This window comes from Jaculus jaculus, unplaced genomic scaffold, assembly GCF_020740685.1.
Source record: "Jaculus jaculus isolate mJacJac1 unplaced genomic scaffold, mJacJac1.mat.Y.cur u25, whole genome shotgun sequence".
Lineage (NCBI taxonomy): Eukaryota > Metazoa > Chordata > Mammalia > Rodentia > Dipodidae > Jaculus > Jaculus jaculus.
The window spans coordinates 2,079,467-2,151,555 of record NW_025423515.1 but is presented as its reverse complement, the minus strand read 5'-3'; the positions used below and the strand labels follow the sequence as shown (position 1 = coordinate 2,151,555).

The window sequence follows — 72,089 nt, the reverse complement described above, 5'->3', positions numbered from 1 at the left end:
TGGTGGCCCTCTTCAAATTATTTGTATTTCATTTGTTTTACTCTAGAACATAGTTATTTTGTACATTCACTTACTTAAGGTTAATTCTTATAAATCCCAAGTCCATTCTTTCCTAATATTCCTTGAGATTTCTTCACTTTCCTATGGTATTTTTAAATAGTAATGCAATTTTTGGCTCAGCTTTAAAAATTTAGTTCTTTATCCTCTTTTCTGTGTTTTTTAAAATCTTTATTTATTACAGAGGTTGAGAGACAGGATAAGGCAGATAGACAGAATCAGTGTGGCAAGGCTTTCAGCCACTGCCAACAAACTCCAGCTGCATGCATTACCTTGGACATCTAGCTTGTGTGGGTACTGCGGAATTGAACCTACTTTTTTTTATCTTTGAAGACAAGTGCCTTAACCACTAAGGCATCTTCTCAGCCCTATTTTACTTTTTTCTTTCTTTTTTTTTTATTATGTTCTTTAATTGAGCTCTTTTCCCACAGTATTCCTTTCTTCTTTTTATGACTACTTTCTCTTATTTCCACTTCTCATTAATGTCATTTGTTGTCTTTCTAGTTTCATTATGTTCCCCTTCCAGTATGCTCTATATATTTAATGTTGTGTGTGTGTGTTTTTTTTTAATCAGTGTTTAAGACTTTTGTCCCAAAATGTCCAAGGCAGAGTTAGAAAGACCTCCACGATTATGAGGCCAGTCTTAGGCTACAGTATCTGTTCTTGACCAACCTGGGCCAGAATGAGTCCATACTTTGTAAATGAAAAAAAAAAAAAGAAAAAGAAAAAAGAAAGAAATCATTGTATTATACATGCAAGTCATGTGAGGGAAATATTTTCAGTCATTTCAGGCAAATATTCCAGTTAATGAACCCTGGAAGTATAAATTTTCTCTCAGCTAACTTTGCAGTTCACCTAAAAGAGATCAGGTGTAGAAATGTAGCTTTTATCTTACAGAAGTCCATCTAATATAACATATTGACACAATTTGTACATTATTTCCTACTGACAGGGAACTGTATGTCCAAACCAGATTTGATCTTCAAGTTGGAGCATGGTTTTGCACCATGGAGAGTATTAGAAGGCTCAATTCAGAGGCTTCCAGGCAAGTAAATGCATAATGTTTAACATAGGTCAGTGAGATGAGAACTTACCAGGAATTGTGATAAGTATTGTTACTGTGAATCACACACCTTTTACGACATGGAGAAATTTCTTGTTTTTCTGATATTGAAAACTGCTTTCTTATGAATTCCAAAATTTAACTCCCTGTTTAGGTGGTCTGGGAAAATGTGTGTTAGATATTGTACTATGTTGTTAAATGACCATTTTCTGTATGTTTCAGTATAATAATGCTATTAGTCACTTTCACTGCTGTGACAAAATCCTTAGAAGAAACACCTTAAAGAAGAAAAATATTTATTCAAGTATACAATTCTATAAGGGTGGTTTTGCTTACAATGTTGACACAAAGAAAGTATTTAACATAATTGTGTTTACTACTACCTGTGAAAGTTAGAAGTAACTGAAAAAAGACAGCATCAGAGATTCCATGATAGGAAATTAGAACACATCTGTGAAATGTGCATGACAATGTTGGTTCAAAATTTGTGAAATACAGAAAGTGTGTCAGGGATTTATAAATGTGGATTTGGGACATTGAAGAAAGAAGATCTAAATGACATTTCAAACAAAAGTAAGAAATAGTCCATTTTCATATTCTAGATGAAAATAAGATGTAAATCCACACGTACAACATCAGATAGACAATAGAAAGAGTTCTTGTGTCAAGAGTGGTATCTGTAGGGTTATTAGAAATATGTGTCTCTTGAAGGTGTTAATTCTAGAGATTAAGATCAGTATGACTATCACTCACTCTGTAACAACAGACTCACATGAGAGAAGTGCTAGAATTAACCTTTTGAAAATTTTGAAACCTGAAAGCATGGGTAATGCAGAGAGTCTTACACATTAAACATTTATGCATGGGAGATGAATACAAGAAGAAATATTCAATCAGACAGGACCAAATGGAGAATTGCTGATCAAGTTTTACATTAGAGAACCAAAGGAGGGAAGTTTTGATGTTCTCACCCTTCATGGTGAAGAGTCAACCATACTCCTTATTGATGTTCAAAGTATAGGGAATGTCAAGCCTATATTAATTATGTCATTTGGCCTTTAGAGATTCATTATAATGTCACATGTTTAGTTGTAAAATGACTGAAAATTATAAAACCAGGTCAATTATATGGATGGATCCTGCTCCTTACCACATGTTCCTGATTCTTGCTTGGGTACTTAAATCCCTGAATTGAACTAAGTTTCCTTGTTTCTGGTTTTTTACTGTCTGATAGACAATTGAGAGGCCTTGTATTTTTGTCTGTGTGTGGAATAAATTTAAGACTGTGCCTGTTATGTGAATCTCAAGGTTTTCTAGTGGCTTTTCATATGAAAATACAATTTTATTTGCCTGCATACCTGCAATTGACCTTACTTATGGGTCCATCCATCCATGCATATATACCACCAACATCAACAATGAGCAAAGAATGAGTATTTCAGTCTACAGATGAACCATTACTTCTGCCAACAACCACTTGTAGAAAGAATACAGCTGTTCTCCAATTTGTTCTTTTCTGCTTATTTTAACTATTTTTCTGCATTAATAGCTTTGTTTTCATTTTACTCATATTGTGATGCTTTTAATATTCATATTTTAATTTTCATTTTTAATTTAATTACTATTATTTTGCTTTCATATCCTCATGTGGTTTAGTTTTCTTCCTTCTCATGCAGAATTTTTTTCTGTGTCATCTTCCTTCTCCTTTTATCCTTCATTCATAACAATGATTGAAAATGATGTTCATTGGTTATTATTATTAGATAATAGGATTTAAAAAAATCTAAAACAATCATGTCCACAGTCATTATGAAATGAAATAGTGGCTGGGGAGCTCACTCAGTGTGTTAATATGCTTTTTGCATAATCATGAGTTCAGATGCCCAGAAGAAACCAGAATACTGAGAATCCCTCAAATCTCACAGTGCATAATTATTGCATACACAGCATTTTACACAAGGAGGCACTGTTACACAAATTAAAGGCAATGACTGACACCCAAGCTTGACTTATTATCAGAAAGCATGCATTTGGTAACACACATTTCCAAATTCACAGACAGACATTCACATATAAACACAGAAAGAAAATAAAAACCTATCATGAATATGTAACATGGAGAAAGGTGGTAGGGGAGAGATTAGAAATAAAAACAAAACATGCCCCATGTTATTGTAGAATTTGGCACTGGTCTTTGTAAATAAACCAACTATCTGTAGTGAAAAACATTCAGTCAACATGTGCTAAAATGATGTGTAAACACTTAGGCAACTAACTGCCAGTGGAAAATAAAAACTTTTCTTCACATCCAATCAGTTATTTCACTGAAAATTAAATTATTAAATAAACCTAATCTTAGAGAATTGATGTCTTCAAAAACATTAGACCAGAACTTATTGAGGAGGCAAGACAAACAAACAACCAACAAAGTCATGTCAACTTAGACGTCTCTTATAAATTCTGCTAAATAGGGGCTGCAGAGATGGCTTAGTGGTTAAGTGCTTGCCTGTGAAGCCTAAGGACCCTGGTTCGAGGCTCGGTTCCCCAGGTCCCACGTTAGCCAGATGCACAAGGGGGTGCACGCATCTGGAATTCGTTTGCAGAGGCTGGAAGCCCTGGCGCGCCCATTCTCTCTCTCCCTCTATCTGTCTTTCTGTGTCTGTCGCTCTCAAATAAATAAATAAATAAATAAATTCTGCTAAATAGGAAAACATTTGGTGAGTTTGCACTTTGTTGTGTAAGGCATGCCCCATGTCAAGAAACTCTCCATAGAAAATAGCAAAGAAGTTAATTGAAAAGTAGCAGTCATATAATTGTGAGATGTCTTTCTGTAAATTATAATACTCTACCAAATACTAGGAAGCCCTTGTGAGTCAATTTTTTGTTTAATATTTTGAATGTATTAAGTTTGTTTTTATTTCTCAGAATTAAAAACTCAGCAGAAAATGCACTGGACAGAGACTGATGATTTTAAATGGAGCCAGAATACTGTTTACCAGAGGTTACATCAGACTTGTTATCAAGGACCAAACACAGGTGAAAAGGTGTATGATTGTAGGACAACTTTTGTCTCCAAGTCACACCTCAGTAATCATCAGAGAACTCAAACAGGTAAGGAAACATGACTAATGTATGTGGAAAAGCTAACTTCACCCAGTCATATTCCAGTATGCATTATCAAACTAACACAGGTTATAAGTCATACAAATGTAGCAAAAGTAGGAAAGCTTTCATGTCCAATTCACTCTCAATAAGCCATATGATGTAATGCATGTTGGAATGCCTCCATTGTGAACTTAGATCCTAATAAGCATCAGAGAATTCATAAAAGTGAGAAACCTTATGAATGTAAGAATGTGTAAAAGCTTACATCTCCCAGTCACATCTCACTGTCCATCCTCAAACACAAACAGGTGAAAAGCCAAAGGAGTGTATTGAATATGGGAACACTTTCATCTCCACGGCACAACTCACAAATTATCAGATAACTCACACAGGAGAGAAGCCATATGAATGTATTGAATGTGGCAAAGGCTTCATCTGCAAGTCACAGCTCACTACTCATCACAGAAGTCACACAGGTAAGAAATCATATAAATGTATTGAATGTAGAAAATGCTTCATCTTTAAGTCAGATCTTATAAGGAATCAGAGAACTCACACAGGTGAGAAGCCATATGAATGTACTGAATGTGGAAAAGCCTTAATCTCCAATTCACAGCTCACTACTCATCAGAGAATCCACACAGGTGAGAAGCCATATGAATGTGCTGAATGTGGAAAAGCCTTCATCTCCAATTCAAAGCTCACTACTCATCAGAGAATCCACACGGGTGAGAAGCCATATGAATGTGCTGAATGTGGGAAAGCCTTCATCTCCAATTCAAAGCTCATTACTCATCAGAGAATCCACACAGGTGAGAAGCCATATGAATGTACTGAATGTGGAAAAGCCTTCATCTCCAATTCAAAGCTTACTACTCATCAGAAAATCCACACAGGTGAGAAGCCATATGAATGTGCTGAATGTGGAAAAGCCTTCATCTGCAAGTCATATCTTATTAAGCATTGGAGATGTCACACACGTGAGAGGCCATATAAATGTACTGAATGTGGAAAAGCCTTCACCTGCAAGTCACACTTTATTAAGCATCAGAGAAGACACACAGGTGAGAAGCCATATGAATGTACTGAATGTGGGAAAGCCTTCATCTACAATTCAAAGCTCATTACTCATCAGAAAATCCACACAGGTGAGAAGCCATATGAATGTACTGAATGTGGGAAAGCCTTCACCTGCAAGTCACATCTTATTAAGCATCAGAGAATCCACACGGGTGAGAAGCCATATGAATGTACTGAATGTGGAAAAGCCTTCATCTCCAATTCAAAGCTCACTACTCATCAGAGAATCCATACAGGTGAAAAGCCATATGAATGTATTGAATGTGGGAAATCCTTCATCTGCAAGTCATATGTTATTAAGCATTGGAGATGTCACACAGGTGAGAAGCCATATGAATGTACTGAATATGGGAAAGCCTTCACAGGTGAGAAGCCATATGAATGTACTGAATGTGGAAAAGCCTTCATCTCCAATTCAAAGCTCACTACTCATCAGAGAATCCACACAAGTGAGAAGCCATATGAATGTGCTGAATGTGGAAAAGCCTTCATCTGGAAGTCATATCTTATTAAGCATCAGAGATGTCACACACGTGAGAAGCTATATGAATGTACTGAATGTGGGAAAGCCTTCACCTCCAATTCAAAGCTCACTACTCATCAGAGAATCCACACAGGTGAGAAGCCATATGAATGTGCTGAATGTGGAAAAGCCTTCATCTCCAATTCAAAGCTCACTACTCATCAGAGAATCCACACGGGTGAGAAGCCATATGAATGTGCTGAATGTGGGAAAGCCTTCATCTCCAATTCAAAGCTCATTACTCATCAGAGAATCCACACAGGTGAGAAGCCATATGAATGTGCTGAATGTGGAAAAGCCTTCATCTGCAAGTCATATCTTATTAAGCATTGGAGATATCACACACATGAGAGGCCATATAAATGTACTGAATGTGGAAAAGCCTTCACCTGCAAGTCACACTTTATTAAGCATCAGAGAATCCACACGGGTGAGAAGCCATATGAATGTACTGAATGTGGAAAAGCCTTCATCTACAATTCAAAACTCATTACCCATCAGAAAATCCACACAGGTGAGAAGCCATATGAATGTACTGAATGTGGGAAAGCCTTCACCTGCAAGTCACATCTTATTAAGCATCAGAGAATCCACACGGGTGAGAAGCCATATGAATGTACTGAATGTGGAAAAGCCTTCATCTACAATTCAAAGCTCATTACTCATCAGAAAATCCACACAGGTGAGAAGCCATATGAATGTACTGAATGTGGGAAAGCCTTCACCTGCAAGTCACATCTTATTAAGCATCAGAGAAGTCACACAGGTGAGAAGCCATATGAATGTACTGAATGTGGAAAAGCCTTCATCTCCAATTCAAAGCTCACTACTCATCAGAGAATACACATAAATGAGAAGCCATATGAATGTGCTGAATGTGGAAAAGCCTTCATCTCTAATTCAAAGCTCACTACTCATCAGAGAATCCACACGGGTGAGAAGCCATATGAATGTACTGAATGTGGAAAAGCCTTCATCTACAATTCAAACCTCATTTCTCATCAGAAAATCCACACAGGTGAGAAGCCATATGAATGTACTGAATGTGGGAAAGCCTTCATCTGGAAGTCATATCTTATTAAGCATCAGAGATGTCACACACGTGAGAAGCCATATGAATGTACTGAATGTGGGAACGCCTTCATCTCCAATTCAAAGCTCACTACCCATCAGAGAATCCACACAGGTGAGAAGCCATATGAATGTACTGAATGTGGGAAATCCTTCATCTGCAAGTCATATCTTACAAAGCATCAGAAATGTCACACACATGAGAAGCCATATGCATGTACTGAATGTGGGAAAGCCTTCACCTGCAAGTCATATCTTACTCAGCATCAGAGAAGTCACACATGTGAGAAGCCATATGAATGTACTGAATGTGGAAAAGCCTTCATCTCCAATTCAAAGCTTATTACTCATCAGAGAATCCACACAGGTGAGAAGCCATATGAATGTACTGAATGTGGGAAAGCCTTCCCCTGCAAGTCACATCTCATTAAGCATCAGAGAAGTCACAGGTGAGAAGCCATATGAATGTACTGAATGTGAAAAAGCCTTCATCTACAATTCAGTGCTTACTGCTCATCATAGAATCCACAGTTGATAAACCATATCAATGTATTTAATAAGTAGAAGGCTTCCTCTGCAAGGCAGATGTCAGAATTCATCAGAGACATCACACAGGTGAGAAGCCATATGAATGTACTAAATATGGAAAAGCCTTCATCTCCAAGTCTCATTTTAATAGGCATCAGAGAAGTAACACAGGTGAGAAAGTATATGAATGTACTGATGTGGGAAAACCTTCATTTACAAGTCACATCTTATTAGGCATCAGAGAACTCACACAGGTGAGAAGCCATATGAACGTACTGAATGTGAGAAAGCTTTCATCTCTAAGTCACAACCCAGTAATCATCAGGTAATTCACACAGGTGAAAAGCCATGTGAATGAACTGTGGGAAAGCTTTCATCTCCAAGTCATTGCTAACCAGTCATTAGAGAATTCATATACATGAGAAGCCATATCAATGTAATGAATGGCAGAGAGCTTTCCTTGCAAAGTAAGACCTTAGGAAACACAAAAGAATTCATCTGAATGTACTAAATGTGGTGATAGTTTCATGTTCAAGACACATCTCCCTCTGCACTACAGAAATCACACAAGTTTAAAGACATGAGTGTACTTAATGTGGGAGAGCTTTTCTTGCCAAGTCAGATCTTTATAAACATTATAGAAGTTATGAGTGAGATGCTTATGAATATGATGAATATGTGAAAGCTTTTATTGCTAAGTCAAATGTTTTTAAACATTACATAACACCCAGGTGAGAATCCATATGAATATCATAGTGTGGGGAGGTTTTCATCTTCAAATTACAGCACACTATGTATCAGAGAACTCACATTGGAAAGAAATCACATGAATATAATGAATGTGGGAACACATTCAACTTCCAGTGAGTATTAATGTAAAAGATGTGTGAAAGCTTTCTGCCTAAAGTCCCAACTCAGTGTGTATCTTTAGACAGGTTGAAAGCCAAATGAAAATATTAATAGTGAGGAAACCTTTTTACTGAAGTCATAAGTCATGAGGCATAAGAGAACACACAGGTGAGAAGTCAGTTTTATATAATAAATTTGAAAAAGGTTTCTTGTAGAAGTCAAACCAAATTTTGTATTCACATAGAAGAGAAAACTTAAACCATATAGATGTAACAGTTGAAGTACATTCATCTTCCAGTCACAGGTCAGTGTACATCAGAGAACTCATACAGATGAAAAAACCATGTAAATATAATAAATGTGTAAAAGCTTTTATCTGTCAGTCATGGACTACTGATATATATGAGAAAATTTATATAACTTAGAAATCATATGAATATAATGAATGTTGAATACTTGAAGATAATATTCACAAATCTGAAAACAAATACACTTTGTTCTTTAATTCATACCTTAGTAAATTTCTGAAAACATGTCAATCTTCTTCTTAATTTGGTTGTGGGAAGTATATGGATTGATTTAGAAACTTGCACTTGAATAGCCATGATGTAAACAAAACTTAATGGCCAATTGTGATATTTGGAAAATCCAAAAGCAGAAATTAAATGTGGGTAGAAGAAATTTTGATAGTAGTATTTTGTGTGATGATTACTTGCTGTGTTCTGACCAGTTCCTGGGAACATGAAGAATGTTGAATATAAAATGAGTCATCTGTTGTCTTGCAAAAGAAATTTTTACAAGTTTTGAATTTCAAAACATAGAAACATCATTTGTTTGAACTGCAACTCAATCCCATCTTTGAAGATCAGAATACTGATATGTATTATAAAAGTATGAGTAGTCCTGATCAGTCTGAAAATAGGGGAGGTCTGTAATGACAATGCTAAAGGATATTACTGTTCTGTTTTGGTCAATCAACTTATATTGCTTTTGGAAGTAGAACAAAGGCAGGAGAGAGGGATCAGGAAGAACACAAACCCTTCAATTGCCACTTTGCAATGAAGGGAATTTTTAAGTTCTTCTGTAGAAACCCTATGACGACAAAAATAGAACTGAGAAGATGAAAATTGTTTCACTGTAACTGCTTAGATTTTCTTGGAATTGCTGCTAAGCAAAGCTGGTCATGCTGGCATAGTTTAATTTCTCCATAAAGCTAGCTTTCAGGGCTGGAGAGGTTAAATTTTGAGACCAGGCAATTAAAAAAAAAATGCTCAGGTTCTTTAGGTTAAGTTGTAAGGTTTGAAATTTGCCCTGTTTATTTTCCCAATTATATTGTTTCACTATTTCCTTGATTTACCTTCTTTTTGCCCTGGAACTGTTTATTATGTGTTGGAAATAAGTAGCTGTACATTGAGTTAACAAAGCTCAAAATTAACAGACTTTCTGGCTTCTCAGTTGAGATGTTGGATTTTTAGCAGTTTTATATTTGGTAAAGACTATAGAGACTTTTACATCAGATTGAATGCTTATACAATCATAAAATGGTCATGGGTTTATGGGGTTGAGGAGCAAAATTTGGATATTTGAATGTAAAATTTCTCCTCTAGCCTCATGTTTCTTTTCAATTCATGCTGACTTGGAACTCATTATGTACTGTAAGGCCAGCCCCCAATTCACACTGAACCATCTGTCTCTGCTTTCTGAGTGTGCAATTAAAAGCATGTGCCACTATGCCAAGCTGTTATTCAGTTTTTAATGCATGTTATTGATATAAGATGTAATGAATTGAAGAATAATATCTGATATTTTATTATCAAAAATATTTTAAAGGAATTGGGAGATGGTTAATGGGGTAAAGTGCATGACATGCAAGCATGAGAGAGTGACTTTTGATCCCCAGTACCCATGTAAAATTGCCAGTTGTGGGGTTAGCAAAACTACTCAGTGATTAATGCATTGCCTACAAAGCCCATTGACCAATGTTTACTTCCCCAGTGCCAACATGAAGACATAAAGAGAGTGTTATGTTCATCTTAAGTTCATTTATGGCACATAAAGGCCCTGGCATTCATTCATTCTCTCTCTCTCTCTCTCTCTCCTTACAAATAAAAAATAAATGTACGATATATTTTACAATACTGATTATGGTGGTCCATGTGTGTAATTCCAGCAAAAGGAAGATCACAAGGAATCTCAGTTCTGCCTATTTACATTGTCTTGCTGAATTATCTCTGACTTCAAGGAGAGACCTGGTATAGATATATCTTACCACTCAATGTCTAAAACTGAGATTTTGCTAATAATTTAAACATGTCTATAACAAGCAGTAACATTTTATGGTCATTCTTTCAAACATAGAAACAAAAATTTTAAACAAAATCCTTGCAAACAGATGCAAGAATACATACAAAGTATCTCTTGTGATAGCAGTATGGCTATATTCTACAGTTACAGGAATGATTCATAAGTTGTGATAGTTGGAAACAATGTGCCTGTTGCAGTCAGGTTTGCACTGCTGGCATAAATTACCTGACCAAGGCTGTAATACCCATAAGCACACCCCCAACAATACTCTGCTTCCAGGACGCATTAATTCCCAAATCTCATCTGGGAATCTAGCATTCAGAACATGTCAGTTTATGGGGGACAACTGAATCAAACAACCATATTCTGCCCATAGACCCCATAAACTGATAACCATACATAATATAAAATGTAATGCATTCAGTCCAACTTTAAAAGTCCCCATAATTTTATCAATTCCAATGTTGTTTAAACATGCCCATAGTCCAAGATGGTTATTTTGTCTAACTTTTTTATTGGCAACTTCCATGAGTATAAAAAATACCCCATGGTAATACCCTCCCTCCCCCACTTTCCCTTTGAAACTCCATTGTCCATCATATCCCTTCCCCATCTCAATCAGTCTCTTTTATTTTGATGTCATGATCTTTTCCTCCTCTTATGATGGTCATGTATAGGTAGTGTCCAGCACTGTGGGATCATGGATATCCAGGCCATTTTGTGTCTGGGGGAGCACACTGTAAGGGGTTCAACCCTTCATTTGGCTTTTTTGTTCTTTCTACAACCTCTTCCACAATGGGCCCTGAGCCTTGGAAGGTATGATAGAGATATTGCAGTACTGAGCACTCTGGTCACTTCTTTCCAGCACCATGATAACTTCTGAGTAGTCCCAAGGTCACTGCCATCTGAAAAGAAAAGAAAATATCCCATCCCTGGCACTGAAATTTTCTAGCAACACTCTATGGCTCCTGAGTGTTCAATTGTCCAAAAAAGAAGGATTCCATATGATTTATTTATATCCTCTTAAATTTTGATTAGCCCTCCCTCCACCTTTCCTTTACTCAGGCTCTTTCTCTGACCTCACATTGGACCTTTTCACCCCCATTAATCTATTCTTCTGCTTACGTATATACAATACCATCCTTCCTCTCTTCTCTTTATACCTCTTTTCTAGTTTACTAGCCTCTGCTACTGAGTTTTTTCCTTCTCAGACAGAAGCCCAATCGCCTGTAGTTAGGATCCACATATGAGAGAGAACATGCGATGCTTGGCTTTCTGGGCCTGGGTTACCTCACTTAGTATAATCCTTTCCAGATCCATCCAGTTTCCTGCAAATTTCATAACTTCTTTTTTTCTTTACCACTGAGTAGTACTCCATTGTATAAATGTGCCACATCTTCATTATCCACTCATCAGTTGAAGGACATCTATGCTAGTTCCATTTCCCAGCTATTGTGAATTGAGCGGCAAAAAACATGGTGAAGCAAGTATTTCTAAGGGAATGAGGTGAGTCCTGAGGATATATGCCTAGAAATGCTATAGCTGGGTCATATGGCAGATCAATTTTTAGCTGTCTTAGGCACCTGCATTCTGATTTACACAATGTCTGGACCAGATTCCATTCCCACCAACAGTGTAGAAGGGTTCCTCTTTTCCACATCCTTGCCAGCATTTATGGTCATTCATTTTCATTGTGTAGCCAATCTGACAGGAGTGAGATAGATCCCAATGTAGTTTTAATCTGCATCTCCCTGATGACTAGGGATGTAGAACAGTTTTATAGATGCTTATATGCCATCTGTATTTCTTCTTTTGAGAACTTTCTACTTAGTTCCATAGCCCACTTTTTAATTGGCTTGTTTGATTTCTTATTATTTAATTTTTTGAGTTATTTGTATATCCTAGATATTTATCCTCTATCACATGTACTGCTTGCAATGATTTTTTTTTCCATTCTGTAGGATGCCTCTTTGCTTTATTAACACTGTCATTTGCTGTAGAAAATCTTTGTAATTTCATGAGGTCCCAGAGGTTAATCTGTGGTGTTATTGCCTGAACAATTGGGGTTATATTCAGGAAGTCTTTGCCAACAACGATATGCTTTTTCCTGTAGCAGTTTCAGAGTTACAGGTCTGATGTTAAGGCCTTTAAGCCATTTGGACTTAATTCCTGTGCATGGAGAGAGAGAAGACTCTATTTTCATCTTTCTACAGATAAATATCCAGTTTTCCCAGCACCATTTGCTGAAGAGGCTATCTTTTCTCTAATGAGTATCTTTGGCATTTTTTTTTTTTTTAATATCAGGTGGCTACAACTACCCAGACTTACATCTGGGCCCTCTTTTCTGTTTCATTGATCTACATGTCTGCTTTTGTGCCAGTACCATCCTGTTTTTGTTACTATGGCTCTGTAGTATAGGTTAAAATCAGGTATGGTGATACCACCAGCCTTATGTTTGTTGGTCAGTATTATTTTAGATATTAAGAGATTTTTTTGTGACCCCAAATTAATTTTTGGATTTTTTTTTCTTTTTCCATGAAAAATGCCATGGGAATTTTGATGGGGATTGCATTAAATGTATCGATTGCTTTTGGTAAGATTGCCTCTTTCACAATATTGATTTTCCAATCCAGGAACAAGGGATGTTTTTTTCCATTTCCTAGTGTCTTCTTCTAGTTCTCACTTGAGTGTTTTAAAGTTTTCATTGTAGAGATCCTTTTCTTCCTTGGTCAGGTTTCTTCTAAGGTATTTTATTTTCTTTGATGCAATTGTGAATGGATGTGATTCTCTGATTTCATCCTCTGTGTGTTTTTGTTAGCATATAGGAAGGTTACTGATTTCTGTGTATTTATTTTGTATCATGCTACATGGAGGTGGGTGTTTATTAGCTCTAACAGTTTTCTGGTAGAGTTTTAAGGGTCCTTTATACATAGAATCATATCATCTGCAAAAAATTATAACTTGATCTCTTCCTTTCCAATTTGTGTCTCTTTTATGTGCATCTCTTCACTTATTGCTATGGCTAAGACTTCCAGTACTATATTTTTAAAAAGCCGTGCACACTCTTGTCCTATTCCTGATTTTAGTGGAAAAGCTTCCAGTTTTTCTGCATTTAGTAATATGTTGGCTCTAGGTTTGTCATAAATAGCCCTTATATTGAGATATGTTCCTTCTATTCCCAGTCTCTGTAGGACTTTTATCATGATGGGATGTTGGATTTTGTCAAATGCTTTTTCTGCATCTAATGAGAAGATCGTGTGATTTTTGTCATTCAGTCCATTTATATAATGTATTACATTTATCAGTTTGCATATGTTGAACCATCCCTGTAGCTCCTGCTCTGTTTGCTGGAGCTGGAGACTGGCAGTGGGGGAGGGGAGGCTGTTGATGGTGGCTCTAGTTCTCTCACTGGTCTGCGTGATCCTCTACCTCGTGATCTGCTTCTTCATTGTTCACTGCCCTTCTCCCTTCACGTTTCTTGAGTTTGGGAAGAACTCCAATGTGAGTGGAAAATCCCCTCACCTGGCTTTTCCTTTGGCTCAAGCTGAGCCTGGCACCTGTGGCCCCATGGACCTGGCACTGCCACTGCTGGAGCTGCTTCTGCCTGCCTATGTGGGCTCTGGGTGCTCTGGATCTCTCTTACTTCTCTGCTGCCATTTTAATTTTTTATGCACCTCACTTTTTAGAAAAAGTGTGTATTTTGCTGGGGGTTTTTTTGTTGTTGTTGTTTGTTTGTTTTGTTTTGCTTTTTCTCCCCTAGGCTGCTTTGGTATGGTTCTTATGTCGCCAGCTTAACTGGAAGTCCCAATATCTTTTAACAGAGCTGCAATTGCAAAGAAAGAATGAAGTAAAGAAAGAAAGAAAAGAAAGAACCCTCCAAAAACATAATGTCAAAGAATTAGCACACACATGAAAAAGATGGAATTGTGCTGGGCATGGTGGCACATGCCTTTAATCCCAGCACTCGGGAGGCAGAGGTAGGAGGATCACCGTGAGTTCAAGGCCACCCTGAGACTACAGAGTGAATTCCAGGTCAGCCTGGACCAGAGTGAGACCCTACCTCGAAAAACAAAAAAAAAAAAAAAAAAAAAAGAAAAAGAAAAAGATGGAATTGAGCATAACAAAAAAAGAATTCAACCGATACAATATTTAAACATGGTGAACATTAACCTGTGTAGCTCCAGGTTGAACAACTCTATTCAGTGACAAATCTCTAAATCCGATAATCCTACTCAGCAATAAGTTCATAGTTCCAATTCTGCTCCTCCAGCTACACTACTCACAGTCTTTCATCCATGGGTAGGAGCTCTCCTTAGTGCAACATCTTGTAGTCCAAGCATCTCCAGTGGCTGTCCACTGCAGCCCATGGTACTTGCACACAGCTCCATTGGGTCTCCATGCAGGCACCCAACAAGCCTGCTTCACACAGGCAAAGGCTGTTTCCAAAACAAGACCATATTGCAAATTCAATAACCCTGTCTTTCCTGCACTTCTCATACTCCACCAAACCAGGTAAGGTGGCAGTTTGTTAATCGGGAGAATGACAAAGCAGACTTTGAAGAACAGGGCAATCCTTGAGCATTCATTCCCCTTCAAAAGAATCTACATTCTTTCTGTTTCCCAATGCAGTTGGCTAATCCAATCTGAAAGTATGTAATCTCTTATATAATTGCAGATGAACAGGCAGAATTTTCAGTCTAAAGATTTCATATTTCCATGACATATCCATATCCATATCTGCTCAGAAAAGTCCATTTCTGTGTAAAGCAACACTGTTCAAGAACACGGGAATAACAGCAAACCTCACATACAAACTGTATCTAGCCCAGTCCAGGCAAAGCTTTTTCTCACTGTCCCAAGCCAAACCTCACAGTCTTTAGTTATTACTTCATTCATGTATTTCAACTCTTACCAGAATAGTCCATCAAGTTGTATTTATTGCACATCAAGTCACCTCTTAGGCCAAGGTTTCAAATTATTCCACATTCCTCTTGAAAATCAGCTCCAAAAATCCAAAGGCACACTGTCAGGTGTCTAGCAGCAATGCCGCTCTCAATATCAACATTACTGTTGCAGTCATGTTCATATTGCTGACAGAAATCACCCAACCATGAATAGCTGTGGGAAGAATGTTTTATTTTGGCTTACCGACTCAAGGGGAAGCTCCATGATTGCAGGTGTTGCAGTCAAGTTCACATTTGTGGAAGAAATTGCCTGACCAAGAGCAGTTTTGGGGGGAAAGAGGGTTATTTCAACTTATAGACTTGAGGGAAATCTTTAGGATTTTAGGGGAAAATGATGGCATGAGCACAGAGTGGACATCAGTCCCTGGCCAACATAAGGTGGGAAGCCAGAACAGGAGGGTGTGCCAAACACTGGCACAGGTAAGCTGGCTTTAACACACATGAGCTCACACCCAACAATACACTGCTTCCAGGAGGCTTTAATTTCCAATTGACTTTGGCTCAGAGCCTGGCATTCAGAACACCTAAGTTTATGTGGGACACCTGAATCAAACCAACACAACAGGGGAAAGTGATGGCATTAGCAGTGTGTGGACATTGCCTCTTGGCCAACATTAGTTGTACTACAGGAACAGGAGAGTGCACCAAACATTGGGAAGTAGAAACTAGCTATTATACCCATAATTCTGCCCCTAACAATACGCTGCAAGCATCTGCAATTTGGTTGTAGTGGTTGAAGCCCTCATATGCCAATTTGCTGTCTCTTTCTCTCACTTCCTCTCTCTAAGTAAATTTTGAAGAGTGAAAATTGCTTTAAAAATATGGAGGTGAGAAATTTAAGATTTAAGCTGGAAAATTCAAACAAATGTATAATTACTGGCAATGAAATTGGTGGCTGAAGCTGTTCGAATAAGGCTGTGTCCTACACACCTGGTATTCATTTATGGAGCATGAAAAATACATGAGGTGAGTCAAGATGTTCATGTTTCCAGAAGCATCTGCTGAGACATGTCATATTGGCAGGGTTTACCCTAATGAGGAGGTTCGTGAATAAGTTGGAAGATGGATCATGGTTTTCATCAAGACCTGATGGTATTTTACATATACCAGGGCCATGCAAGGACTACCATGGAGTGTTCTAGGGTCAGAATGGAAGATTCTCTTGCTATTCAGCAAAGCCTGAGGTGAATAATTGGCAATTTCGTAGACTGTCAGTCACTGTTTATGATATCAGACTTAAGCTGCAGATGTTTGATATTTTCTTGATGGTTATTGAGTTTACATTGGTCCAGACTTTCCTTGTTATGCCTTATAACAGTTCTAATTATTGCTCCTAACAGTTCCCATTTTATTTATAACTATTGCTTCTAACACTGGGTCCATCCCATGTTCTGATTGTTATACTTATGGACCATAAAAATAAGTTCTATAATAAAAAAAAAAACTATTTTCAAAAGGAAGACGAATGGGATGTCTTTGTAAAATAAACATTTATTATGGCATGCATTTCATCCAACTGGGTCTGGTGCAGCATTGCTATGTGGAATGTAACAGGGTAAGCTGTTTTTCACAACAGAAGAATGAAAAATCAAGCTATGTAATCTGCTTGTCCTGTTTCTTGAGAAAATTCTGTGCATTCAAAGATTGCTAGGCCTCATCTTTAAGAAAAAAAAAAAAGGTGATCATGTTTCCCTAGGCCTTATGTGAAGCACAGTGATAATTATGTCTCTTCAGGCATCATCTGTAATACAATGATGATCCTATCTCCCTCACCAAAATCTGTAACACAATGATAATCATGTCACCCCAGGCCTCGTCTGTGACACAATGACAATCAAATCTCCCCAGGCCTCATTTGTTACACAGTGATGATCATGTCTCCACAGGCCTCATTTTTAATACAATAATGAACAATCTACCCAGTCTTCATCTGTAAAAAAAGGATGACCATGTCTTCCCAGGCCTCATTTGTAATATAATGGTGATCCTGTATCCCCAGGATTCATTTGTAACACAATTATGATCAAGTCATCTCCCCAGGCCTCATCTGTAGCTCAATAATGATCATGTCTGCCCAGACCTCATCTGTTAAACAATTATGATCATGACTTCCCAGGCATCATCTCAAATGTACTGATGATTATGTCTGCCCAGACCTCATCTCTAACACAATGATGATCATTTCTCACAAGACCTCATATGTAACACCATGGTTTAAAGCTGGGCTCAGCTATATAGTTTCAGACCAGCCTAGTGGACATGGGAAATTCTCCCTCAAAAATGTACAAAAATAGTGTTTACATGATTTGGAGGCTTCTTTCTCTCCTATATGAAAAGAGAAAGAGTGGAAAGAGGGAAAGACTGGGTGGTACAGAGGTAGAGTTTGCAGGAGGAATCTGGAACTGGTTCCATGAAGCACAGGCCACATGAATGGAGGCAAACAAGAATACAGATAGGAAGGAGGAAAGACTATGAGCTTAAAAGAAATGAAGAGCAGGACAAAAGCAGGTAGTTGGGGCAGAAACGTTGAAGAAAGTACACCATATCAAACCCTCATGCACAGGCTCAGAGCAGGACACAGGACACCAAATTTAGTGACTAAATTAATGGAATAGGAATGATTTTAAGGGTAGAACAGGATATGACTAAAAAATAAAACTTGCTTAAGACTAGATTGTTTAGGGTTCTATTTTGCTTGGGAATAAAGTTTAGAAACCATTCTTAGCACAGTGCAATGGGTAATGGTTGGCATCTGTAATCTCACTTTTTTTTTTTTTTTTTTTGAGATAGGGTCTCATTCTAGTCCAGGCTGACCTGGAATGTACTATGTAGTCTCAGGGTGGCCTCAAATTCATAGCAATCCTCCTACCTCTCCCTTCCATGTGCTGGGATTAAAGGTGTGTGCCACCATGCCTGGATGTAACTCCACTTCTTAAAAGGCATGAGGAGCAGGACTGCCACTACTTCAGTACCATTCTAAACTACATAGTGATATCAAGGCCAAGCTAGGCTGAACAATAAGGCAGTGCTTGAAGGGTTAATGACTTTCCCTGAAAACCAGAGGGAACTAAAGGGTTAATGACTATCCCTAAGACTAAAAGGCTTTGAGCAAACATCAAAATCAATCAGTACCAGACATCCCTTACAATTCTTCTAACTGATGTACTTCCCAGAAAAGAAACCATCTGGAATATTTTCCCTTAGAGAATTCTGCTGAAAACACTTATGATGAGCTGCCAGAGATAGCAGGCATGCCCATTTGCTGGGATCCAGCCCTGGCTTGAAGGAGGGTCCCCAAATAGAGGTGTGAAAGGGAGCTGCGAAATAATGACTCAAAGTCAAGTTCTAGTGCAAGCTGACAGGCTAATGCTGAAGGCAGCTGAGTTTTTCCATCTTTCTCTACTTCTCTATTTCTATTTTTTTTCTTGTTTTTTCTTTTTCTATTTTTTGTCTTTTTCTCTGTTCTCTGCTTTTCCCTGTTTGTATGCTTCCATACTTCTGTACTTCTCTGCTGCCACAGCTCTTAGCCTGAGTCTTTTCTAATCATGTCATACAAGAACAAACTTCAAGAAAGGTACAGTTTCACAGAATTCATAGAAACATTTTGTTATTCCTTTACATCAAACAATCCCATAATTATTCACCTCAAGTAAAGTCATCAGGCCCCCATAATGATTAACTGTTTTCACACTTTCCCCATGTGTATGCAGTCAAGCACTTGTGATTTCCTGAGCTTTTACTTTCAATTACTATAGTAAAGGTGAAAGGCAAAACAACCACAAATGGGGCTTCCCATCATTAATCATTGATCCAATAAACCCATTTATCCCTGAATCGTTTATTTTGAATTTTCCTTTTCATGTCTCTTCAATACTTAGACTTTGGTCCCCCCAATTGAACTCTTTCTGACTTCGGTTGTTTTTCTGTAAGGATTCCTGGTAAAGAGTCATAGTTTGCTGCAATTGCCACCATTCAGAAAAATTAGTTATATTACAATTTTTACATTGTTCCAGGAGGTTCATTGTTTTCTTCTAAGTGTACTGTACTCCATGCCTGACTTTCTTTAAGGCCTTTAAGGAAAACAATTATCTCTGACCCATATTCTTGTTTTTTCAATTCTATGCCAGAGCCTCTTTCAGATACATTGACCAACACTTCACTAACACCAATTTTTACTGGAAAAGTAAACTTAGAGATTGAGACACCAAGTGAAAGCCAGAGAAAGACAAACATTATACAGAAAATCACATATTTCTGTAGTGTAGAGAGCCAAATATTTTTCTATAGAGGGGCCACATTGGACTTCTAGGAAGAGACAGCTGGGCTGGAACTGTGTCATGCAATGAGCAAGGACACAAATAGCTACAAGTTCTTCATCTGTTTCCCTTGGACCTGCACCTGGTACAGTCTGTTTTCCTCAGGATCCTCTTTACAAACGCACACCCTAGTGTAGTTCAGTGCTTCAGCCTCCGTCCTGCAGGAAGGTTGTAGCTCCTCAGTCAGTCTTAGATTGTTGTGATCAAGTCCAGTGTTTTACTTGGCTTTTCTCTTTCAATTTTCTTATATTTCTGGTGCTGAGACTCAGATTGGAGTACTCAGTGGCTTTTGGGTTTCATGTCCTCCCCTCCTCCTTCCTACCTCCCTACCAGCATTTTACTTCCTTGGGAGAAAAGATTGCCATACTGTACTCACTATTCTGGACTAAACAGCCACCAGTTGGGACCTGGGAACTCCAGTCTTTTGTGGCCTTTGTCTACATAAGTGGCCAAGTTTGTTTTTACCTCATTGTTCAAGGGGCTTTATTAGTGTTCTGTGTAAACCCAACTTGATACTTGGCAGTTTCTTTCTTTTCTTCTTCCTCACACACTGACCCCTGGATTGCATGAGCTTCTCAGCTTGTTTGTGGAGAATGAGGAATTCTGACCAGGGATACACCTTAATGAATGTCCAAAATACCTCTCTGAGCTCAGCTGAGGGTACAGTCACCCTTTGGGTGATCCACCAGGTCATCGCCCCCTCTCTCTTCTTCCTGTCTCCCCCAAACTTTTGAACTCTAGAGAGGAGGCCACTCACTGTGTGATGGTCTTCATGCAAATCCTCATCAACCTTCAGGACAAGGTATTCACTCTTAGCCTGCAGTGGAGGCACCCCATATCAGACATTAGAAACTGCAGGAGTTTCTCACTTTTCAGTCTGGATGATTTGAGGCTTTGGGAACCCTCTATGTTTAATTCTACTGGACAACCCAAACATTATAAATGTGAGACACTCGTTCCTAATCCTTGAGGTTTGTTGCCCTCACTAAGCCTCAGAAACTTCCCTGGTGGCATCAGCCACTCCAGTTAGTCCTTGTCCTCCAAAATGGGCTCTAAGTTACCTATTCCAAAAGACACACTATTGGCATGTCTCAAAACTAATTTAATGGAAGTCAGATTATCTGAGGCACTCACAGTATACAAAACTTTAAACATTAAATGATGATAAAAATCAGCGCCTGCCAGACAGCTCAATAAAATAAATAAATAAATACAAAGAAAGGAAAATTCTGTAACCCCAGAACACTTAAGTATGGGTAATGGCCACAGAAGAAAACAAAAGTTTAAACCACTGGACGTTGATTTCTTATAATTTAAGTCCTTGCCAATTTAAAACATAACTAAAATCTTAAAAATGGACATCCCTCCATGTACTATGTTGTCCTGTTTAATGCTGGTCCACAATGTCATGTGATGAATTCTATGTTTCATGTAGTCTGTCTTTATGTATGACTAAATTCATGGCCATTAGTCCTTTCAATGTTTATTTTAATTGAATGTTCTGATGCTTATGCATTTTAAATGATATTAAATTATTAAAAGCAGGGTTATGATATGTTTGTCACTATAAATTCTAAGGTTATCCTATCTATGAATTATAAAACATGCTGCTTGACAAAATTAGACATTTGATACACCAACTGAGTGCTTCATTTTTGCATCATGGAACAGAAACTTAACATGATGAGTGTTAAATGGTTATTCACAGATGTGATTTTGGTGGTTGTTGTTTTTTCAAGGTAGGGTCTCACTCTAGCCCCCACTGACCTATAATTCACTATGGAGTCTCAGGGTGGCCAGGAACTCATGTCGATCATCCTGCCTCTGCCTCCTGGAGGCTGGAATTAAAGACATGTGCCACAATGCCTGGCTTGTGATTTGTTTTATACAATTAAGAGATTATGAAAAGTTGTGCTTAAGACTGGATTGAATAGAAACTAAGTGAGAAATATAATTGGCCCTTTAAATATGTTCTTGGCAATAACAATAAAGGATGTCTTAAAAGTAAAAAAAAAAAAATTCTGATGTTTTCTGCTAAGGATGTTTCTCTACAGATTTTCAAAATTAGAATGATTAACTTTGTGATGCTGAACTACTTGCTTCTCTGTCAGTTAGTAATAAGTTAATTGAGTGACATTTTTCTTAATTATCCTAAGAATAATTAGACGTTTGTAAGACAAGATGAAAGTATTGAAGGATAATATCAAAAGAGATTTTCAGGGCTGAAGTGATGGCTTTGTGGTTAAGGCCTTTGCATGCAAAGCCAATTCTCTATCCCTCCATCTCTGTCTCCCTCTCTCTCAATTAAAAAAAATTAAAAAGGAAGAGATTTTTCAATAATAGATAACCAGAACTATATTAAGAAATATGTTTAACTGGTCAATGAAATCATAAAATGATGTGAGGATATAAACAATAAGATAAAAAAAAAAAAAGATAGTCTTTAGGCAGAGCTAAAACTTGACAAGGCATCAGACAACCTATACACTCCTGATTATACCTTCTCCTCGTGGTCTCAGATGGTTTCCAGGAACTGTTAGACAGATAAAGGGAAATATGCTAAAGATTGCAGAAACTGGGTCTTAAGAAAAAGGACATAGTTAAGATAAAACACTATTCTGAAGTTTGTTGTTCATAGGGAATGAAAATTGATATAGAAAGGTTGTGTGACTTGAAATAAAAAAGGGTTGAGTTGCCTGTGGTAAAGTGGGTTAATTTAAAAGTTTTAATTCCCTATGTTTTTATCACCTGAATTATTAATATAATTCAGACCTTACTCTTGGTAATAATTATAAGTTTATTTATATTATCATATCTCAAATCAAGGTTAAAATTGATCTATACCTATATTTCCTAGTTTTAAGCTCTGGCTACTGAAATAAAAACCATTTAACAAAATCATGATTCATTTTAATAAGCCTTCATTCACTTATTTAAACTTTATGTAATATAAAACTCAAAAGTATGAAGTTAATATAACTGACTTTCTGGATATTCACAAATAAAAAGGGCCTAGGGGACTTCTATCCCAAGGAAGTGGGAAGGCAGACCATCACAACCAGTCTCCTTATAATTAACCATAGGGACAGAAAACCATAAAGGCAAAAGTTAGGGGAACAAGTTGTTAATATTCTGGTTAAAAGATATTTAAAGCTCAAACAAAAAGAATGATATAAGCATATTATTACTTTTTATTAATTCACAGGTCAAAGTTCTTGTTCTCTTGAATATTATTCTGCTCTTAATAAGGTTTATTTAATGTTCACAGGATAACTTAGACATAAATATTTATGTTAAATGAGATTCTTATAGCTTATAATTGACTTATATGAATATGGCAAGTTTACATATTTTCCAATAGGTAAGGTATTCATTCTATTTGTTAGAACATGTATATAGCAATGCATTTCTTACATATTCTACTTTTACATATTTTCCCACTAGATAACAATTTTGGTGATAAAATTTTATTATACTAGATAACAATTTTGACTAATTATATAAAATTTCATTACATTCATAAAATAAAACTGATAATACATTAAGAGTAATCAAATTTTCTAGCTCTTTTTAGCTTGACATACTAAAGTTATGATCTCTTGTGATCTCTATACCAAGTGAAGAAAAATTACAAGCCACCTATATCAAAGCCTTATTAAAAATTTTTAAGCTTGATATATGAACTTCAAAATTAATGTTCTAAGTTCTGTAAAGTTTAGCATTAAATGCTTTCAAACTATTTCAAATATTGTGTCAATACTAATCCCTTATACTTCCTACCTTATCTAAACTATTTATAATTCCAAAAATTCCAATTACCTTCCCATTCAAGTTAACAATTTCTTCTTCCTTGCCTATCACTTATATTATTATTGTCAACCTCAAATATAATATTTGTGTCCCTATAAATGTCATGTCACATACAAAAAATTGACACATCAATACTAACCGCATCATAATGGCTAATAGTTTTGACATTATATGGGACTTTCTTTCCTAATGGTTCTGATAAGTATCACACTCCTGAAGACCTGTCTTCTTACCTATTCCTAAGATTCATGTGAGATAATAGCCTACTAGGTACACAAATGGCAGAGTGAAGTTTGGCAAATGGAAAACCAAAAGATGAGACTATAAGAAACCACACCTGTGTGACTAAAACTTCAACAATGGACTACAATGATTGTGGAGAAGTAACTGTTACCAGTTTAGAACTAATAATATTTTGGGCTTTATTATCCTTTTAAATAGCAAATAGTATTATTTTTCTGTATGTGACCTGACATCTCTCTGTGATGGACTAAGATGTAAATTACTATAAATCAAGAAATCTCACAGCTTTATTCCCTTCAAGTTAAGCCTAGCCTGTATCTGACATGTACTGTATTCTGCTGATTGTGAGACTACTCACCCTCTCTTTTGGTCCTTACAGCCTCAGATTTTTCACTTTCTCCAAAACAGAATACATGCCTTCACTTCATAGCAAATTACTGAATTCTTCATGTTCACTGAATATCGCCCCCTGGACATTCTTTAACATAGATACCGACTGATGAACTCAGTGTTGAGAAAGAATGCTTTAATGTTTCCTATAAGTGTGCTTACTGATTGTGATGCACCTCCGTGAACTGAAAGAGCTACCTAGAAGGACTGATATCTGTTGTACTATGGTAATGTTCAGAGAGATGTGAATGGCCACAACATCATTTTGTGACATGCTTCCCCAAATGCCTCAGCTGACAAATTGACAATAATACACTTCCATTATGTATAACAAGGTCAATCCAGTGTGGCCAGTCAAGTATGGGATTTGCTTGGAAGTTTCTAAATTGCATGCCCTGTTCTTCTAGATCTAAAACAGGGACGTTTGACTTCCCAGTTCTGATACAATTCCTCAAGATTTCTAGGATATAATTACAGGATTTTGAGTGTGTGGAGGACTCAAACACTACTGTTGAAGTTATTGGGACTCACTGCTGGGAACTTAGAAGCAGAAGCATATACCCAGGAGGACATGAACGCTGTGGGGAGATAAATTCTAGAGCCCCCCCCCTCATCCGTTCACTTCTGAGGTTCAATATTACCATGGATAATCATGACCCAGCTGTGCCAAGTACAAATACAACACTCATTTTCCCCCTAGGAGCATGCTGCCAGGAACGGGAGAGGCTGGGTGACTGTTGAAGTGGAAAGTTCACTCTGGCTGAAGCCCTTTAGGACTTATTCCTTTAAAGAAAAAAGCATGTTTTGAGAAACAATGGTTCCTTGCCTGAATATGCTGTGTGGTACTTGGCACCGAAGGATGCAGTGTCTCTTATGCATATACAGATTGAACGAGACAGCCACAGCCATTTATCCCTCCAGCATGTACAAGGCTACTCTCAAGAGTGACAATATGTGAGGTCAGTGAAATCCACAAGGTAGATGGGCCATTTGGTGCCCAGGTCCCCTCTCTGGCCCTAAAATAGAATGAGCATGAAAATACTTCCATTATTCTTACAGGAAAACATGGGGATCATGCTCAAAAAGAGGATGCTATCAATGAGTTAGCCAAGGGATGTGAGTGGTTAATTAGAAAAGGGAGAGAGAATATGTTTGTGACATCTCAATTCAGTGTTTACCTACTTTGAATAAGCTTACTTTGAATATCAGGGTTTAGGAGAGAGAAGACAAGGTATAAATAGAAATTGCATATATAAAACAAGTTATGTCAGGAACAAAGAATGTTTCCTTTTGGATACACTCAGGACTCACAACTTTGCATGCAGTAAGGAAGGTAAACTGAGAAAAGCTAGCATGGAGGTGCTGTGCTCCAGGGAAGAGTTCCTGGATTTGAGATACCATCATGGCGTTCTAATTACACCTGCATGTGTACTATGTGAAGGCATGCTTGGAGACACCAGTATGCAATCCCAGTCCTTTCCCAGCTGTCACAAAATGACTGGAGCCAGGCAGCTTCCCCATCAGAGAAGAGGATTAAAGAAAACAAAGACAAAAAGAAAAGTTCATGTTGCTTCACATCTGTTTTAAGGTACAAGACAGAAAAGTCAGATTTTGTGCAGTGGCATAAGGAACTCCAGGGAAGGAAGCATGAAGGCTGAGGGTAGCAAAACAATACTTTCTGTGAAATTTGAATTAACTTGGACACATCTGATAGGCACTGAAGTGAGGACCAAAATGATGCATTTAAAAGTTTGAGTTTTCAGAGGGGTGAAGTTTAACATGCAATGTTCCATTCTTTCTCTTTGAGGATTCTCATATGAACCCTGAAGTAGTAGCAGAGTCAGGGCTGGGGTTGGAGGGAAATTAAAGGAAACTCCAGGCTCTTGGCACTATTAGCTCCTGCCCTGGGTAGTTAGACAATGACTGCAAGATGGGTTGAAAAGGACAAAATTTAAAGTCAACAGTAATAAAATCTGAAGAAAAAAACATGCTGAAATCTATCCTAAGCTGCTGAGTACCACCCCATTGGACCCAGCAGTGAATAACATGATATACTAGGAAGAGGAGCTATCTGGCTCTAAGTGAAAGGAAGCCACTGAAACCATTTCCTATTCACAGAAGAGGGCTTGTGTTTCAAAGGCTAAGGAGGTCTTTAGAATCCCTGAGCCGTCCCCCACAAGGCCAGGCTTGCTCATCCTCTTTCAGTCCTGTTTCCCATGTTCCTAAGCTATTGATGCCCATTTTAACTTCAGGACTCTGTAATATACCCATATCCGCTCCTAGCCCACAACAAAGAGGTCCCCAGTGGATTATGGGGTACTTAGTAGGGAAGAGTCTTTGGAGTCACATTTTGGGAAAACCTGACCTTCCAGCACACAAACTGCCCCTGTGTTGTTTGGTCATCAGAATTCTCTTTATAAAACAGATCGGATACTTCAGACTTCAAAGCAAAGTTGAAGGACATTACTCTCAGAATATCTTCATCATGAGAAAGGTATATAAATAATGAAGACATTCACTTTTTTTTTTTTTTTTTTGCTTTAAATAAAGAATGTGACCTCATTCCACAAGGGTAAAAAAAAAAAAAAGAAAACTGATCAGAAACTCAACTAACATGTCCCACGTGGTTCCTACTCACTGTCGTTCAGAAACACAGGATCTTTAAGAAAACAAGTACCTATCCCCATGTGCCTACTTGTCCACCTTCCACAAACCTATGGAGTACACAGGGTTCTATCACAGATGGCACTGAAGTTTCCCACCTCTGCCCTGGGTACAAAGTGCAATGTTGGGTGATATGAACTGAAGCTTCAAGGTGAGCCCTAGCCCACATTTCTGAAGAGGTGCAGAACAGCCTTACTGTGCAGATTCAGTCTCTGCCTAGAAGCATCGACTTGATTCCAGCAGCGGCAGAATTCAACTCTAAGTTAGGGAAGCATATTTATCAAATTGTCAGTGGTTACTGGAAGACTAGGGCTGAGTTGGAGTAGAGTAAAAGAGACTTTCTGTATACAATCAAATCAATTCTACATCTATTTTCCTGTGATTTGTTTAAACACAAGGAATGTATTTTGGACTCTTTCAAACATTAAAATAAATCAATGAATGGCCAAAAAGGGCAAGTAAGCAAGTGTTTTCAACAACATTCATGATCTACAAGATTTCTGGTGAAGGCAGAGGTCGGTAAGAAGGGCTATAGAACTGACCAGAACAGACACAGGCATTCTCAAAGTTGTCATCCCCTGTGCTAGATACAGTGCACACCCATTGACCAACTCTTCAAACTTTTGGAAGATCAAAAGCCTCCTTATGTCCTAGCAATGCTTGACATGACTTGGCAGTCCCCAAGACTTGAAGAGGAAATTCATGTCTACAAACCTGCCTCAATCCAGTACCACCCTAGCTATGTCATAGAATTTTGTCCTTCCAACAAGACTCAAAATTCATCAGTTAAATATAGGAACACCCCTAGCTTGAAAAGACCATTTTATGGATGCACAGGTCACACTGTCATCAACTCATTCACAGAATCAGTATTGGTCTAGCTGCCCCTGACAGCACACAGAAACATGGAGCCTAGCAGATGAGCAGCAGGCACTGGAACCCCTGAAACTAATCATCACCCACTGCCAGCACACTTACCTGCAGATGAAATTCCTCCTGCAGGAGTCCTGCAAAATCAAGGAGTTAGGTTTCTTCCACTCTTCACAGGAGCACACAGGCACAATGTACTGTGGCTGCTGCTCCATGTAGTCAATGTCCTGGCATTAGTAGAAGAGCATTTCACACCTGAGCATGCCTGGGACCAGGTCACAGAACTGTCTCAGGGCCTTGTAGTATTTGCAGTGGTGGCAGATGTCCTGAGACATGCTGATGATACACAGGATGACATTGGCTATCTTGTACTTCCTGCAGGTGTCATCCAGGGTGAAGGCATTGGCTGCACTCAAGCAATTGTTCCTTTGGAATGTGCTCATCTGCAAAGCAAAGAACATAAGCATGATCACAGTGTGTAGCTCCTGCCTACCTCCACCTACATATTTGCACTGAGAACTTGTCATTTCCCAGACCACACTCATAGCTCTAGAACTCAAGGAGTGTTGGTACTAATTAACTGATGATTTAAAAGGAGAAAGTGCTGGAATGTAAACATTGAAAGTCCAGAGTAGTACAAGGCCCTGGTATCCCCTTAGCTACATAAGTAATAGCTATGGAGCTAGGCTATGGGAAATCAGGCCCCTGCCCAGTACTAACAAACAAATAACAGAAGAACATTTCTAACACTAGTCTGTGAACTTAAATTAGTATTAAAGAAAACAATAACAAGTTACATACTTGTTCATGATACAGTATATAAAAAGTTATGATGAATGGAGCATAATTGCCATGCAATCCTCCATGAGTATAATTGTTTAATAATTACATATAGTACACAATAGTCACTATTGATTACAGAGCAAGTACATGGCTATTTGAGCCCAGAAGACAAAATATTATGCCAATTTCAACCTGCAAGTATTCTAAGAAAAAGAATACATCACATAAAGGTTTGCAAATGGCAAGAAGGTATCTGCCTAAGCTCACAGGGAAGAAAAGGCAAAATTTTAAGGCTTGGTGGGGCATTTTTTGTTTAAGGGTTTGCTCATTCTAGTAGCCTTCCAGTGAAGGGTGTGGAGGAGCAAAATAGGGAATCTGCTGAATCCCACACTCTCTGGTGGCCCACCAGTCCCCCAATCCCCTCAAGCAACTGTCCTAGCTATAGTCCCAGTGGGAGGTCTCTCCTGCACTAACTGCAGGCCAAGTGGACCCAAGGCAGCAGGATAGGTCCTCCACCCTAGGCTTTCTGGCCACCAGGCAGAGTTCCATGGGCTATCCTAGTACCTTTCCAGCCCAGCCTTGAAGACCCCTGTCCTGCCCAGCCCTGCTGACCCCCATGAGCAGGATTGTTGTTCCTTCCCAGCCTTGCAGACCTCCATGGGCCTGCAGAATTGTGATTCACTTTCAGCCTTGTAGAGCTCCGTGGGTGCCCATGATCACTGTTCCCATCCAGGTTTGCTGACCCCCATGCACGATTGCCGGTTCCACCCAGCCTTTCACACCCCTGTGTGTGCACCATTACCACTAAGCCTTACTGACCCCCTATGCACCAAAACTGGCCCAGTCACCATTCCTGCTGAGCCCTCCCTCAGCCCCATATGCAATCACCATCCCACTCACTGCTGCCCCTCCCACACCTAAATGGGGACCCAGGATAGTGTGTCTGTCCTAGCAAAAGTGGGTGATCACTGTCCCACTCACTACTGCTCCCCCACAACACCAGTCAGAAGGCTAGCATCTTACACCCTAGGTTTTCTGGAACATTGTGATGGGGAAAAAAAGGGGATAGCATGAAAAATAAGATGCAAGTAAATCCAGTTAGATTGCCTGGTCCCCAAAATCATGTTGCTAATCAAAACATAGAAAAGACAATAGCATCAGACTCCCAAAATGAAGAAACAAACTATGCAACCCCAGCCAAACAAGTATCAGAACTTGCAGAAATTCAACAAAGGACCAATAATTGTATAAATGGTATGCTCACTAGATTAGACCTACTTGAATAGAACCAGGAACTGTTCCTAAGACAGTTAAGTGATCTGAAGTAAGGTTAAAAAAAAAAAAAAGACAGGACCTCAATAACCAGCTGGCTATGCTCAATGAAGACATTAAAAAAAAATAGAATCATAAACTCCAAAAAGCATTAAGAAAATCAGAAAATAACGTGAAAAGGGAACTTGACAGAGGGTTGGAAACTATACATAAAGAAGGCAATAGAAAACACAAACCAAACTGAACAAACCCAAAACTATAGACGCCGTCAATATTAGGGCCAGTCAGGTGGGGGATATAAACTCATAATTGGGAGATAAAAGAGAAGAAACATTTTGCAAGACCAAAAGTTGCAACAAGTTCAAAATTTTCTGTGAAGTGAACATGAGGAAACTGTAGGATACCCTTAAGCATCCCAACATTTGAATCATGAGAATACCACAAGGGGAAGAAATATAGACCAAAGGTATGTAAAATGTATTCAACAAATTATCGAATTCCACTTTCCCCCTTACTTTTGATAAAGTTAGCCCCATCAATGTACAGGACCAAAGCAAAAATTCTCCAAAACATATCACTAAGATTCTAAACATTGATCACAAAGCAAATGTCTTAAAGGCAGCTAGGTAGAGACAACACATTATTTATAAAGGAAACCCCATCAGAATTACTTCAGATTTCACAATGGAAACCCTAAAATCCAGGGAGCTTGGAATGGAAAACTGCAAACTCTAAGAAATTATGGCTTCCAACCCAAACTACTGTACCCAGCAAAAGTATCCCTCATAATAGATGGTGAAAGAAAAACCTTCCACAATAAAACTCAGCTTTACAACTATATAAACACAAAGCCAAACCTACAGAGAGTACTTCAGGGAATGCTCCAAACAGAAGATTGAAATAATGAACTTCAAGTGCCTATGAGAAGCAGGTCACACTAACCAAACTTCAAGAAGGCACAAAAACCACAAAGACCAAGGAAACATCAAACCACATAAACCATCCCAATATAGCAGGTATTAAATCAAGCCTCACAGTTGTTACCCTGAATATTAATGGCCTTAATTCACCATCAACAGACAAGTTAAAAGGGTAGATCAGAAAATTAGGCCACTCAATCTCCTGCCCTCAAAAAACCTACCTCACTACTAAAGAGAGACACCTCCTCAGGGTGAAAGAATGGAAAATGATATTCCAAGCAAATGGAAATAAGTAGGTATAGGTATATGGATAAAATAGACCTCAAACCGAAAGTAATCATAAAAAAAAAGAAGGCCACTACTTAACTTATCAAAGGAATGATCTAACAAAGGATATTGCAATCATTAATATTTATGTGCCAAATACAAATTCACTACAATTCATAAAACAAAATTTACTTGACAGTAAAACAGAAATAACCACCAACACCATCATAGTTGGGGACTTCAATACCCCACAATCAGCAATAGAAGGATCATCCAAACAGAAAATTAACAGGGAAGTAAGAGAACTCACCAACACCATAGATTAATTAGACCTAATATACATTTACACAACATTCTACCTCAAGTCAACAGATTACACACTCGTCTCAGTAGCCCATGGAACCTTCTCTAAAATAGATCATATACTGGGTCATAAAGCCTGTCTCAATATATTTAGTAGGATCAACATAATTTCCTGCTTGCTATCAGATCACAATGCTGTATTGTTAGAAGTTAACTACAAAAGATCCATCAGGAACCCCACAAATTCCTCAAAACTGAACAACACACTCTTAAACAATATGTGGGTAGTGGAAGTAGTAAAAAATGAAACTACAAAATTTATAGGAATAAATGGCAATGAGAACACAATGTAGCAAATCTTTTTTTTTTTTTTAGTTTTATTTTATTTTATTTTATTTTTATTAGTTTTCTATTCTGCAAGTACAGGCAGTTTGGAACCATTATTAGGCTCATCCATGACCTACACCCTCCCCCTTGGCTTATCCTTGTTGTGGTATATGGGTCGTGCATTGTGGAGTTAGCTCACAGTTATGGGTAGGATAAATGTCTCTGTATATCATGACCCAACATGTGGCTCTGACATTCTTTCCGCCCCCTCTTCCACAAAATTTCCCTGAGCCATGTTGAGTTCATTTTTGGTCTGCTTCAGTGATGAGGTGTTGGGGGCCTCTGAGGCTCTGGCTCTCTGATTTGGTAGGAGTTGATTTTTCTCTGTGTTGGTTTCCTTCCCCCTTGTGCTGGTATCTGGTTCATCAGGAAAACAGCACCCTTGCTTGTTTCGCCAATTTTCCTTAGTTTCAGCTGGGGCCCTTTTGAGTTATGATGGGGTGGCTCTCTCCTTAGGATCTGCATCTATCTGAAAAAGAGAAGCAGATTCTCCAACGGAGAGTACGTTAGCACCAGGTCAAATGATATAACCCTTACTTTTTTTATAGAGAGTTTAATAGGTGTAGACCCTCTTGTACCCCATGATTGATGGTAACTTGATGTTTCAGAGTGGGCTTATGTGTGGATATGGTTCTGACTTTTTTCCCAGCTCCAGCTATGGGTCTTGTACCACTGAGGAGATCAGTTAGCTGAATCAAGAGCAGCTGGTTCCCCATCATGGCTTTGTGCCACTACTGCACTTGTGTGAGCATTACAACAGGATATTTGCTGCTACGTAGGTTGGACCATGAGTTGCTTGGACAGATATTGGTCATTTCTCCCAGTCAACCATGTAGCACCTTCTGGCACTAAACATGCTGAATGTCTGGGGACTGACTCTCTCCTGGTTTCTAGCCATGCCATTCCATTTTATTTGTCAGCTACATATGATGTCTTCAGCAATAGAGTCTTATCACTAACCTTTGATGGATCATCAAGTACTCTGACAGAAGTCTGTCATTGTTTTAGGAAGCCTTGTAGGTTTCTCTTATCAAAAGCTCATTGTGGGTGATAGCCCCATGCTAGTAATTGGAGTTACAGGTCAGTGCACCCTAAGAAAATGAGGAAAAAATGTGACTAATATATAGGAGTTAGAGAGGTGAGAGAGAGAGAGGGAGGAAGGGAAGATGTATAGGATTTAGGTTAGACTTGATCATACCCTCTCCAGTATCTTATGGTTCAGATGTTTCCTGTAAGGGCCTGGTGAAGGTTCAGCCATTTGGTCTAAATTTTAGGAAGTAGAATTTTATGTTACCATTGCCATTTGGGTCTAGATTTGTTTTTCCCACCACTTTGATGCCCTCCTCACCCTCCCCACCCCTCCTAGTTTCTAGTCCATGAAATACTTGCTGGGTATGTAAGGTATCTTGGGTAGATTCAGGTTAGGTGCTGTAGAAGAGTGAGACTATGTGGTGATTTTTTTTCTGTGATTGGGTAAGTTCACTGAGAATGATCTGTTCCAGGTTCAACCACTTTTCCTCAAATTTCTTTGTGTCATTTTTTCTTACTGCTGTATAGAATTCCATTGTGTAGATATACCACATCTTTCTTATCCATTCTTCTAGTGATGGACATCTGGGTTGATTCCAGCTCTTAGCTATTATGAACTGAGCCACTACAAACATGGTTGAGCAAATCTCTCTGGCCTGTGTTTGGAAGGTTTTAGGGTAGATGCCCAGTAAGGGAATAACTGGGTCTGTTGGTATCTCTAAAGTCAGCTTTCTCAGGAGTCTCTATATTGCTTTCCAAAGTGGTTGTACCATCCTACATTCCCACCAACAGTGGATGAGTGTTCCTGCTTCTCCACATCCTTGCAAGCATTTATTTTTATTTGATTTTTTGATGTTTGCTATTCTTATTGGGGTAAGGTGGAATCTCATAGTTGTTTCAATTTCCATTTCTCTGATGAATAGGGATGATGAACATTTTCTTAAGTGTGTGTTTGCCATTTGTATATCTTCCTCTGTGAATTGCCTGTTCAACTCTGTGCCCCATTTTGTGAGTGGGGTATTTGTCTTCTTATTGTTTAGACTTTTGAGTTCTTTGTAGATTCTAGAGATTAGGCATCAGTCAGTTGGATAACCCGCAAATATTTTCTCCCATTCTGTGGGTAATCTATTGGCTTTGCTTATTGTATGTATGTCTGTAAAGAACCTCTTCAGTTTCATATGATCCCATTGGTTGAGTGACTGTTTAAGATCGTGAGCTATTGGGGTTTTGTTCAGGAAGTCTTTTTCCATTCCTATATCATGGAAAATACTTCCTAAATTTTCTTCCAGTAGTATTTGAGTTTCTGTTCTTATATTGAAGTCTTTGATCCATTTGGATTTGAGTGTAGTGCATCGTGAAATGTGTGGATCAAATTTCAGTTTCCTGCATGTGGTTATCCAGTTTGTCCAGCACCATTGTTGAAGATGCTGTTTTTTTCCATCCTATATTGTTCAGGCCTTTGTCGAATATCAAGTAACTGTGGTTGCTTGACCCAAAGTCCAGGTCCTCAAATCTATTCCATTGGTCTATAAACCTGTTTTTATGCCAGTACCATGCTGTTTTTATTACTATGGCTTTGTAATATAGCTTTAGATCAGGTATGGTGATGCTTCCAGAGGTATTTCTTTTGCTGAGGATATGTTTGATATGTGAGGCCTTCTCCCTTTCCATATGAAACTTGAGATCATATTTTCTATGTCTGTGAAGAACACTGTAGGGATTTTAATTGGAATTGCATTAAATCTATATATTGCCTTTGGTAGGATTGTCATCTTCACAATGTTAATTCTACCTATCCAGGAGAATGGGAAGACTCTCCATTTTCTCAAAATCTCATCCATTTCTTTTTTGAGTGTTTTTAGGTTTTCATTGTATAGATCTTTCACTTCCCTCGTTAACGTTATTCCAAGGTGTTTTTTGTTTTGTTTTGTTTTGTTTTTGTTTTAGTTGTTATTGAAAATGGGACTATGACCCTTATTTCTTTCTCTGTATCTTTGCCATTTGCATAAAGAAAGGCTACTGGTTTTTGTGCATTGATTTTGCATCCTACTCCTTTGCTATAGAAGTTAATCACCTTCAGGATTTTTAGGATGGAGTTTTTCGGGTCTCTTACCTATAGAATCATGTCATCAGCAAATAGAGCTAACTTAACTTCTTCCTTTCCAAATTGTATCCCTTTTATTTCCTTCTCTTGTCTTATTGCTTGAGCTAGGGCTTCCAGTACTATATTGAAGAGCAGAGGTGAGAGTGCATAGCTCTGTCTTGTTCTTGATCTTAATGGGAATTCCTCCACTCACTCCATTAATTATTATTTGGACCTTCGGAGCTTTGCATATTGCCTTTCTTATGTTAAGATATGAACCAACCATGCCAATTCTCTCCAATGTTTTGATCATGAAATGATGTTGTTTCTTGTCAAAGACCTTTTCTGCATGTATCAAAATGATCTTGTGGTTTTTATGTTTAACCTTGTTTATGTGATGTATTACATTGACAGATTTCCGTATGTTGAATGATGAATGATGGTCAAGGTGGATAATGCTTTTGATATGTTGTTGGATTCGGTTTGTGAGGATTTTGTTCAGGATCATTGCATCTAAGTTCATCAGGGAAATAGGCTGGTAGTTGTCTTTTCTTTTGGCATCTCTGCCTGGTTTTGGAATTAGGGTGATACTGGCTCCGTAAAAGGAGTTGGGTACCTTTCCTTGTTCTCCAATTGTGTGGCACAGTTTGAAGAAGATTGGTTTGAGTTCTTCTGTGAAGGTTTGATAGAATTCAGCTGAGAAGCCATCTGGTCCTGGACTCCTCTGTTTGTGGAAGTTTTTTCTTTTATTACTTTTTCAATATCCATGAGTGTGATGGGTTCATTGAGGTGATTAATCTGCTTTGCATTTAGCTTTGAATTCCTTCCAATGTCTTATCAATTTGATCTAGCTTAATGATGGTAGCATCCACACGATTGTCGGTCCTTTGTTGCTTTCCTGCAAGTTCTATCAGTAGGTTCATCAGGGTTGCATTGCTCATAGCTTCAATTTGATGTTCTGATCCTGATGATTCTTCTATGTTTTGGTTAGATGTATTATTCATCGTAGGACTAGGTGATCTAACTGGATTTTCTTGCATTTGATTTTTCATGTTATTTCTTTTGTGCTGTGATCTGCCCATGACAGTGTATGGGAAGGTAGGTGGGTGGATCAGCATGGGCTCTAGTGCAATGGGAATCTGAGGCAGCCTGGGGCAGTTGCCAAGCAGCCTGGGCTTTGGCTCCCACTTGCCAGAGCCATCTATCTACTACCTGACAGGGGCGCCAAAGTTGCCTGAATTCTCAAGTGGCAATACGTCAAAGCTGCCTGCGTTTGAGCTTGGAAGGGGACTGAGGTACCAAGCCCTGAATCAGCCCAAACTCTGGTTGGGAACTCTGGGATCCGGAAACAGTCTGTGCTCCCCTGTCTCAAGAGAATGGGGGCTGATCGGGAAGGCACCTGAACTGGCACAAGCCAGAGACACAGTCTGGGTTTGTGTGGCAGTTGCTGTGGGACTGGACTCACTGAATGTGCAGCGGCAGGAGCAGTAATGTGGTCAAATGTGCAGAGCAGTTTAAGCTTCCGCAGTGGTGGTAGGCCCACGGCCAGGCACAGCAATGGGGAGCAGCAGTGGGGTGCAGGACAGGGCACGGTGGTTGTGCGAGGTACTGTCGCAGGGCACAGGAAGGGGTGCAGGACCGTGCACAGGATGGCAGGGCACAGGACAGGGCATGGGATGGTGGTGTGGTGCCATGTGACAGTGCGTGGGATGGTGACGGGGCACAGGACAGCGGTGGGATGTGGGTCAGGGAGCAGGACCATGTGCAGGATGGTGGTGGAGCACAGGACAGGGCGTGGGACAGTGGGGCACTGTGGGATGGTGTGCGGGATGGTGGCAGGGCACTGTGGGATGGTGTGCAGGACATTGACTGGGCAGGATAGGGCGAGGTACAGTGGGAGGGTGCAACAGCCATTTGGTGAAATGGGTGGCCTATCCACCCATGAGGTGATCCGAGAGTCCCTGATTTCTCCCCTTCTGTGTCCCCCACTGACAAGAAGTCCCAGAAAACCCTTAATTTCTTTCCTTTTCTTTTCCGGAATTTTCAGGGCAGCTAGGTGGTCACCATCTTGGCCGGAACTCCACAATGTACCAAATCTTATGGGACACAATGAAGGAAGTCCTCAAGGGAAAATTAATTGTGCCAAATGCCTTCATAACAAAGACAGATAGATCATAAATCTGTAACCTAAGTATCCACCTAAATACATTAGAAAAGCCAGAAGTATCCAACCCAAAAAGCTCCAGAGAGAAAGTAATAATTAAGATCAGAGCAGATATTATTGTATTGGAAACTTAGAAAATAATTAACAAAATTGATGAAACAAAGAACTTAAAGCTTCAAATTAACAAAATTAGAAATGAAAAAGGAGAGATCACAACAGACATAAGTGAAATTGGGAGAATCATCAGGACTTATTTCACAAACTTCTACTCCACAAAATTGGATAATAAGGATGAAGTGGATGAATTCCTGGACACAGACCACCTAACAGAACTAAACTCAGAGCAGATTAATCTCCTAAACAAACCTATCACAAACACCAAAAACTTCCCTAAAAACAAGGGTCCAGAACCAGATGGCTTCTCAGCTGAATTCAATCAATCCTTCTTGGAAGAACTGAAACCAATTTTTCTCAAACTGTGCCATACAATCAGAGAACAGGGAAAGATACCCAACTCCTTTTATGAAGCTACTATCACCTTAATACAAAAGCCAGGCAGAGATATAAGAAATAAAATTAGAGGCCTATTTCCCTGATGAAATTAGATGCAAAGATTCTGAACAAACTATGCACAAACTGAATTCAACAGCACATCAAAAGCATTATCCACCTGTATCAAGTAGGCGTTATCCCAGGAACACAGGGGTAGTTCAACACATGGTAATCTGTCAATGTAATACAACACATAAATAAACACAGAAACCACATGATCATCTCAAGAGATGCAGAAAAGGCCTTTGCCAAAATACAACATCACTTCATGGTCAAAACATTGGAGAGAATAAGCATGGATGGTCTATATCTCAACATAGTGAAGGCTATGTATGAAGATCCTAAATCCCAAATAATACTTAATGGGGAGAGACTGAAGGAGTTCCCATTAAGACTAGGAACAAGACAGGGTGTCCACTCTCACTTCTGGTCTTCAACATAGTACTGGAAATCCCAGGTCAAGCAATGAGACAGGATAAAGAGATAAAAAAGATATAAATTGGAAAGGAATATGTTAAGTTAGCCCTATTTGTAGATGACATGATTCTATACATAAGTGACTCAAGATCCTCCATTTAAAAACTCTGAAAGGTGAGCAACTCGTTCAGTAAAGTAGCAGGAAAGAAAATTAATGCACAAAAATCAGTAGCCTTTCTATAACAAAAGAAAAAGATACAGAGAAAGAAATAAGTGATATTGTCCCATTTTCAATATCATTAAAAAAATAAGGGGACTTCTGGCTAAGATGGTGGTGTAGTTACCACGCCAAAGCATCCTGGGGGGAAAAAGACAAAAAAAAAAAAAAAAACTCAGCAAAATACACACTTTTACTAAAAAGTGAGGTGTATAGGAAATTGAAGCAGCAGCGAAGAAGTACAAGAGATCCAGAGCATCGAGAGCCCGCACAGGCCGGCAAAAGCAGCCCCAGCAATTCCGCCAACCGCAGCAGCGGTGGCACACCAGAAAGCCACCAGGCTCGCCTCCAGCCGCAGGAAAAGCCAGGTGCAGGGAGCTTCCCCTCACATCAGAGCTCTCCACAAACTCTAGAAACGTGAAGGGAGAGTGGCAGTGAGCAATGGAGGAGCAGACCATGAGGTAGAAGAACAAGTGGAACAGCGAGAGAACCAGAGCAGCTGAGGCTCCCTGCCCTCCCCCACCACCTGAGCCCAGCTCCAGCAAACAGAGCAGCGGTCCCGGGACCCGGCCACGCCAACCTGAGCTGACAGCGGGACCCAAGCAGGAGCAGAGTCCGGCAGCAACATCAGTGGCTCCAACACCAGTAACAGTGGCCCCAGCAGCAGCAGATCCAGTATCGGCAGCAGAGGCAGACCCAGCAGCAGCAGACCCAGTAACAGCAGCAGCAGCAGACCCAGTAACAGCAACAGCAGCAGACCCAGCAGCAGCAGCTTCAGCAGCAGTGGTGGCTCCAGCAGTGGCAGCTACAGCAGCAGCAGCAGAGGCAGCAGCAGTGGTGGACCCAGCAGCAACAGAGGCAGCAGCAACGGTGATAGACCCAGCAGAGGCAGCTTTAGCAGCAGCAGTTCCAGCAGCAGGTGTGCTGATCTGCAAGGCCACAGTTTCCAGGCTCAGTTTGAACTGCAGGAAAAGCCAGTGCCCACCTCCAGAAATCAGAACAGCAGCCTGACGTCCCAGGCAGCAACTTGACTGAAACCAAAATCATCCAAGGTAACTGGGATTGCACCAGGGAAGGGTCTCACTTGGTCACAAGCTGACTTGGATCCCTCAACAGACCAGAAATCTTAACCTCTTTGTTGATAGAGGATCTGGTTGTTATAATAACTACTCTTGCATACATACTTAGGGCTGTTTTTGATTGAATGTGTACAGTGTTTAGTTAACTTTTAGAATCTACCTGTATTTTATTCCATTCAGCCTTCTTGAATACTCCCATAGCAGTGAAACTCAACCAGTAGGAGCACCTTTGTAGATACTCTGAGAGTCTTAAGAGCCACACCTAACACCTTAAGGTCCTACCCTGAAAATATATAACATCAAATCAATTGATACAGCTAAGAATACCCAGCTAGCTAGAAAATCCAAGCATTAACTTAATCCAAGATGCAAAAATATATACATTATAACACAAGAAACACTAAAAAGCAAGACGATATAAATCCACCTGAAAGTATTAATGCATCAGAAAAAAATAAAATATCTTGGAATAACATTAACCAAGGAGGTAAAAGACCTTTATAATGAAAACATAAGAACACTCAAGAAAGATATTGAGGAGGACTGGAGGTAATGGAAAGACATCCCTTGCTCCTGAATAGGCAAAATTAACATTGTGAAAATGGCAATCTTACCAACAGCCATATATAGATTCAATGCATTACTAATAAAATTCCCAACATCTTTCTTCACAGAGAGAAAACATTATCTCAAAATTCATATGGAAAAGCAGAAAGCCTTGGATATCCAAGCATATCCTCAGCAAATTAAAGACCTCTGGAGGCATCACCATACCTGATCTAAAGCTATACTGTGCAGCCATAGTAATAATAATAATTTTTTAAAAACGTGATACTGGCATAAAAACAAGAACATTGACCAATGCAACAGGATTGAGGACCTGGACTTTGGGTCAAGTAATTATACTTACTTGATATGTGACAAAGGCCTTAACAATGTGGACTGGAAAAAAAAAAAGATAGCATCTTTAAGAAATGGTATTGGATAAACCGGATAGCCATATGCAGAGAAATTAAACTTTATCCATACATTTCACCATGCACAAAATTCAAGTCCAAATGGATCAAAGGCCTCAATATAAAACCAGAAACTCTACTGCTACTGGTAGAAAAAACAGGAGGAACTTTCCATGAACAGGAAAAGGCTTCTTTAACAAAACCCCAGTAGCTCAGGAAGTTATACAATTACTCCACCACTGGGATCTCAAGAAGCTGAAAAGCTTTTTTGCAGACAAACAAACAATAAGCAGAGACAATAGAATTCCCAAGAATGGGAGAAAATCTATGCTGGATACACATCAGACAGAGGCCTAATTTCTAGAATCTACAAAGCACTCAAAAACAATAACAATAAAAAGTCAAACAACCTACTCAAAAAATTGGGCAGAGAACTGCACAGGGAATTCTCAGAAGAAATACAAATGACAACCCTACCCTTAAGAAAGTGACCAACATACCTAATCATCAGGGAGATGCAAATTAAAACAAGTATGAGACTCCACCTTACCCTAGTAAGGATAGCAGACATTAAAAATCTAATGACAACAAATGCTGATGAGGTTGTGGAGAAATAGGAATCCTTACGCAGTGGTGGTGGGAATGTAAGCTTGTACAACCACTATGGAAAGCAGTATGGAGACCCATAAAAATGATTACTATAGAGGTACCAACAGACCCAGTTATTCCCTTACATGGCATTTACCCTAAAAGCTCCAAACCTCAGCTCAGCAATATTTGCTCAACCATGCTTATAGCTGCTCAATTTATAATACCTAAGAGCTGGAATCAACCCAGATGTCCATCATTAGATGAATGGATAAGTAAGATGTGATATATCTACACAATGGAATTTTACACAGCAGTAAAGAAAAAATGACACAATAAAATTGTCAAATAAAAATGGTCAAACTTGTAACAAATCATTCTCAGCAAACTCACCCTGTCACAGAAAAATAATCATTGCATGGTCTCACTCATCTGTGGCTCCTAATAGGAATCTGCCCATGAAGCTGACATACCTAATAAACCTCTTGAGGACTGGACTGCAGTGACAGTGGGGCAGGAGGGGAGGGTGAGGGTGGGGGTCAAGAAACTGGACCCAAATGGAAATGGTACCATAAAATCCAACATCCCGATAGACATGCTAAAATGTCAAACCTTCATCAGGGGCTTAGAGAGAATGCCTGATTCACAGGGGCCTGGAGAGAGAATGATAGAGACTATCCTCAATCCTCTCCTGTTTCTCTCTCTCTTTTCTCTCTGTCTCTTCTATACTACCTATATTTTTCTTCCTTCTTCTCCTTTGGCACTGATCTGTAACTCCTAGTGCCAGCATGTAGGTAACATCCACAATGAGCTGTTGATCAGAGAGACATACAAGGTTTCCCAAAAAAGACAGAATTCTGTCAGAGTACTTGATGACCCACCCAAGGTTAATGGTAAAACCCTACTTCCAAAGATACCATATGCTATTGGGATGGAATGTGGAGTAACCTGGCTACAAACTGGAAGAGAGTCAATCCCCAGACAGTTAGCTTGTCTAGTGCCAGGAGATGTTACATGAGTGACTAGGGAAAAATGACCAACAACTGTCTAAGCAACTTGGGATCTAAGCTACTCAACAGCAATGAACCTGGCATGATGCTCACACAAGTGCAGCAGTGGCACACAGCCATGGTGGGTGATCAACTACTCTAGACTTGTCTAATGGTCCTGCTCAGTGGAACAGAACCCATGCCTGGAGTGGGGAAACAAGTCAGAACCATATCCAAGAGCAACTCTGCACTCCAACATCAACCTACCACCAACAGTGAGCTATGAGATGGCCTACACGTATTAAATTCTCTCTAAAATAATAATGTACCTTGCACTGACCTCACACCCCATTGGAGAATTCGCTTCTCTTTTTCAGATGGACGCAGAACCTGAGAAGAGAATCAGCCCATCACACCCCCACCATGGCACAAGCTGAAGCCATAGAGTTATTGGGGTAATAACCAAGAGATGCTTTCTTGGCAAACCTGGTATCAACACAATGGTGAAGGAGACAGAAACAGAGAACAATAAACTGCTACTAAATCATATATCCAGAGACACAAACTCCGAAGACCTCCCATCAGTGAAATAGACCTAAAGTGAACCCAATATGGCTCAGGGAAATTTGCGGAAGAGTGGGCGGAAAGATTGTTAGAGCTATAAGTTGGGTCACTATGCACATCGACTTTGATTGCCTCCCCCCATAAATGATGGTCACTCCCACAATGAAACCACCATGGTCTGCATGGGAGGATGACAGGGACAATACTAACAATGGTACAATCATGGCTGTGTGCACACAATATACATAACTAGTAAAAAATAAAAATAAAACATTAAAAAAAGATTTGCATACCATTATTACAAGGGTGGGGCCACTGAGAACTCAGAAGAAGTAAACAAGTGCTGGCTGCAGGTTCAATCAAAAGCAATGTGGACCCAAGAGGAAGTCATGAAGGGAAGGTGAGGCTGAGAGAGGGGAGAAAAGACAGGATGATGATATACATCCTAGGAGATACTGAATAGAAATATGGGTGTGGCGGTGTTGGAGATAATACTGCTGCTGAGAAAGGGGACAGAAGGACACAGGTCAACAGCATCAGCAGAGGAAGAAAAAAAGATGGAGGAAGAACAGGAAGTGAAGAAACATGATAAGGATGAAAAGATGAAGTATCAGGAGATGGACCAGAAAGAAGGAGTGGAGGAAGAGAAACAGGATAAGGTGGAACAGGTGCCACAGGAGGACCAAGAGAAAGAGGAATTTGTTTGTGTGACGTGAGCTCTAGAGAGATAAAGAGAGAGAGACAGCATATGTGTTTGTGTGTGTGTGTACATGCATTGGGTGCATATTTTCAGTTGTACATGTATTTCTGTGTATGTATATATATACACACACATATATATGCATATATATATTATTTTTTGTCAACTTCTATAAGCTGCTTTTAAAATTTCTATTGGCCCTTCTCAGTCACATTAGTGCTGGTATTTAGGACTCCATAATACTTTGATATTGATTTTCCTGCACAGAATAGGATAAAATTAGTATTGTCCTGACTTCTCACGTTGAACTATCCATTCACTGCCCCAGCAGGGTGTCACAATCAAATGACGAGAAGCATTGCTACACGCCTCCAAGACACAAAGAAAATATCAAAATAATTTTCACATCAAGTGGCAATGTTGTTTATATTCTTACATACAAAGGAACAAAAGAAATAGAGTAAATGGGGCATGTTAGATCCAGCTTGTAAATCCATGACACAGGAGCGTAGGCTGTGATTATTCCCTCAGCTCTAAGGCTAGTCTAGCCTACATGAAGAGTTACATGTCAACTTGACCTACAGATTAAGACCCTACTTAAAACAGAGTCTGGGGAAATTTCATGCACTTGCTTGCAAAACCTGCTTAGGTTCAATTCTCCAGCACACATGAATATCCTGATGGAATCTGAAGCTCAGTTTCAGCAGAAAGACAAGGGAGGGGGGCAAGGCCAGACAAGGTGGAAGGCTATGCCATGTAAGTGAAGACAAAGCCAGGAGGAAGGCAAGGGGGGAGGAAATGGAGACCTAGAGGAAGACAAGGCTAGGTGAAATATGAGGGGATCAAGGTTAGGGAACACAGCCATGTGAGCAGTGGAGTAAGGCCATGCCTAGACAGGCCAAAGGAAGGCAGTGAGTAAATCAAAACCGGGGGAGGCAGTTTAAAAAAAGCAATAAGGAACAAACACCTCTAAAGTGGCAAATAGAATTGATCTGCCATTCATCCAAGATCATTACAAAGCAACAGTGATTTTGGAAGTTGTATACACCACTATTCTCAGAATACATCTTCCTCAACATCCTTGGAGAAGTCATCAACAATCTAATAATTAGTTAATATCTACAAAGAACAAGCATGAATAACCAAGACAAATCCAAACAAGTACAAGTGAGGAGCAAGAGCCGACAGCATTCAGAGAAAGAGAAGCTATGGCCAGTGAATGTGGAAGATGATGCTCACTTGTGGCCATGTCTACAGTCCAAGCACTGGAGAGGAAACATGGGAAGTGTGAGTTCAGGGGCACACAGAGGGTGGGCTGATAAAAACAATGTGAACATAACATGATCTGAGGCATTTATCACCCCACTAATTGACAAGGTAGTTTAGCTAAATTGATGGAATAGGCAGATGTCCCACGGTCCCCTTGCCTAACACAATGAGCTCCTTTCCTGAAGGCATAAGCTTCAGTATGGTCTTCCTCTTGCAGGAGGACCTTCTTTCTCCAACAGAGTATGGCCATTCTTTGATCAAGTATATAAAAGTAACAATTGCCTGGTAAACCTCAAAACACTCTCTCAGAAACCCAAAATAAAACCCCAGATCTTCACCATTACATACAGTGGGAAGGTGCTGGAAGACAGATAACAGGAGTGGAGTGTGGCTTCACCAGCAGAGGACATCATCTTCATCCAGAGAACTTACCTGCAAGATGCAACTAAATTATCCTTAGCTCACATTCACAAGTGTCATTCTGGCTTCTCTTGAGGGATGATGCTAGGCCATGTCTATCTCAGTTTCCTTATTTGGCAAGGTTGGGCTCCCCACCCAGACTTCCCAATGTCCTAGAGAGTTGGGAAGCACAGGAGATACTCCTTCTGTTTCTGGAGACAGGATCTTCTAAAGTGCAGAGTATGAGGAGCCCCTTCCTTTCTTCACTGTGCCCATATGAAATCTCATGTGGAAATGACCCTCAGCCAGTCCCCTCTTTGTTCCCCAATCATTCCATCCACTTGCAAAGACAGCCTCTGAAATGTCAGGTGCAGAGTGTTCCACAGCTTTAAGCAGGATCAGTAACGCATACCCTAGAAAGAAGGGGATAGTATCATTATTAGAGAAGCAGCAGGCTCACACCTTCAAACCCAGTACTATGGAGGCAGTGCAGAGAATCTCTGTTTGAGCCCATCCTAGGTGATAGAGTGAGTTTTAGGACAACCTGGGATACAGTGCCACCCTATCTCCAAAAATAGTTAAGAGAACTACACCATGTACTAAGATGCAAAGTCATTAGACAGGGGTACGTATGCAAGGCCATGGGAAAGGAAAGGCATACAATAACAGGCAGAAGGCATATCCAGGTGAGAGGAGGCAAGATGTGTAAGGTAAAGCTTTTCTAGAGAGGCAAGGCCAGACCAGGACATAGATATGGGAAGGCAAGGAGGAAGACAAGGCAGAACACAAGGGGAGGAGCAGGGAAGTGTGGAGGCACAACTAGATAATGGGTGTCAAAGGCCATGGCAAACATGGGAAGAACAAGAGTGCATGGTCAGAGAGAAGATAGAGCCAGGCAAAAGAGAAGACACACCAGTCATGGCTAAAGGCAGGTTGGAAAAGTAAAATGAGAAAGAAGGCCAGATCAAGCAATAGGAAAAGGAAGGCAGGGCAAGCGGGAAGCCTGATCCAGTCATGGTGGAAAATAAGGCTGGGCCAGGTAGAAGGCAAGGCATGGCAACAGGCAAGCCAAGCAAGGGGGAAAGAGACAGGCCAGGCCAAATTCCAGATCAGGCAAGAAAAAAATGGAAGGCAAGTCCAGGCCAGGCTAGGAGAAAGCAAGGACAGGCCACATGCAGAGGAAAATAAGGTCATGCCAAGCCAGACCAGGAAGAAGGCAAGGGGCAGGGAAAGGCCAGTGATGGGAAGTGGGAAGACAGCACTACTTAAGGGAAGGGCAGGTCAGGAAGGCCAGGGGGAAGGCATGTTCAAGCAAGGCCTGAGTGGGGACAGGCAAGAGGGAAGGGCAACAGTGAGCAAGGGGAATGGCAGTCCAGTCAATAAGATAGAAAGGCAATATCAAGCAAGGTGGAATGCAATGCAAGTGGGGAAACAGGAAGGGTCTAGGCCTGAGGCAGGAAAAGCTAAGTAAGACAGGGGCAAAGCCCGGGGAAGCCAAGGTAGAAGGCTAGGCCAGGCAAGGGTAAGGAAGGCCAGGGAAATGGCAAGGCTAGGCATGGTGGTATGTGACCAAGAAGAAGGCAATGACTATTGAAACCTAAGATAAGACAAGGGCCAGTCAAGCCCAAGAAAAACAGGGGGTGAATGGCCAGGGAAGATGGGCAAGTGTGAAGTCAAGAGAGAAGTCAAGGTCATGTGAAAGGGTGAAAAGCCAGAGCAAAGGCAGGATTGAAGGCAGTCATAGCAAGGGCAGGTGGAGGAGAAGCGGTGGAGAAGTCAAGGAAGAAGGCTTGCCCAGGCAGGGGAAGGTAAGTGAGGCAAAGAGGAAGGCAGACCGGGCAAACTTCAGGGAAAGGCAAATACCAGGTAAAGCAAAAGTGAGAACCAGCCAAGGGAAGGGAAGCTGGACAGGGGAAGACAAATCTAGACCAGGCAAGGGAAAAGGATGGGCCAAACCAGGTAAAAGAAAGGCAAGCTAAGGCTGGCAAAAGAGGGAGCAAAGGAACAGGCAAGGCCAGGCCCACTCAGTGCAAACACCAGGTCAGGCCAGGCCACGGGAAGGAAAGGAGAGGCCAGGCAAGGTGGACAGCAAAGGACATCAGGCCAACTCCAGCCTTCACAGGCCAGGAAATATGGAGTGCCAGGCAAGGGTGAAAACAAGGTCACTTTAGGACCTGAGAATGCGAGACCAGGACAGGTGAAATGCAGCAAGAGGGGGAAAGCAATGCTGGATACGGCAAGGGAGAAGAGAAGGCCAAACAAGAACAATCAGGGAGAAAGCTAGACAGGGAAGGAGAAAATTAAAACACGGGCCAGAAAAAGTCAGGCCAAGAGGAAGACAGAGAATCCAGGCCAGGACAGGGAAGCAGGGCTAAGCCAAGCCAGAAGGAAGGCGAGGGAAGGTGGAAGGAGGCCCGGAGAAGACAGGAGGACGATATGCTCAGACAAGGGAGAAGGACGGGCAAGTGCAAAGATGAAGGGACAGGGGAGCAGGCTAGTGACAAAAGGAAAGGCAGAAGGCAAATCCATTCAGGAGAAAACAAGGCCAGGCAAGACCACACTTGAGAGAAGGCACAGAAACAGAGGTCCTGAGACCATGCAACGCGGAAGGCCGAGAGAATGAAGTCAGACAGAAGGCAGGGGTAAGGCAGCACAGGCCCAAGGGAGAGTAAGAGGAGTGGCAGGCTAGGGCTGGGGAAGACAAGACGAGGCTAAGCAAGGGGAAGGCCTGGCCAGGCAAGGAAGGGAGGAAGGCAAGGTCAGCCCAGGATGAATGTCAGTACAGGGGGAAAGCAAGGCCAGGTAGGCAAAAGGGAAAGGAAGCCAAGACAGGCCAGGCCAGGAGCCAGTCAAATGCAGGAGAAGGGTATAGTAACACTAGGTCACCAAGGCAAAGGGAAAACAAGGCCATGTTTGGAGTAGGGGGAGGGGTGGTTAGAAGCTAGGATACTACAAGGTAAGAGCAAGGGGCAAGTCAAAGCAGGGAAGGACAGGAAGAAGCCAAGTCTAGGGAAGGATAGAGGGTAAGACAAAGACAGGCAGGAGCAGGCCATGGGTAAGGCAAAGGGATTGAAGTGAAGGACAGGGAGGCAACGCCTCATGGAAGGCCAGGCCAAGCCAGGGGTAACACAAGGCCTGGCAAGGTGGAAGTCAGGCAGGTGAGTGGAGACAGGCACAAGGTGTGTTCCGGGGAAAGCAAGGAGGCTAGTGAAGGGAAGACGAGGGTCAGGTGAGGTCAGGGGAAGGCATGGTCAAGCAAGCTGGAGTTCACAGCAATGGAGAAAACAATGCCAGGCAGATGTCAAGCCAGGACAGGCAATGTGGAATGCCAGGACAGGTCAGGCAGATGGGAAGATGATGAGGAAGGCAAGGCAGAGCAGGCAGACGGCAACAGGGTCAGGTTATGTATCATGGATTGTGATTTAGGGCCAGGTACAATTCAAAGCAAGGAAGACGGCAAGTCCAAGAGAGACAAGGGGGGATGGGAAGGGCAAACCAGACCAGGCCTGGGACAAGGTATGGTCAGGCAAGCTCAGAAGGAATGCATGTTCAAATCTGGCCAGGGCAACCCGGGCTCAAGCAAGGGAGATCACAGATTTCAAATGGATCAAAACCCTTAATGTAAGCCCTGAATCCCATAAACATATGTAAGAAAAGGTAGTGAAAAATACTTCCACATGCAGCTGTACAGAAGGACTTCATTTTGCATGTGTAATCATTTTGTTTCCATTTTTAGAAGAACCTCATGGATTTCAACAACACAAGGTAATATTTTCTACTCATTTATGAATCACTAAGCTGATGATTTCAGAAAAATACATGCATTATTAATTTTCTCCTCAGAATAATTTAGGCAACCAAGGAAATAGAACATACACTTCAGAAGGAAGGCTCACTGATGATGACCTGGTGTTTTTTCAAAACAGGTAAAGGCATCACTACTATTTTACCTACACACTTATGAATACATTTTTGATTTGTCACTGTTTTCATTTCTGTGAAAGTGTGTGAGGACAATAAATATCCACAGATAACAAATATTTTACACTCAATACTTGAATGTTTTATGCAATGTAAACGTCATGATTTAAAAATTGTAAGCTAAGGCCAGGCATGGTGATGCATGTCTTTAATCCCAGCAGACAGATGGCAGAGATAGGAGAGTCTCCGTGAATTTGAGGCCACCCTGAGCCAACATGGTGAATTCCAGGTAAGCTGGAGTTGAGCTGATAAAGTTGGTACCATACTTGGGTGGCTGAGCTTTACAGGCAAGTGATTTAAGCGCTGAGCCAGAAATCAAGCCCCAACATTCTCAACATTCTCAAAAATAAAAAAAAAGTTTGAAAGAAGTGCCCTGTGCATGTTGGGATGATGGGCGGTGTCTGAGGCAGGATTTGGAGGGCAGGTTTGTTAGACGGGCCGCGGGTGCGCACAGCTTACAGCGTGCATTATGAGGTCAGTTCTGGGGAGGCGTGGGTGCTCCGGCTCTTCAGGTCTCTGCAGAGCCCAGGGCAGGACCGGCGCTCTCGGACCCTGAACCTGAGCCAGCTTGAGCCTGGATGCAGGAGAAGGAGGCTGAGCAGTGGAGCCCCGCTATGTCCGTGGCCTTTGTCCTCAGGAAACAGACGACGGATGGACAGAGACTGGACACTGCGGACCTTGGTCTTTTCCCAGGTGCGGGCAGCTCCCCAGGGCTGGACCGGCTCGGTTCACGGGCGTCCAGACCTCCAGGCCGGCGCTGGGAGAAGACCCTGGTTCTCTGCAGATCCGGGGTGGGGGGGGGTACTGAGCACAGGTCTGCGTTCTTCTGTGTCCAGTCGGTGCCCTGGGAAGTGAGGGCCAGGCCGAGGCTTCTAGAAGCAGAGGCTCAGGTGAAGTGGTGAATGTCGTTTGAGGACATTATTAGAGCTGGTGTTTGTGCTGTGTCTTAAGGACCTCAGTGGAGCTGCATTGTAACTGCAATAACTAGGCTGTGCCACTTCCTGATGAGTATGCAGCCACTGACACGGGGAAGTCGGAGTGCTACAGAGACAGGAAAACTATTAACATAAGATTAGTTAATAGTGCTATTATGAGATTATTCTGTCATCCTCTCAAGAGTTGTAATATATCTACTGATAAATTTAATGAGGAGATTACTATAATTTCTGATTTATTGCATATATGGGACAGAGATACAATTGTAGAGGTGAAAATAATGGTAAGAGTAAATATTACTTGTGGTCATATAAATAAATAAGTCAAAGAGTATAATTGATGTACCATAAATAATGATGGCTATTATTCATTATTCATTTTTCAAGCAGGACATGGTGGTGAATGCCTTTAATCTGAGCACTTGGGAGGCAGAGGTAGGAGGATGACCGTGAGTTGGAGGCCACCCGGAGACTACATAGTGAGTTCCAACTCAGCCTGGGCTAGAGTGAGACCCTACCAAAAAAAGGGGGGGAGGACTTTTCAAGATTACGTTTGATTTAATCCTTCTCAGCCACAAATACTTTTAGATAATTTGTAGGGCTTAGAGGATAATAGTTTCTGTAATGCTGGTAATAGTTTTAACATCTGTTAATGATATCTTTGACTACTTCTGGTTTTCAGAAGTGAAATGGGGACAGGCCTAGTTTCATTAATGGTGATAATGTATGATCAGGGGTGTGATTTCATTGTCTGATTTATGTAAATGTTCCTGGCCTTGAATGTATAAAGTGATTCAACTGGCTGGTAAGAGAAGGACTGAGGTGGTTGCTTGTTTCAGAAACTATTCCCCTGCTACTTATGTGGGAATGGAATGTGCTATTTTAATTAGAATTGTGATAATTACTAACATGTGCATTTCAAGGCCTGCTCATATAACTAAAGCATGATACCTAAGATGGTGATTAGGGACCCTTAGATTGCTGTTACTATAGTAGAATTTCCTCAAATTTTTTCTGTGTACAAGAAAGATATAAGCCACCATTTTCAGTGGATGGACCTGTCAGCTTAGTTATCTGATTTCACTTATAGCAGACTTTGTAGTATAGATATATTTAAGAATAAGTTCAAATCTTAATGTGATGACCACTTTCATTCTGGAAGGCAGCATAGAAGGCAGTTGGTTCTAAATTCTTCCTGCCATATTTTCTGCAGTGGTCCCTGAGCCTTGGAGGTTGTGGTGGAGATGTTTCATTTAGTCCTGAACACTGCACTGTCACTTCTCATCATGTTGGTAATGTCTGTGTCGTCCCGGTGGTCACCACCCTCTAAAACGGTAAGTGTCTGTAACCAGAAGTGGAAGTGGCACTAGCATGTGGTCATAACGGTACATATCTAGAGGGCATATTGATGGGTAAAATATATCCACTTAACCTGATAACAGTAGCAATTTCCCCCAAAGGCTTGTGATCTGCCCAGCAATCGATTTTTATTATGTTTTCAGTACTAGCCATGAATACTTTCCCTTGGAACAATCTTCAAGTCCAGTCAGAGAGCAGTTGATTCTTCCATAACAGACATGCCACCATTGCACCAGCTGTACAATTTGGCCAGCCATCAAGCTTGCAAGGTCCACATTTGTATAAGACTATACATGACTTTTCCCCAAACAAGGTTCATAGCTCTTTCCAGCATCCTGACAGCTAGTCAACAGAGAAAAGTCTTTCAGGTCAGCTGCAGCTGCATGTGTGAGTTACCTGCAGCACAGGCGTATGGAGTCTTCAGCAGTAGGATCTTGCCATCTAATTCAGGTGGGCAACCATGGATCTCGGCCATAGCCTGCATCAGGTGCCTCCCTGGCCAAAAACTTACTAGAAATTATCCAACCTCTAGCACTGAACTTTTTCAAATAATAATCTTTGACTTTTAAGCACAACATTGTCTACCTTCACAGGAAACTTCTGCCTCAAATCACTCATATTGTGCCCCCCTCTCTCTCTCCATATATGTGTGTGTGTGTGTGTGTATTTATATTTATATATTATATATATTTTATTATTATTTATTATTATATATATAATATTATATATATTATAGTGGAGAAGTAGGTTTCTTTTTTTTGCTTTTAAAGATTTCGTAAAAGAACACTGTTTAGATATCAAAACTAAACTGTATTTGAATTATACCCACAGTTACTATGATATGATATGCTTCACTCATGTTTGGTCTTTTTAATGCTTAAAATAATACAAGTCAATTGACAATCACATCTTTACAAAATACAGAGAAGGCATTCTTCCTTTTGTTCCTGGTAAACTCATTACCAAAAGTAATACCAAACATTTACCTTGAGAAATAAAATTTTACAAGATATTCACAAAGCTTTAAAATAACAAGAATAACAAGAAGGGAAGACTTTTGCTAGTTACTAAACAACCACAATGTTCATACAGAGGCACTATTTCACTTCTGTGAATATTCTGACCTGAAGACCTATATCTACGTCTTCACGGATTTCTGTGATACTTTCCATTACTAGACATACTTCCATACCAATGTGCAAATAAGTAAGAAAAGGTATACAACCTTCTTTCATGCAAATACTGACTTACTAAAACATTGTAGTACTAAATCCAAAACAGCTCAAATATTTCTATACACTATGCAGAAGACAGGAACTGACTTTTACATGTGACAGCTGAGGGGAAGAACTGATTCCCTAAATCTCCATACTACAAATCTGAACATATTATGCTTTCTGTAAGGCTTAGAAGTTAGTTAAAGTGCTTGACATGGCCATATTTACTGCAGACTGAGGGATCATTCCACATAGCGCTGTCTGGATATATCCTGTCAAAAGGCTCTGGTTTGTGTTGTCTTTAATTGGAACACAACACCAACCACAGGTATGGTTATATCCACAAACAAATTCTGTTCTCTTTTCACTCCAGTCAAGACGAATCCCACAAGATAAAAGTCCTTCCTCATAGCCCACCATGTAGAAGTCAACAAACTCTCTTGGGAAAATTATATTCCAAAGCTGACTAGCAGTAGTATAAAGCATAACACAGCAATTCTCTTCAAGGTGCTCCAAAGTATCCAATGAAGTCATTAAACAGTCCCAGTCCAAGTGCCAGGGCCCTGGACGTATATGGTCTATTTCTCTATTAAAAATGTCAACTATAACACCTTCAGCTTTGTAGAGACAACCATTAAACTCTTCTGAAGGTATTCTCCAAACTGTTACATCTTGCACTTTCTTTGCAACTCGCCATTTAACATCTTCAATGCTATGGTACTGGATGAGAACTCCAGACAAGTGCGCCCCCTTGTGCATCTGGCTAATGTGGGTCCTGGGGAATCAAGCCTCGAACCAGGGTCCTTTGGCTTCACAGGCAATTGCTTAGCCACTAAGCCATCTCTCCAGCCCGAGAAGGAGGTTTCTATATGGCTTATTCAAGAACTTTTTAAAGTTGAGAGAGACAGACAGAAAGTTGAAGAAAGAGAGAGACAGGGATGTGTCAGAGCCTTCAGCCACTATGAACAAACTCCAGACACGTGCACCCCCTCGTGGGCATGTGCAACATTGCACTTTTGAAAAACTGCATCTGGCTATTTGGCACATGGAGATTCAAACATCAGTTCTTTGGCTTCACAGGCAGATGCTTTAACCACTAAGCTATCTCTCCAGCCCTCAAAACATCTTAAAAATTTTGATTAAGCCTTCTCCCAACCCTCCTCTCTTCCATCCCATTCCCTGACTTTCTTTTCATATTTTTAATTGAGCTCTTTAATGTACAAGCATATTGCCAAGTGGTCATTTCCCATTTGATTATTTAATTATGTTCCCTCCTCAGTCCCATTTCACTGAGGGCCTTCCTCAGGGAGATTATCAGACATCATTTTGGTGTCATTAATGCACCATTCAGTCTCTGTAGAGAGGAGGCACAATGCCTCAAAATACACTTTCCCAGCCTGTGGCTCTTACATTCCTTCTGCCCCCTCTTCTGCAATGTTACCTGAGCCTTGGAGAGCTTGATACAATCTCCTTTATTGTTAAACTCTCAGCAGCCCCTGATTTCCTGCGTTGCTGAGTATGGAGAATCCTCACCATCTACTCCCATGTCCCTGTAGGAGGCTCTTGGGCTAGCCGTGAGAACAGCACTCTAACTTCATCCACCACTTCCTCTGTAATGTTTCCTGGGCCTGGGCAGATGTGATAGAGATGACTCATCTTGTGCTAAGTAATTGGCTTTCTCTTCTTGTCACACTAATAAGTCCTGCTTTTCCCTTTTATTTACTGTCATTTGTAAAAAGCTAAGTTTGAGAGAAGAATGCATCATAGGGTATTAGTGTAGTCATTTTGGAGACTTTTATGGGCATCACTTCTCATGTTAGCCAAGTACACTGGGAGCTTCCCTCTAGGGTGTCTGACTTTCCAAGCTATAGGCTCTGACTTGACTCTCAATTCAAGTATGAATTCTCTTCCACTGATCTTGCCTCATATCCAGTCAGAGAGCAGTTGATTACCCACATAGCCTGTGTGCCAATGTTACTCTAATGTAGAAATTTTGCCTTAGCCAGATGATTTTGTAGTTTATAGGATTCATTACTTGTTCACACTGTTTAGTGACTTTTATCCATTCAGTTCATGTAAATGTAGCCTATGGTGTCTTAAGCAATAGGCCTTTCTGGTGGGTAACCCAAGTGCTTTTGCAATGGTCTGTATTAATTTTGTGATCTCATGGTCTCTCTGACCAATAGTTCTTTGTGTTGAGTAACCCCATTTTGGCACTGGTATGTACCAGCAAAAGCCTGTGGTTTTAGGTACTTGTGCCCAAACTATCCCTTTTTTTTAAAAAAGCATTCTTTTAATTATGTGAGAAAGATGCCATCATTAGTTTTGTAGATTTCTCCTCCTTCCCTTCTTTACCGATTCTCCTCCATGTTCACCCAACCCTTTGTATTCTGTCCTTTTCATTGCCTCCCTAGTTATACCCTCCTCTGATCCCTCCTTTTTTTCTCTTTAGAAACTTTATTCTAGCTTCTTTATCAGTACTACTGAAGCTTACTACAACTTCTCAATACACCAAACTCTTCCATGTTGGGATCTGAATAAAAGCAAGAACATGGGACACGTTTCTACACCTATGTAACCTCGCTTAGTAGAACTTTTTCAAGATCTTCTATTTTATTGCCAAGATCATAATTTCTTTTTTCTTACCACTGAGTACAACTCTATGGTATATAGGGACCACATCTTCATTATCTAATCAGCAGCTGATGGGCATCTGCGCTGATTCTATTTCCTAGCTTTTTGACTAGAGTAGCAACAAACATGGCCAAACAGGTGTCTTTATGGAAAAGAATACAGTATTTTGCCTATGTGTTCAAAAGTTATATAACTAGGTTAAGCAGGAGATATATTTTGATTTTTATGAACGTCCATACAGATTTTCCTAGTTTCTGAGGAAGTTTGCACTCCTACCAACAGTGGATGAGGGTTCCTCAATTCCTGCATCATCTCCACATTTATTGATACCTGGAAGCCTTTAAAATTAGTTAGGGCTGGAGAGATGGCGTAGCGGTTAAGCGCTTGCCTGTGAAGCCTAAGGACCCCGGTTCGAGGCTCAGTTCCCCAGGTCCCACGTTAGCCAGATGCACAAGGGGGCGCACGCGTCTGGAGTTCGTTTGCAGAGGCTGGAAGCCCTGGCGCGCCCATTCTCTCTCTCTCCCTCTATCTGTCTTTCTCTCTGTGTCTGTCGCTCTCAAATAAATAAAGTAAAAATTAAAAAAAAAAGATTAGTTAGTTAGTTTCTTTCTTTCTTCTTTTAGGTAGAGTCTTTCCCTAAGGCAGGCTATCTGCAATTAACTATGTAATCACAGGGTGGCCCCAAACTCATGGCAGTCCTCCTACCTCTGCCTCTTGAGTGTTGGGTTTAAATGTGCCCTAAATCACAATCTATCATGCATGACCTGTCCATGCCTGCACTGTTGCCTTCTGCCTGCTCTGCCTTGCCTTCCTCATCATCTTCCCTTTTGTCTGTCCTGTCCTGACATTCTCCATTGCCTGTCCTGGCTTGTCATCTGTCTTACCTGCTCTTGAGTCTTCACCCTGGAATTCCCTGGCCTTATTTTCTCCATTGCTGTGAACTCCACCTTGCCTGACCATGCCTTCCCCTGACCTTGCCTGGCCCTCATCTTCCTTAACTAGCCTCCTTGCTTTCCTCTGACGTGCCTTGTGCCTGACTTCACTCACCTACCTGCCTTCCACCTTGCCAGGCCTTGTGTTACCCCTTGCTTGGCCTGGACTTCCATGAGGCCTTGCCTTGCCTTCCCTTCAATTCCTTAGCCTTACACTTGCCTGGCCTTGTCTTACCTCTATCCTTGCCTGCACTTGGCTTCCTCCTGTCGTTCCCTACTTTGGCTTGCCCCTTGTCCTTACCTCTTACTTATCCTAGCTTTTCAACCACCCCCCCACTCCAAACATGGCTTTGCTTTCCCTTTGCCTTGGTGACCTAGTGTTACCATACCCTTCTCCTGCACTTGACTGGCTCCTGGCCTGGCCTGCCTTGGCTTCCCTTCCCTTTCGCCTACGTAGCCATGCTTTCTCCCTGTACTGACATTTGGCCTGGCCCAACCTTGCCTTCCTTGCCTGGCCATGCCTTCCCCTTGCCTGGCCTCATCTTGTCTTCCCCAGCCCTAGCCTGCCTCCTCCTCTTACTCTCTCTTGGGCCTGTGTTACCTTACCTCTGCCTTCTGTCTGACTTCATTCTTTTGGCCTTCCACACTACACGGTCTTCTTAGGACCTCTGTTTCTGTGCCTTGTCTCTAGTGTTGTCTTGTCTTCTCCTGAATGAATTTGCCTTCTGCACTTCCTTTTCTCATCTGGCTTGCTCTCCTGTCCCTTCAACTTTGCACTTGCCCATCCTTCTCCCTTATCTGACCATGCCTTCCTCCTGTCTTCCTCGGGCCTCCTTCCATCTGACCTTGCCTTCATTTTGGCTTGGCTTAGCCTTGGTTCCCCCTGTCCTGGCTTGTTTTGGCCTGTGTTTTAATTTTCCCCTTCCTTGTCTAGCTTCTTGCCTACCTTCCTCCCTGCCTGTTCTTGTTTGGCCTTCTCTTCTCCCTTGCCATGTACTGCATTGCTTTCCCCCCTCTTGTTGAATTTCACCTGTTCTGGTCTCACATTCACTTGTCTGAGACTAACCTTGTTTTCACCCTTGCCTGGCACTCCGTATTTCCTGTTCTTTGCTGGTTGGAGCTTGCCTGATGTTCTTTGCTGTCCATCTTGCCTGGTCTCTCCTTCCTGTGGCCTCTCCTGGCCTGGTGTTCACACTGACTGGGCCTGGCCTTTCCTGTTTCTTTGCTCCCTCCTTTGCTATGCCTAGCTTGCCTTCCTTTTGCCTGGCTTAGCCCATCCTTCTCCCTTGCCTGGTCTGGCTTTGTTTTCCCTGTCCATCATCCCTGGTCTTGGCCAGTACTCACTTTTGCCTTGCTTGGCAGTTACCTTTCCTATAAGTTTTTTGTTTGTTTGTTTGTTTAGATAGGGTGTCATTGTAGCTCAAGCTGTCCTGTAACTCACTCTGTCACCCAGGCTTGGCTCAAACGGTGCTTCCCCTGCCGCAGCCTGCATACCACTGAGTTTAAAGGTGTGAGGCTGCGGCCTGGCTAATAACTGATATTACCTCCTTCTTTCCAGGATGTGAGTTACTTCCCCTGCTTAAAGCTGGGGAACCCTCTGCACCTGCTACTTCAGAGTCTGTCTCTGCAAATAGATGGAGTGATTGGGAGCACAGAGGGGATTAGCTGAGGATTATTTCCACAAGCGGTAAGGTGCACATCGTATAGACATAGTGACGAAAGCAGGGGGTGGGGGCTGCACCCCACACTCCACATTTCAGAGGTTTCTGTCTTTAGGAACAGAAGCAGGAGCTCATGTGTTTCCCAACTGTCAGGGAGCCTCAGCACTATTTGTTTCCTGGGGCATTGGGCAGGAGCCCACCTCTTTCTATAGAAGGAGACTGAGATAGTCCGAGGCCTAGCCTTACCCCTCAGCAGAAGACAGAGTGACACATGAGAATGTGACCTAAGGACAGTTTAGTTGCTCCTCACAGGTAAGCACGCTGGGTGAGCATGGTGCCCTCTGCTGGTGAGACCACACTCCACTCTTGCATCTGCCTTCCAGCACCTTCCCCCTGTGTGTCCATCACAAAGCTTTTCTGTGGAACAGGTCTCCAGCTACACAGCATTTCCAGTTGGAATGGTTGTAGAGGTCACCTTCCAAGTCCTGATAATCTGGCCTGTTATTGCATAGACCAAGACCAATGGTAATTTTTTGTAAACCTAAGACCACTAAGTACAATCTTTCCAGGCTCTGTTGATCCATTTCTTTTCAGTTCTTGGCCGTGTAAGTCTTCCAGAGGTCTGCAGAGGAATCAGCAATTTGAATTCCTATAATCATTAATAATGGTGAACGTCTGTTTCCTTTTGCATTTTTGAGGGAGTGTTTTGAGGTTAATTGGGTGATTGTTTAGTGGCCATATGTTCTCTTTCTCTGAATGCCATCTGCCCTTTCCTATAACTTGCATTTTGTTGGATATGTCTTCATTTTTTGTTACAAAAGAATTTTTTAAAACCCCAGATTCTCCAAACAAGAGTAAGAGCAGTTTGAACTAATGGGAATAAGCATAGTTAATTAAGAGACTTTGGGTGGGTGTGGACACTCATCTTGACCAATGACTAGTGGGAGTTTCTCTGAAGTCTCTGACCATCATGTCATCAGGATTCTGACCTGGTTCTCAGTACCAGGTATGAGTTCTCCCCCACACAGTGAGTCTCTAAACCAATCAGAGAGCTGACGACTATCCTCATGGGCTGGGTGCCACTATTGCACAGGTGTGCACATCTTATTCAGCAAGTTGACTTGCATGGTCCCTGCTTGTTCATGCTATTGGTAGCCATTGTCTCCCAGCAGCTTGCAAAGCACTTCCCAGCCCTGAGGGCTAACCAGTCAGTGAGCTGATTCCTTCAAGTTTCAAGCATATTCTCTCAGTGTCCTGTGTCTGCACAGGCTTACCATTTAGTTCTGCCAGGTAACCCAGTTCTTAGATAATAGCCTGCATTGTTTTGGGGACTGCATAGGTCTCCCCAACCAACAGCTTGTTGTAGGATGTAACCTCCGTTCTGGCACTGGGAGTTAAAGGCCAGCACCCTTGGTTTTAGGATTAGGCTGTCTTCACCCTCTCCAAGGTCCTTCTGCTTGGGCCATCCTGATCCCTCTTATTATAGGCCATATCTCTTAGTTTTCTATCCCAGAGGGAGGTATCTATAATAATGGTTAATGATTTCATTAGTTTTGTGTAAATCTCCCCCTCCTGTATATAACCCTTCCATCCCCTGTGTCTAGTTCTTCAAGTTGCCTGTTAAGCACCTACACCTCTCCTTCCCTATTTTCACTTTCTCCCAGCTTCACTCTAGTTCCCTGTCTTTACTGGTACTTACTATCACTTACCCCCAACTCAAGCTGCTCCAAGTTAGGGACTGCATATGAGGTAGAACATGAGGCATTTGTCTTTCTGTGCTTGTGAGATTACTTAGTATGAGTTTTCCAAGTCCATCCCTTTTCCTGAAAGTTTCATCATTTCCTTTTACCTTACTGTTTTGTAGCATTCCATTGTGTGTAGGTACCACATCTTCATTATCTATTCATCCCATCCCATGGGAATCTCGGATGATTCTAGTTCCTAGTTATTGTGAATAGAGCAGCAACAAACATGGCTGAGAAACTGTATCTATAATATACAGTAGTATTTGGGGTATACAACCAACAGTGATATAGCTGGATCAAATGGTAGGTCTATTTTCAGCTTTTTAGGAGTCTCCATCCCTCTAGCCCTTCTTTTGGTATTTCAAGGTAGGGTCTCACTCTAGCTTAGGCTGACCTGGAATTCACTATGTAGTCTCAGAGTGGACTTCATACTCATAGCAATCCTCCTACCTCTGCCTCCCAAGAGCTGGGATTAAAGGTATGCACTACCATGCCTGACCCATTTGATTTTTTTTTATATGCAAGTAAATTAATGAAAGTATGCTCTATGTGCTTTTATAGGCCACATAAAACTTAATTGGGGGAGGAAGCTTGGGAGATGGTTCATCAGATAGATGCCTGTTTGCAAAGCCTGCCAGCATGGGTTCAATTCCCTAACACCAAGATAAAGCCAGGTGTTCAAAGTGGTGCATGTGTCTGGAGATCATTTGTAATACAAGAGGCCCTGATGCACCCATTCTCTCTTTGTGTTACACTCTCTCATTCTCTCTCTCTCTATCTATGTATCCTTGTCCCTCAAATAACTAAAAACAGTTTTTAAAACCTTACCTGAGTGGTATCAATAGAGAGGGATGAAGGGTTGGGACACTAGTCTAGGTAAATGGTGATTAGAAGCTGAAGTGAGGGTAATAGGTGGTTAATCGAAGGAAATAACTCTGCAATGAACTAATATACAACTCAGCACCCTGGCACTGCTTTAGGTAAAATAAAATAGTGTACTGTTCTGGAAATAAGAGGAATGCCATTAATGGAAACAGTGCTAATAATATACAGAATTCGGTGATTTGTTTAATGAAATGATTTGATTTTGCACAGTAGGAAGCAGAAAATAGTCTGTTATGTCTTTGTAAATGTAGTTCCCCAAAACACAAAGCCAAGGCTTGAGAGAGAAAATAACTGGAGAATGAAGGTTTATTAGTGTAATTGAAAGTATCTGTTTTATTACAGAGATAAGGAAAGGGAAGAAACCTGCAATCAAATGTGATTCAGTGACCATTTACACATTTTGAAGAAAAGTGCTTTAGATGAATGGTGATTATGTTCAAGGAAAATATAAGTGAAGGTTTTATGGTTTTTAAGGTGTTTAAATGTGGTGTTATATGATGGAAAAATAGAAGAAGGCCTTCATTCAGGTATATATAAATGCATTTCATATGTATAAAATTGAAAAGATTGTCACTTCTGTAGTTTTACCCAATCATAAACTGTGTCACAAAAGGAAGAGTTAGCATGGAGAGACAGAAAGGAGATAAAAATAGAATTAGAGAAAAAAATCCAAATGCAAGAGGTCAAGTGCTCAGTGCTAAAAACTATTTATTCATTTGCATTTCATATTTAAATAAAAGGGAACTTCCTGTGGTGGAGTTAAGGCACTTGGCTGCAAAGCTAAAGGACATGGGTTCAATTCCCCAGGACCCACGTAAGCCAGATGTACAAGGGGGCGCATGCATCTGGAGTTCATTTGCAGTGATTGAAGGCCCTGGTACATCCATTTCCTCTCTCTGTACCTGCCTGTTTCTACCTCTCTATCTCTGTCTTCCAAATAAATAAATTAATTAATCCATGAAAAAAGGGAACTTCTATTTGCATAAGGGAAATTGTTTTGCTTTTTACTAAAAAGGAAATTATTGTCATGGATTTTGTTATTTTACAGATTTAATTACTTATCCAATTTTATACCAAAAATATGATATTTTATAATTAGAATAATCTCACAATATCTTACATCATGTCAGATGTAAAAGATAATTCCTTCAGCAGATCAGAGTTCAGGTGTAACCAGCATTGATAAAGTACCTAAAGGTGAGCTCTGCTCTTCATTTCCGAGTAAAAGCTTCAGCTTTTACTCTGAAGGGAGACTTGTCCCCTTCTCCATGTCTGTGGGTGGAAACGATGCCAGGGACTGCACTTGTCATCACTCTGAGCATTCGCCCTGGCAGGGGGGGCAAGGAACGCTCCAGCCAGTGATTGTTCCCCAGGTGGTGCGTAGGCTCTGCTGCTGCACCTGCGATGTGGCCTATGGCCTCTCTGATTCAGCCTGGAAAAGGCTTCTCAGTGTTGATCTAAGAATTCTAATCTGAACAGTAAGTGAGTACAGTGACAGTCGTACATTTTTAAAAATGAAACTGGAACAGGACTTCACAATTCCGTTTATTTATTCAGCCATTTAAGGTTGTGGTGTTGTTGTTGTTTTTTTTAAATCTGTAGGGCATGTGTAAAGTGACTAGTACATAAGAAAATGCAAAGAGTTGTTATGGTCATATATCATCAGAACTTCAAAATAGACTTCACAACCCAAAATATGCTGCAGATTTAGGGAAAAATGTGTTTATTGCTAAGTGGTTCCTTATAACCTGGAAGTGGGAAATCCGAGATTTTTTCTTCTTCAAATTATTAGGAAAAATGTTGGGGAATTGACTGGCTTAGTACAGCACTTGCTGATTAAGCATAAGGAGCTGAGTTCAGATTCCTAGCACCCATGTAATGCTGGGCACATGTGAGAGCTTGCCTTTAGACACAGCACTGAAGAGGAGACAAGGTGTCCCCTGGACAAGCTAGCTAATTATACTAAACAGATTGGCAAGCTTGAAGGTCAAAGAAGATGCTGTATCAGCAAATAAGGTGGAGAATAACAGAAGACACATGGCTTTGACCTGTAGCCTCCACACATGCATGCATGCACATCCACCTGCACATGCATACACACAGGACACACACATAGGTACGTTCACACCCACCTACACATAGACACACATGCATGCACATCCACCTGCAAATGAATACACACAGCACACATACACAGACACACACATATGTATGTATATATAATTTTAATGTTTTTTTTCTGAACTATTGTTACATTAGAAATCACTAATTTATTCACTAATAAACATTACACACTGATTGTTAAAAGAAGCAGGTTACATGGCGGGAGGACGCGGCGGCAGCGGCGGATCGGGTCGCCGCGGCCAGGCTCGCCCGGGATGTCCGAGCCCGCGTCTCGCGGCCGAGCTCCACGCGCCGCCCGCCGGCCGCGCCTCTGAGGACCGCTCGGCCCGCGGCTGCCAGGCTCCGCGCCTACCCTGCGGCGGCCGGCGCCGGGCCACGAGGATGCGCGGCGCGGGGCTCTGAAGCATGGAGGGGGCTCTGAACAAGTGGACCAACTATCTCACAGGTTGGCAGCCTCGCTGGTTTGTGTTAGATAATGGGATCCTGTCCTGTTATGACTCTCAGGGTGATGTGTGCAAAGGAAGCAAAGGAAGTATAAAGCTGGCTGTCTGTGAAATTACAGTCCATTCAGCAGACAACACAAGAATGGAATTAATCATCCCAGGAGAGCAACATTTCTACATGAAGGCAGTAAATGCAGCTGAAAGACAGAGGTGGCTGGTCGCTCTGGGGAGCTCCAAAGCATGTTGGACTGATACTAGGACTAAAAAAGAGAAAGAAATAAGTGAAGCCAGTGAGTCTTTGAAAACCAAAATGTCTGAACTTCGCCTCTATTGTGACCTCCTCTTGCAGCAGGTTCACACAATCCAAGAATTTGTTCATCACGATGAACATCATTCAACTCCCAGCGCTGAGAACATGAACGAAGCCTCTTCCCTGCCTAGTGCCACCTGTCACACATTCATCACGGCACTCGAGGAATGCGTGAAGATAGCAAATGCCAAGTTTAAACCCGAGATGCTCCAGCTGCCTCATCCGGATCCTTTGGTTTCTCCCGCGTCACCTTCTCCAGTTCAAATGATGAAACGTTCAGTCAGCCACCCTGGTTCGTGCAGCTCAGAGAGGAGCAGCCACTCTAAGGAGCCAGGGTCTCCCTCCACCGGCTCTCCCAGCCGCGCCGAAGGACCTTCCTGGACGCAGACTCTTGTCACGATGCTCCTCCTGAGGACCCAGATAGACCTCCTCACTGTTCAAGAAATACGCTTAATGGAGACCTGACATCGGCCACCATTCCTGAAGAAAACAGACTTGGGGCCAAAAAAAAAATCTGAATTGGAAGATCCTCTTCCATCCTCTTCTTGAGGAAACTGAAGGGTCCTACTTCCTCTAAGTATTGCTATGCAAAAGCTGCTGCAATTACACTTGTTATAGGGAGTAGTTTTTCCCTTTACTTCGAATTTCTCTGCACTTTATAGAATATTGTAAAACAAACAACCCACATACTTTGGAAGTGTATTTATCTTTATATAGTTTATTTGCAAGAGTATTTTCCTAATAACGTCACAGTATGAATGTGCATCCTTTTTTTTTAAACAAATGATGGTGTAACATTTTGATATCCATAAGGACAAATGTAGATATTTTTCTAAAAAATACTATGAGGGACTGATGGCTTGGTCAGTGTGTATTGTAGCTTATAAAGATGAAATCTCACCATGTTGCAGTTTGACGGAGTATGATATATGTAACTTGTGCCATGGACCAAAAGGTCACTTTATTCTAGCCTAAAATGAGGTACGATGAAAGCTGGATGGTGATTGTATTGTATTCCTTTAAGCAAAAAGGAGACATTAAATATTTTAAATATCTTCAGCCCAAATACCATGATATGTTGAGCATTTAAAAAACAGTCAGACTCTGCTGTCCTTCATATATGTGAAGTTGACACACTACTGATTTGTCAATACCAAATGTGGAGTTAAAATATTTAATTTTTATTTATTTATTTTCCTATTGCATCAAAAGATGATTGCATTTTAACTTTTATGACCTACCAAATTTAAGATATGTATACATTGTTACTTACACTGTTGTATAAGAGGCAAATGTTGTAGTGATCTTGATCACTTATATCAGAGAAATAAATGACTTTCAATGAAAAAAAAAAAAGAAGCAAGTTACATAATAATTTGTTCTACTAATCTCATTTCCTATTAATAAATAACAAAAACATTATGGAAACAAAATTAAATCATGCTGGCCACTGGAATTTAAGGCATTCTTAGTATAAGTACTAGTTAGAGGTGTCCATTCTGTCTCATAAATAAATAAATTTAAGAAGTTAAAACTATAAATTGCATAATATAATTTCTTGAGTGCTTTGAACATTTATTGGCAGAGTTTGAAGAGAAATAACAGCTTTAGAAGTAGTTTTTGCAGATACTTTTTGTTGTTGTTGTTTGAGGTAGGGTTTCACTCTAGCTCAGGCTGACCTGGAATTTACTATGTAATCTCAGGTTGGCCTTGAACTCCTACCTCTACTTTCCAAGTGCTGGGATTAAAGATGTGCACCACCAAACTCAGCCCATACTTTTTGTAGATACATTGCTTTTCTCCATGAGTGCTGCCTGTTAACAAATGCAAGACAAGGCACATATTTTTAAAGTTTATAGTTCCGTGTTAAAAAATAAATTGGTGAAATTAATTTTAGGCAAGCACTGTTCCACTGAGCTACATTCAAGTCCTGAAACTTAATTATAATATGATCATTTCAGCCTTTAATTATTAAGTGAAACATTCAACACTTGTCTTTCATTTTTGCACCAACTGCGAGTTACTTCTATATGCCAAATGTTTAAGCATCACCCAGATACCGAAACTAGAAAAGAAAACCAGGGCTGGGGAGATGGTTCTGAATAAAGCACGACTACCTCCATTCAGATTCCTAGAACCCACATGAAGGTGTATGCAGAAGTGCAAGCCTCTGTGATCCCTGCAGCCTACAGGACATGGGAGCAGAGAGACCAGAGAATCCCTAAAGCTCCCAGGCCAGCCAGCCGGGGGACACAGTACTAAATAACCAGAGAAACTGCTGAACACAAGGGGGCAGGCAGGGACCAACACTCAGAGCTGTCTTCTCACTGCACACATGCACATTCACCTGCTCTCACACATGCACACTCATGCTCATAGTCACAGAAAGCCACATAGACACCAGCGTTACAAATACAAATACAACAGTAGTTAGCAAATTGAGTTCAGCAACATGTCAAAAGGATAACTCATTATTTCAAAGAAAGGTGGCCTCAAGACAGCATAGTTAACCTAACATCTGAAATTCAGTGTAATGCATGGTCCTGAGAAACTAAGGAAAATGAAAAGCAATTGACAAAATTCAATACCCATTCTTTATTTAAAAAATCCAAGCAAACAAAGAATAGAAGAAAATTTAGACAATTATACATAAAGCACACACTTAACATTAGCAGTGAAGTACTGCACTCCTAAAATAGAGTTCAATGTCATATTCAGTGTTTTACTTACTTTTCTTATTAATACATTAAAAAATCTCTATTGAAAAGAGCAAAGTAAAATTTCCTTTACTGATAAATTATATGACCATCTATGTATAGGAAATCTTAATAAAATCTATCCCAAATTCCACTAGAATGAGCTACACACAGTACAGGATATATAATCAACATAGAAAGTATTTCTATATGTGCTAGTAATAAACATATGAAAATTAATTTTTTATTATTTTAAATTTTTTTGTTTATTTTTACTTGAGAGCGACAGAGAGAGAGAGAAAAAGAGAGAGAGAGGCACATAGAGAGAGAGAAGGCACACCAGAGCCTCCAGCCACTGCAAACTGAACTCCAGACGCGTGTGCCCCCTTGTGCATCTGGCTAACATGGGTCCTGGAGAATTGAGCCTCAAACCGGGGTCCTCAGGCTTCACAGGCAAGCGCTTAACTGCTAAGTCATCTCTCCAGCCCGAAAATTTATATTTTAAAAGCAATTGTATTTGTAGTAGCAACAAAACTTAGAACATTTTCAATATAACTGATTTTTTAAAAGTAAAGACCTCTACACTGCATATCTAATATATAGATGAAAAACGTTTTAAACTCACATACAGATGGACTTTGTTCATGGGTTAGAAAACTCAGTATTCTCTAGATTTAAGGCAATCATTTCAGAATTAAGGTAGTATTTTTGTAAGACTTGACAGGTTTCTTCTAAAATGTATATGTTGGGCTGGAGAGATGGCTTAGAGGTTAAGTGCTTGCCTGTGAAGCCTAAGGACCCCGGTTCGTGGTTCGATTCCCCAGGATCCATGTTAGCCAGATGCACAAGGGTGCGCATGCATCTGGAGTTCGTTTGCAGTGGCTGGAGGCCCTGGCGTGCCCATTCTCTCTCTCTCTATCTCCCTCTTTCTCTTTGTCTGTGTGTCGCTTTCAAATAAATAAATAAAAATAAACAAAAAATAAATAAAATGCATATGTAAATTAGAGGGTATTAAAATGACAAAATAACTCTGAAAAGAGAAAAAATAAACGATCTTAACTTTTTAAAGAGTTAATATAAGGCTGTGGTATCAAGAAGACATGGTATTAATATAAGGTGAACAGTGAAGTCATTAGAGGTGACTCTGCATGCATATGAACAGTTGGGTTTGAACAAAACAATGCAGTGAAGAACTCCCTACAAGTTGATTACAGAACTATTGGATATTGAGGAGAAAAAGAAAAAGGATGAGCTTCTCTCATGATTCCTGCTGAGTCCTTCATATAAACTCCCAAACTAGAAAACTAGAAGGAAACAGAAGAGTCTTTGTTCCTTGAGTTTGACACAGATTTCTTAGGTGTATAACCAAAAGCATCACCTGTAAAAGAATGTGTAAATTGGTAACTTCAGAAAAGTGTAAAACTTCTGATCTTCAAAAACTATATAAGAAGTCAAGGCCAGCTGCAGACCAAATTAAAATGTGGGGAAAGTATTTTTCTAATAAAATCTTTGGTCCAGAACATACAAAGGAGATTTAAAGCTCACCAGAAGGAAGGAAAAAAAAAAACCTCAATTAAAACCTGGACTAAATATTCTACAAGACACATTCCTAAGGAGAAATGCTACTCTTCATTCACTGTGGAAGAACTGCAGCTGGAAACCTCAGTAAGATTCCATTAAACACCCAGTAGAATATTGATTTCCTAACTATAGGAGAGACAAGTACCACTGTTTCTCCTTTTAAAGTCAAACAAATAAAAAGCATTTCCAGACAAACAGACTTACCCTAAGATTTCTCCTCCAGTAAAGGCTGAAGTGACAATAAAGCCCAAGACTACACGCTCCAAAGTTTATACTCATTCTAAGACATGCTAAGTAGGCTTTAAGTATCTCTTTTAAAGTTCCATGCTTCTTATAAAATTGTAAGAAACGCTAAACAGGGGATTCTTTAAAGGGTTGTTCAGAGGTAGTGCACAACCTTTTGATAGAGAAGAGCTATGTGAATCTATTTGTTTAACTTGGGTGATGTATTTTTAAGGCAAAAATGTTAATTCCATTGCTTTCAACTGAGTTACACTATAAAGCCATCATTGAGTAAGGTTTTGAAATAAAACTATACTAAACTGCTATTTATTGTCATTCAATGTTATCGTTTCTCTGTTGAAACATACAAAAGGAAAATTCTGCAATTTTATCAGAAGAGGGAAATATTCTAGAACAGACAGCTCAATCCAGGCACAGTGGTGTACACCTTTAGTCTTAGCACTGAGGAGGCTGAGCTAAATGGAATGCCTTGAATTTGAGTTCAACCTGTGCTATGGAGTGAGTGGCAGGTCAGCTTGGGCTCAGAGTTAGATTATGACTCAAAACAAAACCAAAAACAAAAGAAGAACCAAAAGAACATTAATATTTATTGGTTGATCAGTCTACTCAGAAACCAAATGTTAATTTATGTGGAGGGCAGTATGAACCAAATTTTATGCTAGATGATCATGTAACACAATGAAGAGTTTGAGAGGTTTTGCATGATGGATTACATTTAAGACCTTTTTAATGTTAAGGACATTGCTTTGGATCTGAGGTATCTTCCACTGTCTCAGACCTTGGGGAGGTGGTGGAACTTTCAGAGGTACGACCTGGTGGAGGAAGGCTAGGCAGTGGAGGATTGTCTTTGAAGGGGATAGTGAGACTCTGGCCCCCTCTGCCTCCTTTTACTAGCCACCAGCAAACAAGAAGCTTTGCTAACCATCGTAACCATGATGACCTTTCTCCCTCACCACAGGCCCCAGGACTGCAGCCCCAACCAACTGTGGGTTGAGTCCCCTGAAACCATGAGCAAAAATAAAATTCAATGAGGATAGATCTTAAGGTAGAGTGTTTGCCTAGCAATTCCAACTAGTGAAAAAATTCTTCCCTTTACATTGATTTTCTCAGGTACTTTGTCAAAGTGTCAGAAATCTAATAGTCATTAATTAAAGGCAACCACTGGAATAAAATGTTGCAGACCACATTTAACATAAAAAACACAATTCCTCATAACAATAAAAATCATAATAATACATCATATATAAATAGAATGCTTTTCACTTAAAATTGTAAATACTCTTTTTTAGACACATGACGCTCTTCTGATTTTTTTTTTACCTGAGGAACGGCTTACAGGAGCCTTGCACAGCACATCCCAGGTCCTGGTGTAATCAAAGGTGTGAAAGATGCGGCGTCAGGAGCTGTGGGTAAGCTAATATGAGCCAGGTTGACCCAGGATGAAAGAGAGCAGACGCTTGGTGACTTGGAGAAAAGAACCGCAGCTCTGTTATCAAGGGCAGACTTGTTTTCCAAGCATGCACACATGCTATGTCTGTCATGCAGTGTCAAGTACAAATCTAGGTTAAGTAAACATTTAAACTGCTGCATTTTGGACCTTTTTTATTTCTATGAAGGCATCTTTTGTGTATTTGGAAATTCCAATTTTACCCACCAGAGAGAACAAGCATATCTTAGCCTTTTACCTCTTTCTGTAGAACATAAATTGTAAAGAACCTGCTCACCTTCAGGGTCCTTATCCACAACCACCAAAATCTTCTTGGACTAGAGTAAAAGTGCTAACTTTCCTTAGGACCTCAGTCTGCTACTGCTTGGCCCAAGAGAAGGAAATATTTGATCTCCTTTAATTCTCCTAGTTAGATGTAAACAACTAAAGCTGGTAAGCATTTTGAGTCCCATAAACAGCATTTAGCCTATCTTGTAAACTAATGTGTGTGGAGAGGTAGTGTGGTGGCTTTAGCAATGCATTCATGAGCCCCACAGTAGGCATGATGGAGCTCAGAAGCTGATGTCATGAGATATGTATCCCTAATAACCCTCACGCAGACAGCTATAGTTTATTGACTAATGATAGGGTTGTTTTAGAAATTGAGATTAAAAGTATTTACCACTCCTCTATACTTTGGACTAGAATATTTCCCATATTTAGCTCTTGGCTGACTCAGGGCTTTTGTTTAAATTTCATGAATGGGCACTATCAAGGATGATTTTATACTGGATCAGCCAACCTATAGTAATGACTTTCAATTATTATTCAACAAGTCATGTCTACCTCAGAGTGCATGAAGGAGGTAACTTCACCTGGGAGGTGCTTGTCCAGAGTGTCAGACAGACTCACAGGTCCTTTGTGCCTATTTGTCCTGGCACCTCAGACGGAAGTTCTGAGTTCCAGTCTAGGGCACAGTTTTTGTTTCCATAACTGCACTGGATTGTAAACCTCTAACTTGGACCCACCCTCCCTTAAACTGTCTAGTAATCAGTATCATTAGTGAAGAAGAAGCAAACTGCTTGTTACCATATCTTTCCACTATAGTGAGTGGTGGGCTTTAAGTAATCAAAGTGTACACACAGTTGACTTGTGTGGGGGCTATGCTTTGACTCCTGTTATGTCTTCTGTTCAGCTCACGTTTTGTCAAAAGGAAAACAAGACAACATATCACTTTTCATTGAAGACAAAAGTATAGATCGTGACTGAATTGCTCATTGTTCTGGGAGTTTTCATGTAATGGCCATGCAGTGCAGAAAGTGAGAAAAGCCTCCATTGTGGTGAGGAGAATACTTCACTCTCTGTTGTCTGTGTTCTCACCAATTTAGCTACAGGAGAATGTGAGCAAAACTACCACTGGTTACATTTGAAGAAAAGCGGAAATTCGTTAAGTTTTTAATTTTGCTTGAATTTTTATAACATGTTTAACCAAATTTACCTTTGCATTACTTAATTAACATTGCTAAAACAATAATGTTTCATTATTCTTTCAGTAAAATGTTCAGCTATTATTTTAAATGCCCTTTTTTTTTGCTAACAGTCCCAAGACATTCTAGTTGTGAGGAAGTTAAACCGTTTTTGGAAAATATTGTATTTATTTATTATAGAAAGAGTGGGGGGAGAGAGAATGGGCACACCTGGGCCTCTAGCCACTGCAAACAAACTCCAGACACATGTACCACTTTGTGCATCTGGATTATGTGGGTAGTGGGGAACGGAGTCTGGGTCCTTAGACTTTGCAGGCAAGTGCCTCATCTCTCCAGCACAGAAGTTAAATCTTTTTTTTTTTTTATTTTTTGTTTATTTTTATTTATTTAAGAGCAACAGCGAGAGAGAGAGAAAAAGAGAGAGATGAGAGAAAGGGCACACCAGGGCTTCCAGCCACTGCAAAGGAACTCCAAACGCATGTGCCCCCTTGTGCATCTGGCTAACGTGGGTCCTGGGGAATTGAGCCTCAAACCAGGGTTCTTAGGCTTCACAGGCAAGTGTTTAACCACTAAGCCATCTCTCCAGCCCAGAAGTTAAATCTTAATGCTCATGCAATTGCATGAAAACCCACAAACATTTCTTGTCAGTAATTATGTAAGAATCAAATCTGTTGACTTATAAAATATTTTCTGTAGAAATCTAAATCTATGCATACTTTTCAAGGTATTTCAATCAAAGGGAAAGGGAAATCCATACACTTCGGAAACTGAATTTTGTCTGTCACTGAGGTAGTGTAGGTTGTCACGGCAGTGGGCAGTGAATAGCAGGTTCCTTGAGTAACATTGCTGACAGGAGAGGAACCACTCCATACACCTACCTGAGAGTCAGTGCAGGCTAGTTGGAGGTTCTGCTTGGTTGCTGTCAAAGCAACAAGGAAGAAGTGAAATGGAAACATTTAAAGTAATGGTAATGAAATTTGAATACTGTTTTCCATGAAAAAAAGTCTAAAATAATTTTCTTTTTTTCATTATGAGATAAGCAGAACATAGATTGATAGCAAATATGGTTGTTTCTTTATCCCATATGATCATCAGCGGTCTTGTAGAACACTTGGCCTCTTGCATGCACTCTGTCATGCATCTTCTCCTCTTTACTCTTTTCATTAGTAAAGTTTGTATGTAATGTGCACTACCAGATGTCAATGTTTACATCAAACCTTAATAGCATTAAATCTAAATACATGTGATAAGGGGTTATGTTATTAAGCCAAAAGAAATATTTTTAAGAGTACAGTCTTTTTTTTTATTAATCTAGCTCTGTACAAAGTCACATTTCTGTTTAATTCCAGCTCTCTGGTGGACATCAAGTAGTTTACGGACTGCTGAGTTTGCATTATATACATATTATGCATCAAATCCTATGTCACATTAAGTATTAAGGCCTTTTAAAAAGGTGTAGTTTCATGAACATCAGTAACTCAACAGCTGTAGATTTTTAAAGGTTGACAAGTATTAAATGAAGTAATACACTAGTTGAATTCCTATCCATTTGGATGACTCTTAGTTTCAGTTATGCTACTTGTGTGATTTTTGTTCTATCTATCTATCTATATCAAGTGCATTTTACAGCCTCTTCTCATGCTATATATAAAGTG

The 72,089-nt window shown here is 40.5% G+C and overlaps 2 protein-coding genes and 1 pseudogene across 2 annotated transcripts in view; 2 read left to right on the top strand and 1 right to left on the bottom strand.

Annotated features, from left to right (window-relative positions):
• The window catches only part of LOC123457498 (zinc finger protein 420-like), a 24,535-nt gene extending 17,113 nt beyond the window's left edge, over positions 1 to 7,422 (top strand). The window contains exons 3-5 of the mRNA XM_045141381.1: positions 1,010 to 1,102; positions 4,046 to 4,231; positions 4,534 to 7,422. Of these exons, the coding sequence (XP_044997316.1) occupies positions 1,010 to 1,102; positions 4,046 to 4,231; positions 4,534 to 7,352 (3,098 nt within the window). The 3' untranslated portion in view covers positions 7,353 to 7,422. The remainder of the gene's footprint in view (positions 1 to 1,009; positions 1,103 to 4,045; positions 4,232 to 4,533) is intronic.
• Positions 7,423 to 52,456: 45,034 nt separating this feature from the next.
• Positions 52,457 to 55,861, bottom strand: LOC123457497 (stAR-related lipid transfer protein 4-like). The gene is made up of 2 exons (XM_045141380.1): positions 55,786 to 55,861; positions 52,457 to 52,998 (listed from the first exon to the last, which is right to left on the bottom strand). The coding sequence occupies exons 1-2, from the start codon at positions 55,859 to 55,861 to the stop codon at positions 52,457 to 52,459; spliced, it is 618 nt and encodes a 205-aa protein (XP_044997315.1).
• Positions 55,862 to 62,653: 6,792 nt separating this feature from the next.
• Positions 62,654 to 63,561, top strand: LOC123457558 (annotated as a pseudogene).
• Positions 63,562 to 72,089: the final 8,528 nt, after the last annotated feature.

Bases quoted from the DNA above. Each gene is read 5' to 3' on its own strand.
- LOC123457497 (XM_045141380.1), bottom strand. From the start codon at position 55,861: ATGGTCAGGCAAGGTGGAGTTCACAGCAATGGAGAAAATAAGGCCAGG. The intron at 52,999-55,785 runs GTAAGACAGATG...ACTTGTCTGGAG, and splicing joins GGGTGAAGACTCAAGAGCAG to TTCTCATCCAGTACCATAGC.